The sequence below is a fragment of the Bidens hawaiensis genome, unplaced genomic scaffold (assembly GCF_021521415.1).
Source record: "Bidens hawaiensis isolate Kalapana, Puna unplaced genomic scaffold, B.hawaiensis_p1.1 tig00016156_1, whole genome shotgun sequence".
NCBI classification, from domain to species: domain Eukaryota; kingdom Viridiplantae; phylum Streptophyta; class Magnoliopsida; order Asterales; family Asteraceae; genus Bidens; species Bidens hawaiensis.
Genome location: NW_027492471.1, coordinates 271,127 through 339,256, shown reverse-complemented (window position 1 = coordinate 339,256; position 68,130 = coordinate 271,127). Strand labels below are relative to the sequence as shown.

The following is a 68,130-nucleotide window of genomic DNA, read 5'->3' as shown; positions in this document are numbered from 1 at the left end:
TCACTCATCTAAAAGAGCGAGGAATTGTTTCACAACTCACTCCACCTGGCACACCCCAACATAATGGCATGAGCGAGATGAGGAATCAAACTTTGCTAAACATGGTTCGAACGATGATGTATAGAACTAACTTGACTCACTCCTTTTGGAGTATCGCCCTTATGACCGCCTCCCGCATTCGTCGGATTCTATAGCCAAAGCGGTTATTACTTCTTTCATCCTGATATAAATATGATTTCTATCAAGAGGAAAGGCCACTTCCTCGAGAAAGAATTTCTCGATCGAGGAACTGGTGATTACATTGTCGATCTTGAAGAAATTCAAGAACCACAAACAACCGCTGAAGAAGCTGGGGCGTCTGATCAACAAGTTGTTGTTGTTGATACATTAGACGTGAACATGAGCGTTCGCAGAAGTAGTAGGACTCCTGTACCAAACTCTAGATACTTATTGCATCTAGATGGTCCCGAAGTCTTATTAGTAGCCGAGTCTGGCGACGAACCTACTAACTACAAATTTGCAATCTTGGATCCGGAATATGAGAAATGGCTAGATGCCATGAACGCCGAGATGCAATCTACTCATGACAATCAAGTCTGGAACTTGATTGAGCTACCCCCCAAAGGTCGGGCAACAGGGAGCGAGTGGATTTTCAAACAAGCATCTCGCAGCTGGAATCTACATTTTAATAAGGAAATCAAAGAGTTTGGTTTTTACCAAATATGAAGATGAGCCCTATGTTTACAGAAAGGCTAGTGGGAGCACTATATCATTCATCATCTTGTATGTGGATGATATACTGATCATTGGAAACAACATTCCTATGCTTAAGGGAGTTAAGCACTGGTTGGAATCTTGTTTTGCAATGAAGGATCTTGGAGAAGCTTCTTGTATTCTAGGAATCAAGATCTACCGAGATTGATCTAAGCAGCTTCTAGGGCTAAGTCATAGTACATACATAAGCAAAGTCATGACACACTTCTCAATGGACAACTCCAAGATAGGAGCTGTTCCATTGCTAAAGGAACCGTTTTAGCAATCACAATCTCCGGAAGCGGACATTGAGACAAAGCACATGCAAGCAGTTCCATATGCTTCAGCGATTGGCTCTTTCATGAACGCTATATTATGCACTAAACCTAACGTCTCGTATGGGTGCTTAGAGGATTGGAAGAGGAGCTCACTGTAAGGTGTTACACTGACGCTAACTTCCAGAATGACTGAGATGTTTCTCGCTCATAATCTGCTTGGATGAAGAAATTCATAGCCAACCTCGATCTAGTTCCAAGTTTAGGAAAAAGATCGACGTAATATGTGATAAAACATGTGCTATTGCTCAAGCCAAAGAGCCCAATTATCATCACATGGCCAAGCACATTTTTAGTTCCACTATGTACGAGAAATACTGGAACGAGGTGACATCATAATAAGCAAAGTAGACACAGATCAAAATCTAGCTGACCCGTCACTAAGCCGATGACTCAGGACAAGCATGATCAGCATAGAGATGCTATCGAGCTTAGACTTGCTAGTGATTTATTTTGATTTAGTATTTGGATGTATGAACGTTTAATCAGTTGTACTTCTCTGTTCACTTTTGATTTAATGGTTAAATGCAAACGTTAAATAATATAACTGTGTTCATTGTAATACGTTTAATCCTTGAATATTGTATTCTAAATTATCCGTAGTCGGTCAGACTTGTGGGAACGATTCTGAATTAAGACTATTCTGACTTTGGACTCAAGCAGTTGACTTCCAAACTCACAGACCTCATTGTGAATGACGTTGGATGTAACTCGCATTAAATCATCTTCATGGATCTTGATCTTAAAATGTTTTGATAATAGTATGCTCATTTTGTATCCTTAGACCTGAGACATATCGGAACTTTCGTTTACCGAGGAATATTCTTTGATTATGTTAACCGTTGTTGCGTAACTGCCAGCCATAAAGGCATTGATTGGGAATGTTCTGAAGTTCAGTGGGAGTTGTATGTAGTCAAGATGGGATTCTGTACTCTTACTTTAAAATGTAACAGTTAGACATATTGGCGCCCTCGTTGATTCAAACTGGTTAAGTGTGAGGCCACACCCAAACCTACTGTGTGTTTGATTGGACCACTTTGACTCTATATCGAGAACTACAATAATTGAACACTATATGAGATTGATTTGATCCATGTCTCATTGTTCAATTGATGTCTTATACAGAAAGGATAGATGACAACGATTGCTATAAATTCATTATCTTGCAATAAGGTATTCCAAGATATTTTGGTTATGGATTTAAAAATGTCATATTTGGTTGGGGACAGCTATGTGTAGCTAGAACGCCTCTGGCTGTTAGCGTTGTGATACTTGACCCAAATCCGTCCAAGTGGGAGACTGTTGGATTTAATGATCGTCAAGTCAACGCGGACCGACCCGAATGTGACCCGGTATGAGTTACACCGAGGGTAACGAAATATAAATCCACTTAAATGTTAACTGGGCCCGACACAATCAATTAGATTGAACATATGATGAATAAAGGCTTTGTTTTGTTATTTGGGCTTAAAGCCCAATGGGGTTTAATTGTTAAACCCTAATATCATTCCTATAAATAAATATTATTTTAATTATGATGATACCTTTAAAACAACAAACCCTAACAGCCACCTCCATTCCGGCGCCGAATTCCGGCAGCCGTTTTTCCGGCGACCAATTCCGGCGACCGGAATTTCATCCATATCATCTTCTCCGGCTACGCAGTTGCATATCACCACCATAGTCCCCTGTTTAACTACTGGTGCTGCTTCCTGCCTTACTCCGTACGTCAGCAGCCTCATTCCGGCCAGCCCGCTTTTCCGGCGAACCCTTTCCGGCGACCTATAGCTGCCGTGAGCTGCTGCCGTTAGTTGATTGAATATCCGCCGGCCACCACAGCTGCCGGATCTGATCTGTTTCACATCCTGCCGCCGCCACATCACTTGCCGGAATATCCGCCGCCGCCGCCTTCAGTCGCCGCCGTCGGATCTTTGGTTGGTCGTTTGATTGTGTCGTATCTTCTAGCTCTTTTCGTTAAGCTCTCGGTGTCTTCCGGGTTTGTGTATAACCGAGGTATATCGATAAACTTAACTATGGTTGTTTATTATATTTTATTGTGCTCGTGTAACGTTGTAATCTGATCCGAGTTTTGGGTTTTGGTTGTTGGTTCGTTTTAATCGTTTATTTATCCGCTGCGTTTTATATAGTTCGTTAATATATCTTTGTATATTAATATTGATTAATATCTATTAAACGAAATTATTAACTAAAACGGGTTAAAAAGTTTGACCGTTTTCGTTCCGAACCACCGTTGAAACCCAACAGAAAAGAACAATAAGAGCATACTGAGTGGGAGCTGAAACCGAGGTCGGGCTTAAACACCTTCCTCGGATCCCTGAGATTTTTTTTCATAGAATTTGGGAAGCAAACCAAGGTTTCGCCCTGTTTGTAAGGAAATTAATGAAGAAAAATGGGGAAGTTGGAAGAATCATGTAAGGTTTTGTTACGGGAAAAAGTGAGAACACCGGCCTCGATTTTGGGGAAAATGGGAGTTCCAGGGAAATCAGAATCACTCCGCGTACTCTTAAATCTAAACTTGATTTTATTGATTTTTCTTGAGTTTCTTTCAATAAGGAGATCAAGGGTATTCACATTTTTATTTAATTATTTGGTTATCATTTATTTTCTTAAATGCAGTATTCAGTTTTTTAGTCGTTGACAACTTGCCATGTCTAAATAAATGGTAAGAATGTCCTATTAGTGTTCTGAAAATCGGACTAAACCTATCGGCCAGACAGTTTGATGAGTTTGGGACCTATTTTAGCCCAAACGGTTGGGTAGGCTGGATGGACAAGCCAGTGACCTGATGGCTGGACCGCGTTTGGACATTGGTTTTTTGTAAGTCGTAAGATTTGAACCAGAGGCTTCGTGTACACTTAGAAAATTATTTAGCAAAGGAGATCGTGCACTATTTTATTACATTTGAATTGAATAAGAGTTATGTGTAAAACTCTTAATATATATAAAAAAAGAATTTTGGCCAACTAACCTAGGATAATATTGTCTCACTTCTACTGAAATCGATCCTACTTTAAAGCAAATGCGAGATATGCGACAAGTGGGGTTGGGAAGGGCCGTAGGTTTTTTTTTTATCGGTTTTTTTAATTTAGTTGTCTTTATTTAATGTAATCTTTTTTTATTTTTTATTTAAAGGAATATTGTTTTATTTTTATTTATTTTAGTACTTATTAATAAAAAAACAAAAATCCACCACACCACATCACACCCCTACTAAAAATCCATCACATGTGATGGATTTGGGGTTGGTGATGTGACACACCACCATTGGATGTTGTGAGTCAGGAGATTTGAACCACCCCCTCCCCCCTGATGGAGGTACATATGAATATTATCCACTCGGGAAATGGGCAAGCAAATCAACTAAGGCTTTACTTTTCATTGCGTTGGGAGTTACACATTTCATGTCGTAACCTGTTAGAGTGAGGAACCAATGAGCATTTCTCCCTATGAGTATAGTATAGCTCGGCGGTGAACTAGTCGAGATGGGTGGTGGTGCTGGTGAGGGTGAGCATCATTTGTATTTTTAATCATGAAAGAAACACAACAGAAAAAACATAATTCTAAAACACAATTTTTGAAAAACGCAATAAAAAAATATTATGTAATATTATACCCCTAAGTTGGCCTAACGCCATAACACCATTTTATTTTAGTAAACTCTATCTATTAAATCTAGTCATTCGTTACAAAATGCTAATTTCCTAGTTTTCTTATGAAAAACCAAATTCCTACTAAATCTACTATATCTAATCCCATAACATAACTTCCAAAAGTGTTCTTTGTCACCGTTCAATATAAGATCAAGTAGATCCATGTACTCAAAATATCAACCAATGAGAGCCTATGAATTTACCTACCTTTGCTTTATCATGTTCCCGGTTCCCCATGCATTTACATTATACAGTTTATGGGTCAAGAAAGAGAGTTGTTTCCTTTTCACAAAATAAATATCAAAGGGGGTACACTTGGATTTTAGTAAGGTTGTTTGTCGTGTTCATTCAAAGGAGCCATTATCATCATCCTATTCAGTAAATTCTATCAATAACAAAGTTATGATAGAGTCTGAGAAAGATAAGATATAGATGATTTTACCTCTACTTCATAGGAATTGAGAGACTGCTTCCAGTGAGACCCCAGCTCGATAGTGATCAAGCCTTGGACATGAGACACATAACACGCAACCATCAGAACCCTAGTCGATTGTGCATGTACCCTTGTATTTCGGCTATCAGCGCCACTGCATGATACCTAATTAACCTTTTGCCTCTTTTAACACTATTTTCATGAAATTAGTAAATAACGTCAAAATTAGTAGAATTTCACTTTTGTCCACCTAAGGGTCCACAAATATATACATTATATGTGCGTACCGCAAGAGCCATGAACGGATGAATTCATTGTATCATACCGCATCATATTGCCCTGACCAGAGAGCAATCAGTCACTGAACAATCATTATTATGTAAAGTGTCTTGTGAGCTATCGAGTAATCAGTCGCGTCCAGACATATTTCCACATAGGTTGAGGTGTGACATTGACCACCACTACCCGAACACCACCGCCACTTCTGACCATCAATATCTAAGCACCACCACCAACCGTTTCCATCTGAAAAAGGAGTTTTTTTTACCAAAAACATTTTTCTGGCAACCATCAACTAAGGTTCCTGCGACTTTAATAATTGGCGGTCTTTTTAAAAAAAAAAGATTCCTAAAGATCTTATATAAGGTTTTAAAGAGGTTTGGGACGAAAAATGTTGAGTATTCCGGCCGAATACGTTTTCCGACGACCGGAGACTAACGGAGTTACGTTTCTGTTAGCTGTGGATCGTTGGAAGCTAGCCAACATGTTAAAATGTGAGACCGTCACCAGCAATTTTGTTAGTTAGAACCCACAACGATCAAAAGGTAACCTATAGGAAAATAAGCCTAGGTCCGTCGACCTCCTCGACTTCCCTTTGAGCTAGCTCTGGATAGCAATAGCCGACTTTATTTTATGTGCAACCAATTCTATTATACGGGAGTATTAATTAATAAACAAATAAAGGAACCTAAACAACGAATTTTTTTTAATTTTTTTATATATTAACATTATTTAAGAGTAGTTTTATCATAATTTATATAAAAAATTTTGATTACATATATTAATCACAAGTTTACATATGCGTAAAATTTATATATTAAAAAATTTACATAGGTGTAAGACAAAACATAAATATATATAAACTAATTTTCATAATTGTAATCGTAAATATAGATATAGAAAATGATAAAATTACACTCTAATAACATTAACATACAAAAAACTTTATAAAAAACGTTAGTTTTCAAGGTTTCCTTCAAGTTCTTAAATAAATTAAAAGTTATGTAATGATACTCATCATATATATATATATATATATATATGATTGATTTCTTTTGAGAAACGCTTTGAGTTTTAAGAACTCGAAAGAACTCAACGTAACAACCTTTTTTTTTGAATTTTTTTTACACATGTGTAATACATAACTGTAAGTAATGTACAAAAAATTAACGTATTTTTTACACACCGAATTAACTTTTTACATATGTGTAACTAAAGTTTAAATTTGTGTAATCAACAAAAATCTTTATTCTCTCTCCTGATTCATTTATTAATCAAATTTAATCTCAGCCACATATTTTAACTCATTTAATTAAATGTGTGGTCAAAAATTGAGTTTTTAAAGTTCTTGCAACTCATCAAGTTTTCAAAATATCGCTCCCCTATATATATATATATATATATATATATATATATATATAAGTCTTCTTACCAAAGCTGCATGATGTTTAATCATACGTTTTTTTATCATCTCAATTCTCAAGAATGTTTTCTGCCGTTAAAAGTATGACCTAAACTACCCAAAATTTGGATTTTAGTGAAATTGAAGTTGTTGATATATTGTTCTAAAATTTCGAATAATAAAGTTATTGATGGTGGCCCTAAGATGCAAGAAGAATTGTTATTGAAAGACCAACATTTGATTATGACAAATAATACAATTAATGATGAAATAATCCGTGTACTTGGAATGCAGAAGACACTTGAAAAGAACAATAAGAACACACAGGTCGGGCTTGAACACCAAGGTTTCTCCCGATTTGTAAGGAAATGCGTGAAGAAAAATGGGAAAGTTGGAAGAGTCTTGTAAGGTTTTGATACGGGAAAATGTGAGAACACCGCCCTTGATTTTGGGGGACATGGGAGTTTTGGGGAAATCGGAATCACTCTGTGTATTCTTAAATCTAAACTTGATTTTATTGATTTTTCTTGAGTTTCTTTCAACAAGGAGATTAAGGGTATTCACATTTTTATATGATTATTTGGTTATCAATTTTTTTTTCTTAATTGCAGCCTTAAATTTTTTAGTCGTTGACAACTTGCCATGTCTAAATAAATGGTAAGAATGTCCTATTGTTGTTCTGAAAATCGGACTAAACCTATCGGTCGGACGATTCGATGAGTTTGGGCCCTTTTTTTTCCCGAACGGTTGGGCAGGTTGGATGGAAAAACCAGTGACCTGATGGCTGGCTGGACCGAATTTGGACTAGAGGCTTCATGTATACTTAGAAATTATTTAGCAAAGGACATAGTGCACTATTTTATTATATATGAATGAACTGAATAACAGTTATATGTAAAACTCTTAATATAAGATCCATTAGATCCATATATTCAAAATATCAACCAACGAGAGCCTATGAATTTACCAACCTTTGCTCTATTATGTTCCCGGTCATGCATTTTACATTATACATTTTATGGGGTCCAATGAAGAGAGTTGTTATCTTTTCACAAAATAAATTCAAAGGGTGTACACTTTGATTTTTGTAAGGTTGTGTGTCGTGGGCGTTCAACGGAGCCGTCATCATCGTATACAGTAAATTCTATCAATAAAAAAACTATGACAGACTTGAAAAGGGTAAGATGTAGACAACTTTATCTCTACTTCATAGGAATAGAGAGACTGCTTCTAGTGAGACCCCCAGCTTGATAGTGATCAAGCCTTCGACATAAGACACATAACACTCAAGCATTAGGACCCCAAGATTGGTGCATGCACCATTGTCTTTCGGCTATCAACGCCACCGCATGATGTCTGATTAACCTTCCGCCACTTTTAATACTATTTTCACGAAATTAGTAAAATAACGTCAAAATTAGTGCAATTTCACTTTTGCCCACCCAAGGGCCCACACATATATACGTTATATGCGCGCACCGCTAGAGCCGTGAACGGACAAATTCATCGTATCATACCGTGTCATATGGCGCTGACCTGATTGCAGTCAGTCACTGAACAATCATTATTATGTAAAGTGTCTTGTGAGCTATCGAGTAATCAGTCGCGTCGAGACATATTTCGACATAGGTTAAGGTGTGACATTGACCACCACTACCCGAACACCACCACCACTTCTGACCATCAATATTTGAGCACCACCACCAATCGTTTCCATATTAAAAAGGAGTTTTTCGATCGAAAACATTTTTTTAGTCAACCATCACCTAGGGTTCCAGCGACCTCAATAATTCGCGATTTTTTTCTCTTAAAAAAGGTTCCTAAAGATCTTATATAAGGTTTTAAAGAGGTTTGGGACGGAAAATGCTAAGTATTCCGGCTGAAAACGTTTTCTAGCGATCGAAGACTAACGAAGTTACGATCCTGTTAGTCGTGGATCGTTGAAACAAACATGTTAAAAGGTAGGACCGTCACCAGCAATTTCGTTAGTTAGGATCCACAACGACCCAGAGTTAAACCTATAGGAAAATAATCCTGGGTTCGTCGACCTCCTCGACTTCCCTTTGAGCCGGCTATGGATAGCAATGGCCGACTTTATTTTATGTGTAACCAATTCTATTATACAGGAGTATTAATTAAGAAACAAATAAAGGAACCTAAAATTTTCTGATTAGTACGGTCTACCTACTTTGCCAATATATAATAACATTTTGTAAATATTATAGTTTTCTAGTAATTAAAAGACCAGGGCCGGTTTAACGTTTTCGGAGGTCTAAAACTAACTAAAATGATGAGACCTTTCTTTTTCTTTTCTTTATACGTCTAACACTAGAAATTATCAAAAAATTATGCAATACGAGTTACTAATTCTAAATTAACACTACTTTCAAAATTTCATAACACATAACTTTTATTTAAGATGGAGACTTTATAAAATTAAAGGTAGACTACCCTGAAAAAGAACTCTATAATTTTGCCATATTAGAAATAGTGTACTTAACACATAACTTTTATTTAAGATTGAGACTTTATAAAATTAAAGGTAGACTACCCTTAAAAAGAACTCTATAATTTTGCCATATTAGAAATAGTGTAGTGAATCTAAAAGTTTGAAATGAATAAAGTGGTTATTATTGAAAGTTGCTATATATATGAGTTATGAACATTTACAAAACTTATCTTCCCTATAATGTCTTCCACCACCATCCTAGAAAAATGTCGGATATCACCCCCAAGAAACACTGTCGGAGAAAGATCACTGCCACTCACTTGCTTTGATTTGCCATGGCTAATGTTCCATGCAGCAGTTCACCAGCTTTTCTTTTACAATTTCCCCTATTCCAAACCACATTTCATCGACAAAGTTATTCCGAAACTCAAACACTCGTTGTCCATAACTCTTCAACACTTCTTCCCATTTGCGGGCAACATGATCGTGTTCCCTACGGACAATCATTTGGATATTCAACCTAGAAAACCCGAAATCCGTTATGTTGATGGTGATTCTGTCGCACTCATATTCGCCGAATGCGATATGGACTTCGATGACCTCAAAGGAAATCATTCCCGAAATTGTAACAAGTTTTACCCTTTGGTACCCCTACTAGAAAATGCATTCAAAGTATCGGATTTTGTGAAAATCCCAATATTTGCTGTTCAAGTGACGCTTTTTCCAAACTCGGGCTTCGCTATAGGGATATCGAATCATCACTCACTTTGTGATGCAAGAACAAGGTATTATTGAATAAATAAAATCTTTAAAATGTAAAGTAGTATTATCGGTGTTTCTCTATCTTTTATTCTCGCCACTCTACAACATAAACCGCTTTTTTAATTAAAAAATAAATATATATTTAAAAACACAAATAAGAATAAGCTTTCATTATATATAACCAACTAAAAAAAATAAAAATATGAACTTTCAAATAAAAAGAACATAAATAAAAATACCAAAACTGTAAAATAAAACAGGTTACAAGCTTATACAAATAAATTAAATATATAAACTTATAACTTATAAACTTTTATATTTAAATTTTTAATAGTAAAAGCAAAAAAAAAAAAAAACTATTTCATAAAACTTTTATTAAACTATTAACAAGCTTACCTATCTCACTCGCAATCTCATCTTTTGCAACATTCAAAAGAAAGCAGCCTTCAAACCTACCCTTGCTTTAACAATTAATAAGTATAACCTCTAAGGGTCGGCCCAAGTCTTTTGGAACCCTAAAATGAAGCGAGAATGCAAGGCACTTTTTGAAATTTTGAAGTTACGAACCAAAAAAAACTAACCACAAATATGTTTGTTTTTTCAAATACTTAAGGGTCATTTTTATCATTTAGTAAGTTTTTTATTTGTCTAACATTGGTCTAACGTTAGTGGAGGCCTGAAGCCCTTTACTCCATCTAAAGACGGCCCTGTAACCTTTGAATCCAAGTTTCAACTGGTACCCGCATCGCCAGCGGCGGTGGTGTACCCACTTGGCAAACTCTAGAGGTGGGAAAAAAACCGGTTAACTGAACCGACCCGAAATCGAACCGAACCGGTTTGAAACCGATTATGTAGTAATCAGTTTGGAATCAATGAAACGATAAGTTCGAAACCGGTGTAATTCTGTCAACTAAAGCGAAACCGGTCAAAAACTAGCCAAACCGGTCAAGGTATGATAAAAAAATGATCGTAAACTAGTCAACAAACCACTTTCAACCCGAACCAAAACGAATCATTAGCCGGTTTTGACTTTTGTTAACTATACAGAACCAGTTTAAGAGTAGGGTAAACATAATATAACATAAAATAAAAAAAAATTTCACGTGGTATATCCTAATTGTGGTAAAGGCTGTTATATAAATTGTAACCAACATATTCTCTAAACGTAACAGTTATGATTTCTTGATGGGTTGGGCATCGATTGCGAAACACAACACTTATGAGTTCTTCTTAGCTAGTGATCAATCATTGCCATTATACGATAGAGTGATCAAATACCCTAATTCTTTAGATAAAGTGTTGTTGAATTTCCCACCTATTCGGACACTTGACGAAAACTACAAGGTGCCTCAGCTTGTTCCCCAGACCGATCTCTATCGTGCAACGATTATCATGACGCGATCACAAATCAAATCGCTAAAGAAATGGCTACTAGTTAAACGTCCTACACTAGAATATGTTTCTTCGTTCGCTGTTACGTGTGGTTACATATGGAGTTGCGTAGCCAAATCACGGATTATTATCGAAGGAACGAAGGGTGTCTATGAGGTCGAAGCGTTTGCTTGTATGGCGGATTGGAGGGCTCGTTTGGATCCACCTGTTTCGCAAACTTATTTTGGCAATTGTGTTGGGGTATGCATAGCAACAACAAAAACCACATTATTATTAGGAAGCGATGGTTTTGCAACCGCGGTTGAATTACTAGGAACAGCGATATTGGAAGCCGTAAATAACAAGCAAGGGTTCTTTCAAGATATGGAGGCATCCTTTGAGAAAGGGTTAGCGGAAGTTCCAACGATTGGTGTGGCGGGAACACCAAAACTCAATGTTTATGACATTGATTTCGGGTGGGGGAGGCCAGAAAAATATGAGACTATATCGATAGATTTCAATCGTTCGATATCTGTTAATGCAAGCAACGAGTCGTCGGAAGATCTTGAAGTTGGGTTGTGTCTTTCGGCTAAACAAATGGAAGCTTTTACTACCATCTATAGGAACGAGTTAGAGAGCATGCTTTCAGATGAATTTTAAGGTATTAGTTTGTAATTGTGTTTGTTGTTAGTTAATGTTGTTTTATTAATTAAGATGTTGTTTTATTATGTCCACGTATGTGATATGTAAGGCTATATATAGCCCCCATATGTTTAATGAATAATATGCACTCTTTGGCCAGTTTAATTCACGGAATTCTTATAAATTGAATTGTTATTGAAATTAATCCCAACACAAATTTATGTTTTGGTTGACCATGGAACTAAATGCATTTGGAATCAATTCCACCATTCATGATATTTCCTTAACATAATGGAAGGAATTCTTACATTCCAATGAAAGGTTTAAAAATAACCAAAAGCCCCTCATCCATTTGTTCAAGTAATTCCAAATTAGCTTTCAATAATTTGGATGTAAGGCCATCCGTAATGGGCGAAATATAGGGGCGCAATGGGGCGAATTTGGGGGGAACACCGCCCTTTGGCGATTTTGGGGCGATAAGGGGCGGGGGTGGGAGAAAATTGTCGCCGGAAGAGGAAAATAAATATTATTATTATATTAATGTGTTATATATATATATATATATATATATATATATTACTATTTGTAGCTCCTACACTATTACACCCAAAAACAAATTCTCATCCCTTGCTGACTGGACGCCACGTGTCGCTGTTCGCCCAATTTTTAGCCCCTCCACTACGCATAGCCTAAGTTGGTGGTAGATTAATAATCTGTTCCAACTTCATTAGCAAAGCATAAGATTTGTGTTAAATGATCCATTGATGGCATGTCAAAATTTACAAATTGTTTTAATGCATGAACATTTTTTTATTATTATTTGTATTATACTATATTTTTCACCACTGTGATACCCATATCTCTAACCTAGTATTCTAATATAGTAATCTTACCCCATTTTGCTTGTGATATGAAACTTGGTATAATTGGGTTCTTTATTAACAAAGGATTGTTTTTGGTGCACTTTAGCTTTTGGTCCATACTTTGATCATTTGGATAACTCAATAGTGAAGCCCGCAAGCTAAACACGAAATTAGTCGTGGTGTGGCCAATGCTAAGCCTTAGTTACGAAATGTATCATGACAGTCCCAACTTTCAACCTAATTAATTTGCTCCAACGATCTTTTGTTAACTGAACACTAACCATATTCGTTTTTTGCTTATTTGTACAGCTTATGTTGCCCAAACATTTACGTGTATATTCAAGATGGTAAACTTAATACAAGTGATCGGTAAGGCCACATTCACGAGTTATTTCCGACACTAATTAATATAATTGGCTAGTGGTGCGAACTATTAACAAATGAAAGTCTAGAACAAAATACTTTTTATTGATTGTATATTGTGTACAGAAGAAGAAAAACAAACTATTAAATACTTGAGTTCTTGATCTATTACAAAAAGGAAATAAGGAATAAAAAGAAAAGAAATCCTTGATTTGATCACTCCAACGGTCATGAGTTGATTTGTGATTTTGCTTAATTAGAGCCACTAAGTAGGGAGATGATGTGAATAATAATATATGATATATTTGTTGTATTATTATTTTTTTCTAACACTCTCCCTCAAGTTGAGTAGTGGGGTCTCCAATGCTTAACTTGCCAAGACAATCGTTGAATATTCTTCCGTTTACGGCCTTGGTGAATATATCTGCTAATTGGTCTTCTGATCGGACAAAAGGTAATTCTATAGTTCTTGCTTCAATTTTTTCTTTGATTATGTTCCTATCAACCTCAACATAATTTGTTCGATCGTGTTGAACCGGATTCTTTGAGATTTGGATTGCAGCTTTGTTGTCGCACATAATCCTACTAGCTTCAGTTTGGGGAAAGCCAATTTCAGTCATAAGTTTACGTATCCACAGAACTTCTGCCACGCCCCGTGCAATTCCTCTGAATTCTGCTTTGACACTGGATAATGCTACTACTTTATGTTTTTTGCTTCTCCATGTAACTAGATTTCCACCAACTAGTATGAAGTATCCTGATGTTGATCTTCCATCGTCTTTGTCCCCTGCCCAGTCTGCATCAATGTATAATTGGATCTTTAGGTGGTTGTTTGGTTGAAAGAGAACCCCATGACCTGTTGTTATTTTGAGATATCTAATAATTCTCCATACTGCTTTCATGTGGGTGACTTGGGGTTGGTACATAAATTTACGGACTACCCCTACTGCATATGCAATGTCTGGTCGAGTGTGTGAGAGATATATCAATTTTCCTACCAAACGTTGGTATCTTTCTTTGCCTTCTAGTTTCCCTCCTTCTTCCATATGGATTTTATGATTAACCATCATTGGTGTCAGTCAGCTTGCAGTCGATCATTCTTGTCTCGGCTAAGAGGTCGAGGATATATTTTCTCTGACATATAAAGATACCCCTTTTAGACCTCAGTACTTTAATCCAAGAAAGTATTTTAGTCTTCCAAGGTCCTTTATTTCAAAATTTTGAATACAGGTTCGCCTTCAATATCTTCATTTCTTCCTCATCGTTCCTTGTAATAATCATGTCATCAACATATATGATTAAACATGTTACAAGGTTACCTCTGTTTTTTAGGAAGAGTGTGTGATCATAATTGCTTTGTCGAAAACCATATCCCTTCATTGCTAAAGTGAATCTTTTAAACCAAGCTCTTGGCCATAAATATTTTTTTTAAACGACATACTTCCTTTGCTTTAAAATTTCCTGTGAACCTTGGTGGAGCTTCCATATATACTTCTTATTTTAATTCTCCATGAATGAATGCATTCTTAGCATCAAATTGATGAAGATGCCATCTTTGTTGGCAGCGATCGTAAATAGGACCCTGATTGTGTCAATTTTGGCCATCGAAGAAAAAGTTTCTTGATAGTTGATTCCATACGTTTGGGTATAACCTTTAGCCACCAATCGTGCTTTGTATCTTTCAATGCTCTCGTCTGGTTTGTGTTTAATTATGAAGACCCATCGACACCCTACTGGTTTCTTCCCTAGTGGACGGTTACATTTTTCCCATATATTATTTCTTATCAATGTTTTCATCTATGTCTTCATTGCATCCTTCCAGTTCTTTGATTTTAAGGCTTGTTTACAGAGTTCGGAATTTGTTCAGCATATAAGAAAGCGTTAAAGGCTTTGGCTTCTTTAGATAGATTTGCTTCGGTTATGTTTGCCGTGGGGTATCTGGAGGATTTGGACTGTTTATCCGGGGAATATCTTTTTGCAGGTATTCCTCTGTTGGCTCTTGATGGGAGGACATATTTCTCGACTATTTCTTATTCTCTTGTTATTTCTTGTATAAGTTCTTGTTCCTCCTGCACTGTTTCTTGCACTATTTGTTCTTCTTTTACTTCATGAATGTTAGATATATCAATATTTGCTTGTTCCTTCTGCACTGCTTGTTCTTCTTCTACTTCATGAAAGTTAGATATATCAATATTTTCATGAGTTATATTTTCAAGTATTTGAGAATTACTTAATCTGGATGTAAGTTCGGGAGCATTTGGGTCTGGAACACTGATTGAAGGTCCACTAGATTGATGCGAGGTCCGTGACTCATCTTGGGTGCCATGATTAATTTCTTCAGATGATGAGGCCCATTTTAACCAACTCAGGGTGTCATGCTCTCTCTCCTCCTCACCAGTCACCATTGTGTTGGGAGGTATAAAAGAGCTCTGTTTCAAGAAAGTCACAATTCATAGTAGTGTATATGTGACGTTTTGTTGGGCTGTAACATCGATACCCATTTGGTTGACCCCATAGCCTATAAAAACACATTTTTCAGCACATGGGTCAAGTTTGCTTCGATTGATTTTGGGCATGTGGACAAAAACCGAACACCCGAATATTCGTGGTTGAGGTGTAAGGGGTGGTGATAATTTGGTGAATTCTGAAAGGGCTTGAAAAAAGGGTTTTAGGTCAAGGGCCTTTGTTGGTAGTCTGTTGATAAGATATGTAGTGGTAGCAAGAGCTTCGGGCCAGAAATATTTTAGAACTTTGGATTCAATTAGAAGAGCCCGGGTTATTTCTAGTAAAATAAGGTTTTTTCGCTCGACAGTGCCTTTTTTTCTAGAGTGGAAGCAAGATGTTTGGTGAATAATTCATTTTGTTTGGCAAAATTGTTTCATAGAATCGTTTACGAATCCCCCTCAATTATCAGACCGAAGAACATGGATATTGGTTTTGAATTGGGTTTGTATCATTATATAAAACATAGTAAATTTGTCAAAAACTTCAGATGTTTGTTTTAAAAAATAAATCCACGTCATACGAGTGCAACCATCAACGAGAAGGACAAAGTAACGAAAGTTTTGTCCTTCCGTAATTTTTACGGGTCCCCACACATCGGAACTGATAAGTGAAAAAGGAGAATTAACTCTTGTGTTGGTCGGTTTAAAAGTATGTCTATGGCTTTTGGCCAAGACACAAGTTTCACAATTTAATGTTTCATTGATAGGAAAAAGTTTTGGAAATAAAATATGCAAATAACCAAAAGACGGATGTCCTAATCTTCTGTGCCATAAACAGGCTTCTCTATTTATTGTTCCATGGGCTAACATCACAGTACCATGACGAGTCACTTCCTCCACGTAGTACAATCCATGGCGTTCAGTATCACGCCCAATAATCGCCCCCGTTCTGATATCTTGTAAGATATAGAAGGTCGGGTGCATTAAAACTGTGCAATTTAATTTCTTTGTCACATGACTAACGGATAATAATTTATGTGACAATGAAGGGACGTAAAGACAATTTGAAAGTTTTAATGTGAGAGATATTTCAATAGTTCCTCCTCCTTTTACCGGAACCACCCCCATTAGCTGTTTTAATGTGATTAATTTTCGGTTTAGATTTTGAAATTATGTCGGAGGGATCGAAATTCATGGTGTCGGTAGCACCACAATCAAATATCCACGACTTAGTAATTTTTGTACCAGTTTCGGCCATATTGATTTCCCCCGTAATTTTAACAGAATCCTCAAGGGATTTAGTGTTACCAGTTTTAAATTTTTGGTAGGTGTCTAAAATATTGGATATTTTAGAGGGGTTTTTAGAACTAACAAGTTCTTCAAGGAGATTTTGTAACAGTTGTACGTAAAACTATAGGGTCTATAAAATATTGCCTCTGCTAGGTTTTTCTTTATGTGTTCGCCGTGACGTCTTCCTTGTTTTGGATCTCCGTCTTCATGTTTTTTATCGTGTAGGAGGTTTCCACCTCCAACGCGATTGTTTTGCCCTTTCGGGTTTGGTTTTGGGGTTTGATGTTGGCTGTTTTGGTATTGTAATGCGAGTTCATCGCTACCATTTTCCCAGTCATGGTGTTTTGATTTTGACGGGGCTGGATGGATTAAGAACGTGGTAGGTAAAGAGTGGTTGATCCTAAGATCGTAGCTCCGTTTTGATACCATATTAACAAATGAAAGTCTAGAACAAAATACTTTTTATTGATTGTATATTGTTTACAGAAGAAGAAAAACAAACTATTAAATACTTGAGTTCTTGATCTATTACAAAAAGGAAATAAGGAATAAAAAGAAAAGAAATCCTTGATTTTCACTCCAGCGGTCATGAGTTGATTTGTGATTTTGCTTATTTAGAGCCACAAAAGGGGTGTTTGGCCTAGCTTTTTTAGCAAAGCTTATAGCTTTTTTGGCTTTTTTATAAAATAAGCTTAATTTGGTGTTTGGTTTAGCTTTTTTAGCTTAGGCTTATAAGCTTATAAAAGCTAATTTGAATAGGCTTATTTGAAGATGGTTTTTTAGCTTATTTGAAGAAGCTTATTTGTTTAAGGATATAAATTACTCATTTGCCTTCAAATGGTGATGGATTAATAATATTGAAGTAACTTATTACTATAAAAAATAAAAAATGATGGATTTAACAACTTATTAAGATGTATAATCAACTTATAGAATATAAGCTAATCCAAACACTTAAAAAAACTTATCAAACGATATAAAATAAGCTATAAGTTTCAAAAAGATATAAGCACAAGCACAAAATTATAAGCTAGGCCAAACACCCCCTAAGTAGGGAGATGATGTGAATAATAATATGTGATATATTTGTTTTATTATTTTTTTTTCTAACACGAACTGGTCTAGAACTGTCCCTTCCACCTTAATGTACGCCTACACCGCAGTTGGAAGAAACGCGGTGCACAAATACTGAGATCATATAAATTTTAAGACCTTTTCGTGTTTAGAATTTTGTGCTTCCGTGTTCTATAACCAAGCTTCTTGTTAATTTTCAAAAGCTTGAGCGTTGACAATATTGTGTCCTTTGAAACTATATATATACTCATGTTTTAAGGCATAGATGGTGTAAAATACTGCATAAATATGTTTATCGAAAAGAAAAAGGCTATCAAATAAAAAATCTTAACTATTTAATTAGTATGTTTTTCTATAATAAAAGTTGGTCTTGTGGTCTGTCCTTCAAAATGCAATAGGAAAATGCTTCGAGATAGGATATTGACATTTATGTCATTTTCTATTGTTGGCGACCACATATTGACATTTATGCATGGTAGGATATCATATTGGTTTTTCTCACACGTACCTCGTGTGATGTATAGTCATTTTTCTAGAAAAGTGATTATTTATTGTTATTTTTCAATTGTCGTCCGAAGCTTGGTTCATAGCGACGGACTTAAAATCCGGATGTGGTCTCCATATCCGAAGCTTGTCACATAGGTAGCGTTGTGGATACTCTTTCTTAAGAAGAGATTCAAAGTGATGTTCCACTAGTAGAAAATATACCTTTAATGACACGTCAATCATGGCACACGGTAATTTTATGACGTATAAAAACCGCGTGTCACTAAATATTGTCATCTTTTATAAAAATTTGAGGAAACGAAGACACGCATTTGTTTGTCAATGTTTTAGTGTCATATACACTTTGAAGACCGATCGTGTTTTTTATGGGTAATATTGTCATTAGATGTGTTTTTCTTAGTAATCAGCCCAAAAATTGGAGAATAATTTTTTAGAAAAAATACTCTTATTTAATCTCTCCTAACCCCTCAACTCCTTTCCTTTCCCTTCTTAAATAAACTTAAGAACACCCATTTTTTAATTATCCTTGATTTTCCTTTCCTTTCCCCCTTAAAAAAACTCAAGAACAGGGCGTAAGTCTTGTCTAACAAAAGCAACCACGTCAAGGTTCGGTCACACATCATCGTCAGTTAGAATTCGATAATTTAAGTGTGAATTAAGTTGTATATATATATATTTTTTTTGCCCACAGGTTGAGCAGATGGAATCATACAAAAATATTCTCTGATTTTGGTGATGACGAAACCGAAGATATTGGCCCACATAGCTCCTAAAAGTTATCAATCAAGTTTGTTTCTATGACTCAAATATTTATACTAAAGTAGAGAATAAATATATATAAATAAATAATAAAGTATTTTTATTGTAATAATTATAATTCAGGTCCAAAAGAGCAAGGAAGAGGTTGGCAGAAGACGGTTATGAAGAGTTAGAAGACGAGCCACTCGACTTGCTTGACTGTGAAAGGACAAGATCGTCCCTAAGATCCGGTGACAGTCTGAAAAGGAAGCTGCAGTCTGATGATGAGCCGGTGATAGATGCAGACGGAAGGCTAATAATATCCGCCGAAGACGACACACGTTTCAAGAAAGAGATCACCGAGTCTGAAGCAAATGAGAGGAGTGTGGCGTCTCGAAAAACAGAAAAACGAAGGAAAACGGTTGCTTAACCGAAAGGACAATGACATCATCTTGATCCCCTACAATCCCGGGTCTAATTATCAAAACCATCCAAATCGAAATCCAAGTTTTACTAGTTCTATTATTTGTTTGACTAAATTTGGTTTTTGTTTTTTTTTTTAGAAATTATTGGGTGCTGGGCGTACTAAACATGAAAACAATGACTTGCTATTACCCTTATTCTCTAAGGCCGAGAACTGTTAATTTGCAGTTGCAGCAAATTATCGATGGGTATGTTATACAAATTATGGAAACATTATGTTTTAGTATTTGATATATTTCTTAACATTTTTGTATTGCAATGAACTTGTACGGTACACAAAGTGGATCGAAGGTAAAACTCAATTGGGTCAACGCTAGGGTAAGCATTTAATTCTTTATTGAAATAGTAGTTTTAACTTCATTATATGAATCTACGTTACAATTTTGTTATATATTTATGTAGTGTCCATGTCAGCCGGGAAGCACTGAATGTGGCTACTTTATGTTAAAGTTCATGAAAGAGATAGTTGATGAAGGAATTGAAATACTGGTCAATGACAATGTAAGTATAGCAGCTTTTATATTTTCATTATTGTATCAATTTAGTAAATTTATGACAGTAGGTTTAAGTTATAGTGTTAAGGTTGACTTTTGATAGTCAAGCTGATGATTAATGCTGATCAAAATGTGACATTTAGTTAGGAACTTTTTTCCCTAAACCTAAATAAATAAGTCTTCATAAACAGTTAGGAACTTAGGATATGAAGTTATTATCTTATGTGATTAATAAAAGTTAGTATTTCTGTTGTACAATTGTCGTATTGTATATGCTAGATCAGGTTATCAAGTTGTTTAGTGGAATATCTGATTGACCATTTTTTTTGACAAATCATTTGAACTTTAGGTTTAATTAATCTAATTTTTTTCTCAGGTTGGGGAGGAAATAATGAATACACGGATGCTGATATTGATGGAATTCATGAAGAATGGTCGACTTTTGTGGCATCATTTATTTAGCAGTGAATGTTCGTATCGATGCTAATGAAATGTTAAACTTTGAAATATCGTGAAGAATGGTCGACTTTTGAATGTTTGTTAGTATGTTGAAATGGGTTATTTTTCTATATATAAAGTTTAGTTTTATTATGAGATGCTAATTGTCATTATTTAATGTTGAAATTATAAATCTGTCAAAAAAAATTCTTTTAATAATACTTAAAACCATGACTCGCAAACGCGTGTCAAAAAAAAGATGTCAATAATGTTTGTCATAAAAAGATGACACACAAATTTGCGTCATTTTTACTTTATGAAATGGCCTTCCTTGACACGTGATATCGTGTCATCTACCCCTTTAATGACGCGCTATGCGCATCATTAAAGGACTATTTTCTAGTAGTGTTCCGAGCTTGATTAGGCCTCGTTTGTATTCGATACGTCTAGATCGTGATCCATTTGTCCTAGCATATATCTTGTTTTCTCTTTGGTCTCCCCGTATCATCGTGTAAAATCCAGCAGCAACTATTGTTGCTCTAATGACGTACATTGCAAATACAAATTTTAAAATTCAAGACATCAAGCCATTATCAATAAACCATTTTTTTTCAAATAATGAAGCAACAACCTCAAATATATGGTGAGATTAACTTTTAATATAATTAAATGTTATAACTCATTTAAGGGTTATTTAGGTTTGGTGACACCCATACACGTGAATTTCAGATTTGTGTCACATTTCATTAAATTTACAATATATATACATATACATATATATATATATATATGTGACTTTTTAAATAATATTCGGGCCACTATTGTAGTATACAATAAAAGTGAGAAAGCTACTAAATTAAGAAAGAAAAAAAGTATTTATACAGGCAAAAAAAATCTTCCAACGAAAATCTTAATTGCCTACACTCATGTTTTTATAGCTTGCACGTTAATAGATGCTTGTGAATAGCAAACTAGCATTTTATTTCATTTCTAGATGATATGAGAGGAGCAGTTTGGTCAGCCGATGATACAGATTCGTCTAAAACGTCTAAATCGCCATCCATGAGCGTCAATATGTTGTTCTTCTCTTTGGTTTGCCCCCATATCACCATGTAAAAACCAGCAGCAATTGTTGTTGCTCCAATGATGCTGCATAAACAATTTCAAGAACATCACTACAAGAAATTTGTTCTGATATGACGAACCCTATAGCGACGACAATTGACGTAGCTATAGATCACCTATAGCGATGACTTATCGTTGCCATAGGGCTTGACGAACATGTTTGTTTCAACAAGCAATGGTTTAGGGTTTATACCTTTGTTTAAACTGACATAGATGTAAAATTACATTTGTGGTTTTGATTCTTTTTAGTACAATAATAACTTTTAAAATATTGTGATGAAAAACATTAGCCATTTTATTTACCTTCCTAAATGAAGTGAATCATCAAGAAATATGATACCCATGATGGCCGAGATAACTATTGAGAGCGGCGAAAACATGGACACAAACACTGGACCTTTCTTTTCCAAGCACCAAATCAAAGCATTAATGCGACACACAACCGAATAAACTGCCTACATATAGTATAAGTCAATCTATCAAGATAGATGTGTTGCATAACTTGAAAAACTGGTCTAGTTTACTTAACTTACCCCTAAAATAATAACAATCAACCCATGTCCGTGTTGAAGCACCCACGCACTTCGATTTGGTACTAGGAAAGGAGAAAGAGCTATGCATTGGATTATCCCGAAAAGACAGTAGAAAAAAACAATGGTTTGGTGATCCGGGTACTCTCTAGTTGTTGCTGTCTAGATATATAAATCAAGAAATAGTTATTACATATTTACATGATTACATCACCATATGAAATATAACAAATGTGACAATGTCTTACTTGTAACACAGACCATATGCAACCGAAGAATCCACCGGTAATAATAAGTAGACCGCCGAGTATCCATTCCGATGGTTGTGTCATGGAAAGCTGGTTGTGTGGATTCGAAGAACCGACCCGTTGAAAAATTTTGGGGCCTTGATAGAATATGAACACCATGGCTCCAGATATTGCCATTATGGTACCCAATAATTTTGCTATACTGTTGGAAGTTCTTATGTCTACGTTTTCCATCCTAGAACACATAGAATATTAGTTTATAGAAGTAATTTCTATGGATAAGAAAGTATAACAATTATCTAGCTTAAGAAAACGTTTATAGGTAATTCATAATTAGGTGAGGGATCAACTTAAAAACACTAATATACTTAGAGAATTTCCTGAAAACCATTTTTTAACAATAACTAGTAAACAGTCCATGCGTTGCGACGGAAATTACATTGATATATATTAACCTGCATGATGCGATGTGACATTGATAAAACATAAAGTTGTTAAAGTTTGTCCTTGTGTTATGGCATATATATCTGATTTTAATAAAATTCATAACGAAACGTAGACAAAAATAAAGATGTATTTATATAAAATTAAGTTGTCATAAAGAAAACATATAAATATATTATATCTGACCCTTGTGTTTTGGCCACGCATCGTGTGAGTTCGGTATTAAATAAAATTTATATCAAAACGTATGTAGAAAATTGATGTTTTATTCGAAATTTAAAGTGACGTCACATCGTGAAAAAAATGCAAAAGTGTATTTTATTAGACCAACATCATTTTCAAACTAAATATATACCAACACAGTATACAAAGAAGCGCGTCATAATAAACATAAGACTTATAATATTTTCAAAAGTAAAATATTAATTATATAGAACTAAAATACTACATAATTAAACAGGTAATTAAAAGTTTCTTGTAAATAAAAGTTTCCTGCATAAATAATATTAAAATCAAACATTGAAAATAACCAACTCCAACTATCTACGTTGAAAATTAAAATACTTTGCACACATGTAAAAAATTCGTTGGTTTATTTTATGAATAGTTAATATTTTGAGGTAACCATAATGTGGTTTTTATTAATATATATATATATATATATATATATATATATATATATATATATATATATATATATATTTATAAATAGTTAATATTGTGAGGTAACCATAATGTGGTTTTTATTAATATATATATATATATATATAATAATCTTAATTTACTTTTTCCTTTTTTTATGCTATTAATCTTTGCAAAACCAAAAACAAAAAAACAATTATAGTTTAACAGAAGTTTAGACTATTTCAGCTACCTATTTTTAATTAGTTAATCTTGTTTATACCTGAAAAACACTGCAATCAAGAATGTAACCCCAGGAGACAAGTTCGAGATAGCACTTGCCATGGTTGGAGAACTGTAGGAAACACCTAGATTGGAAAGCAACTCAAAAAGACAAATCCTACATACAATCCATGTATAAGATAATTAGAAGGAGCTCATCATATCGATACGTGATTTGTACATAAGAGTTATCTTAAAATTTCATAACTAATAGTACGTTGAGAGACAATATATATACACACTTACATTGTTTTAAATGATATACATAAAATGATTATGCAATTGATTTCTCCTTTCCATTACTTCTGGTTATCTTTTATACATTGTTATAGTGTATAATGCGATCTCAACGTATTATTAGTCACGAAACGAGCAACCCTTGTATATAGACATATAAAGAGGATAGTTCAAATACATAACCATAAATGAATTGAGTGAGATTATAAATATATAATAGATTCGATCATGAAAGTTTAATATATGGGGAAAATATGTTTGATTAACTTGACTAATACAATGGCATGCTATGGCTATGCATTATATTTCACTGGAGCTACACAAAGACTAAGTAACAAACTACAAGTACTAAATTGCACACACACTCGTAATAGACTTAAATACATATAACGAAAAAAATACTATAGTATCCCCCCCCCCCCCAAGGCAAATGGGTGCAACAGCATGAAGCTTATGAAACCGAGAGGAAGACAATTGCTTGGTCAAAATGTCGCCTAGTTGAGTAGTAGTAAAGAAATATATAACACCCGCTAAGAGACGTTAAAATTACCATATCACGAATAAAGTGTAAATCAGTCCCAAAGTGTTCGGTGTGCTAATAAAATACTGGATTGACTGCTAATTATTTGGTGACACCAAAACTGTCACACCAAAGATCTCATAGACATGATAGAAAATATAAAGCTCATGAAGAAGAAATGTAGGCAAATGAATATATGCATCAATATGAGCATTTAGCAAGTGCATGATATATAACCCAATGCTAGAACATATCTATGTAATGTTTCTTGGAACTCAAACTAATAAGGTTGGGTATAAGAAAACCCCTAAGAAAAATATAATAACATGTAGTGGAACGACGGCTGTCATCTGGCCACCCAACCCATTCAACATTACAATAAGCATAAAACAAATCCAGTGGAACGTCAAATACTTACCTAAGTTATAAGTTATAACAAACTACAATAAATTAATTGCTAACCATAACTAAAACACATATAACTAAACTATGTTTTAATTAATATATCGCTTACCCGAGAAGGCCAAGGATGAAGAATCTGAACAAAATACGGATAGTAAGTGGAGGACGATCAACGTTTCTATACAAGAATAAATTTTATATAAATATAATATGTATCTTCGTGGTAGCATAAGTAAGAAACATAATTGGCAAACCTGAGGATATGAAGGATGAAAAATGGTAGAAGAATCAATGTTCCAAAAGCATTACGGTAAATAATATAGACGATACTGTCCATACCATCATTCATCGCTGATTTGACTATGGTCAACACCGCCATATCCAAAGATGTTATCATCAACATCGCAACAAACGGAACCACATCATCCATCCATGACCATGTACCAGTTCTTCTCATGGTCTTGGTTTTTAAAGTACCCTTCAAACTAATGCTTGCTAATGTTTAAAATTTTCTTATCTAATGTGTCTTTAGTCACTAAACCACTTCAAAGATGGAGTTTAGTTAAAAGGTAATGTATTAATTTGTCCCACCAAACTCAAATTAACAATACGTGTGAACTGCTTCTAATTTAATATGTAATAATTTTGAAAGGGATGTGATATGTACAGTCAATATATTATAACCTGATTAACATTAACATTAACATTAAAATAGATAATATAAACCGAGAAGCTAATCGAACTCAAATAAAAATCATTTCACCTTCAACGGTGTGATTTCTATAAGAAACTTGATAAAGGGAAACACGTTCAAAACTAGCTAGACATGGGAACAATTTTTACGTAAAATTTACTTTTTCACTGATTAGAGACGAAATTCACAATCAGTAGCGTATAATCTTGATAGAAATTTCGTATTTTTATTTTTATTTTTGAACAAAAAATTTATTGATAAAGAGAACAAACATTAAGCCTAGCAAGAAACTCGACAATAGTACAATTGATGTAATCATTTTGTGAAAGTTAAATAAATAATTTCTAGAAAAATAAATTACTATTTTAGTAATTGGTTTACATCAACTAGTCCCCTAAGAATGCTTTTGCTATGAACTTTTATTATTTATAGTAATTTTTGCAATAAAGAATTCTATATAGAAAGTGATGGATTGAATGTCCACTAAAGATAAAGTGACATAAATAGATAATAAAATAAACATTTTTGTTCATTTGTGAGAGTCGTCATCTGATATGGAATTGAAGAAAAGCTTATGTATTATGACAAATCGGCAACCTTCCAACTAGTAAAACAAAATATAAAATATAAAATGTATGTCTTAAAATACCATGAGATGAGAGCAGGGGCGGATCTACGGTATAAACGGATGGTTCTGAGATAATAGTGTATTAATATATAGAAAATAATAAAGGAACCACCTTAAAAATTAGGAAGGAACCACCTTATATCCATTTGAAGCGCTTCCCTAGCTGGTAACTTGTTGGTTTTGATACCCGAAGGTCACAGGTTCGATTCCCACTTTCAAAACGTTTTTTTACTAACTCACCCTAATATTATTTAGGGTTTTATAAATTTCCCCTCCCTAATACAATCAAATTACAGCTCAACCTTGAGAACCATTCAAAACGTTTTTCAAAACGTTTTTTTACTAACTCACCCTAATATTATTTAGGGTTTTCTAAATTTCCCCTCCCTAATACAATCAAATTATAGCTCAACCTTGAGAACCAAGACACACAGCTCTTCTCTTCAGCTCTCAAATTCTTCAGTTCTTTGTTCGATCATAGGTAATTCATGTGGTACAGGTCATCGATTCTTTGTTTTTTGTGTGTGTGTTCTTTTTCAATTTAGGGTTTTATTGAGTGATCTATTCGTTTTCTATGCATCCATTTATTTTATTAGTATTCGTTTTGATATTTAATTCCGTCTATGATGATTGGAACTTTCTTATGAAAGTAACAGTATGGATTTTGAACCCCCACATCCCTTCCATGTGATTTGAGGAGAAATTACATCTGCCATGTTTAGAATAATTTGTGGTTCCCAATTTTGCATCTGCCATGTTTTTCTAGGCTCAAAATTATCACTCAAGCATGGAGAAGTAGTTAGAATAATTTGTTTAGAGAGAGGTAATGCAACGATTATGGACTGTGATGTGTTTTTATTATTACGGAGAAGTAGTGCAACGATTTCAAAATATGAGACTCGTAAGGAATAACTATAAGTATTTTATTTAATTCGTAAAGACTATTTTATCTATATTATGTGTTTTTTAATTTCTAATGACGGTGTTTCTTATATTATTTTATCGTATTTTTATTATGTAATGAACTTTGCCCGAATCATTGAACCGACCCGAACCTCAAACTGACCCGGAATTTTTTATACCCGACTCTATGAAATTAAAACATCTAAAAGTAATGCATCACCTGAAAAAAATTCCTAGATCCGCCACTGCATGAGAGCAACTTGTTAAATGATCACAACCCATCATATACCATATATTACATAAATCGGGTTTTTCTAATACACGGTTTCAGGTATGGAATTGAGTCCGGGTACGACCGGGTGTTGGCCATACCTGGGTTGGGTTCGGGTCTGAGTATTGTCTCTAAAAAGTAACCCTACCATGTGCACCGGATTCGGTCAGGTTTAGAACCGGGTATTTAAATACCTATTATCTGGGTGTTGAAAACCCCTATTTTCAGCTCTCTCTCTCTCTCTCTCTCTCTCTCTCTCTCTCTTTTGGCGTTTTTCGAGTACTTTTCGGGTATATATTGAGTTTTTAAGGGGTTGTGCTTTTTTAGGGTATTTTTCAGATATTTTTCCAGTAATTTCGGGTATAGATCAGGTATTTGAAAAACCGAATCCCGTATGAAACCAGTTCCGGTTTTCGGTATTACCATGTACAAATCGGGTCCGGTTTCGTGTACGGGTTTTGGTACTGAAATGTATATCGTATCCGTACCCTACGGGTAGGGTCTGATACGTGTTCGGCTAGGTAAAACCTGGGTATAAAAAATTAAAAACCCGATTTCTGGTTTTTTTCTGGTCCGGTTTCGGGTTCGGTTTTATTTTTTTCACCTCTACCATGTGTCACCATTTTTGACCATTTTGTTAGCTACTTAGGTTGGGCCTTTATGGGCCATTATCAATAATAATAAGTTAATAAGAACCATTAGTCCAAAGCCCAACTCAATAACCTTAATAAATTATAAGTTTATAACATAGAACAAAAATCACACTTCATTACATGGATTTATACATCTCATATGTCCAAACATCTCAAGATGACTAATATTTGATGCTAATAGTCTTCTTTACATGTTTATCGTTACATACATCTAAACCCTCGATACACAATCACAACTAGACCTGGTACACCATCCCGACCTCGAGCGTACCCTCGATACACAATCACAACTAGACCTGGTACACCATCCCGACCTCGAGCGTAGACGCTCGAGGAAAACTCAAAGCATTCGTCGCGCCTCGGGAATTCCTCCTTAAAAAATCGTACCCGAAATTAATCACAAATCTTTTCATCAAACTCGACCCTCGTTTCGCCTTCACATAACAATGACCCCGAATAAATGCCAACCCCGCTTCCCGAGCCTCCATTAACTCCCTCAACTCGTCTCTCACACCCGTATTTATTTGTGGGCTTTCGGGTACAACAAACCTAACCCGCTTTCTAGGGCGTGGTGATGGCACCGCGACCGCAATCTCATTAAGTTCGGTCGAAAACCCGTTTTCGTCCTCGCACATCCTTATACTCCCTTCTAAGTTCGACGACGCGGTCCCCACAACCGCCATTTTCCCGTCATTGTCCGAATCTTCTCTCACATCATTAACACCGTTACCGTCCGTAACATCGGCTCGTTCCGTACGAATAAACTCGGCTACACAACAAATGAGATCTTTCTCGAATTCCACGTCATCCATGTTAACATCTCGGTACCCGTATCGTGCTATGCACCGATACAATCTATACTCCTTCGGGCCAATCCGCCCGACAAGAAACCGCTCCTCGGGCCTCACATGAGGCACGGGGACCGATTTCACACAAAGGAACACCACCACTTGGTGAAAAGCCGGGAGGTTCGTCACGAAGTGCGAGAAAATGGCGGGGATCCCGGAAACGAGCTCAGTATAAATGAGCCCGATTCCACGGACCCGCATTATACCAAGAGTGGGGCCCAAGCTAAGGAGCCAATTAATTGAGACTTTGTTTTGGACATCGAACTCGTACTTTTTTATCGTCCCGTAGTGCCACACGAACATGATGACTAGAAAAATGCACGAGAGCGCGACCGGGACCCACGCACCTTCGCGAAACTTTATTAAGGATGCCGAGAAATAGAGTATTTCTATCGACCCGAAAAAGAACATAAACATGAGAGCTAGGAACACGCTTTTTCGCCAACATATAACCATTACAAGTGACATTAGGCAAGTTGTCACCAACATAACTGTAATAACTGCCAAACCTATAGATAAATCAAAAATCAAACATCATTATTGGGACACTTTATGGTAATTAATCAAGGGAAAATGAAAAAAAAAAAAAAACCTATTTTGACCATGGTAAATTGGTAATCCCCAAAATGTCCATACAAATCCCACCGGATCCATTATGTCCAGCCCAAAATCAATCAGGCCGTTTTTTTTATACTATCCGAATGATCGAGCGGCACTTATCAAGAATGTTTCCGTCGGCGCCTCGTTTTCTGATCCGCCCGACAAAAATGTTTCAGGCACCTGGCTTTTTTAAATCTAGGCATTGGGCTGATTTTTCTAGGCGACGGGTGGATTTTTAAAATCCACGCGCCTACTAAATTAATCTAAGTGCCGCCTGGTTTTTTAAATTTTGAATTTTTGTATTTATATCTTTAAATTTTGATCTTTAAATGTTAAATGTATAGATTTGTCCAGAGGCGGCTAGGCATAAAAGGGCCTGAAATTTATTAAAGTACTTGAAGTCACCATATGTACCGTTAGGTAGTCGTTTTAAACCTGTAAAAACTCGGTTTCTCGAAGGATCTTATTAAAAGTTACCTCAATAAAACAAATTCAATTTTTTTTAAAACAAAAAAACAAAATCATGCGGCGTTTAGAAAAATCCACCTGGCGCCTAGAAAAATCCACCTGGTGCCTGGATTTGAAAAAAACCAAGCGGCGCCCGGAACATTTTTGTCGGGCGGGTCAGAAAACGAGGCGCCGATGGGAAACATTCTTAACAAGCGTCGCTCGATCATTGGGTTAGAATAAAAAAAGGCGGTCCTTGTTGGTTTTGAGCTGGACATAATGGAACACATTTTTGTCATGTACATTTTCTCATGACAGTATATATACATACCTGCTGCATTGCTTATATGTTTAGTGTCACGAAAGCCGATCGTGACAGCTAAGCATAGGAGCATCAAAGTCCAGTTAATCTCGGGGATATAGATTTGACCGTGCTTATTAGTAGGCGACGTGTGGATTATTTTGACCCTGGGAAAACAACCCAATGCCGAACATTGTTTGATAATAGAAAACGTCCCGGTGATGATCGCTTGGCTTCCAACTACTGCTGCAAGTATCGCGATTCCAAGAACGGGCCATCTTATTTTTTCTGTCACAATATTAAATTAAAAATAAATTTTGTTTAAATTCAAAAAAAAAAAAAAAAGAGGGAGAATGTTGTCTACCCGGAACGGACACATAGAAACCGATTCGATAATCGGTTTCCTGAATGTGATGCTTTGAAAGATACGCGGCTTGGCCCATATAAGCAAGGATCAAGGAAGGGTAAACCACAAAGGTAAAAGCCATCTGCAGTTTAGATCAGATCAAGAACTACATCAAATAGGCCCATTAGTAATCAGCACGTTAAGTTTGGGCCCATTAGTGAGTCACCCATTAAGTTCAGGCCCACTAGTTATTAGCCTAATAAAGTCAGGGCCACTAGTAATTAGCCCATTAAGGTTGGGCCCAATAGAGATTGGCCCATTAAGAAAGGGCCCGTTAAGGTTCGGCCCGATCAATTCGCTTTTTGCCACTAGTAAATTGAGTGAATACCTTAATGGACAACTGAGAAAAATGACCAAGATCAGCATACATAGCCTCCGAGCCTGGAAACCGAAAAGCAAAAACACACGAGTTATATAAAGAGTCAACGAAAGTCAAACTATAAGTCAACAGAAGTCAAACTAGTACGAGAACAGTCAACGTACCGGTTATACACAACAAGATCCCACCCAACGACATCCACCCTCCTCTTCGTGTTTTCTTTAGAAACTTGTACATGTAATAAGGCGACAAAGCTTGAAAAACTTGCGGGTTCCAATGAAAAATGTTGTAAATCCCGATGGTGCTTATGCACAAGAGCCACGTTATCACGATTGGTGCAAACAAGAACCCGACACGGTGGGTCCCATAGTGTTGGAGGCAAAACAAGAGCACTAGTATGATGCAAGCGAACGGGACTTCTACATCTGAAATTTAAAAGGTTAGTTTCACTACTAAAAGAACAAGTTATTTTCACACAAAAATTTCCTATAATTTTTTTACCACAAATAGTTCCAACAGATTTCCAACAAAAAAAATAAGCTCCAACTTTGCTACAATATTATCTAGTATCTAATAAACAAGTCAAAATAGTTTTTGTAGGAAGGTTACTACCACATGTTTTTGTAGCAATTTTGTAAGAAAAGTCGTTGGAAAACGGTTGAAAACGATTTTCAAGCACGTGTTTTTTCAACGTAACTTTTTGTTGGAAAACTGTTAGAAACTGAATTTTCCAACAAATTTCCTATGAATTCAGTTGTAGCAAAACATCTCTTTTTCTAGTGGTGTTTAGTTGGAACGAGTTGAACAGGTCAAACAGGTCAAATGAATAAAACTTTATTCATATTCTTAATAATGTTTAAAAAATTAAAATTAATAATTGACTGTTACCTGCATCTAGAATAAAACATTTAACCGACAGTGCGGTCACTTTCATGTTTTACAGTCCAAACAAGATAACTTATCACAAGGAAACAAGTCTAAATAAAGTGGGAAATCACATTCATAAGTTAGTGGAAAAGTTAAAGAAACCATGACAATGACAACAATAAAAGCAAGTTGTTCACGTATGCAAAATAATAATCTGACCTAACTTATATAGGTAAAGTCACTGATTCTATCTTTTTAAAATTTGTGTATATCTTATAATAACCTTATCGTTATCAATTGTAACAGTTTCTAAATTCTAACTCATGTCACTTTATTGTGCACATCAATTATAATCTTATATTTAACTTGAACTCTTGAGTAGGGGTGTTCATAGTTCAGTTTGAAATCGCGAAACAGCTTAAATCGGTCTTTGGTTTGGTTTCGCGGTTGGTTTTTTTCTTAACTCTCGATCAAATGGTTTGAAAATTTCAAAACCGTAATGAACGGTTAGGTTTACGGTGTGAACCGAAAACCAACCGCATAAAACCAGAACGGACCGTATGATTAATTTATGTGTATTTTTTAAATACTTTATAATATATATACGTGCATATAAATTTATAACTAGACATATATAATATTTTGTATTATACATGTTCGTATGTGTGTGTGTACACACACACGTACTAAATATTGACAAATATTGATAGTAATAAAAAAAAAGTGGGGGAATCAAAAATGCAAGAAACTTTAATTGGCCTTTAATTTTTTTTAAATGAGATCCTAAGTAAAATCGGTAGTTTGTTAAATTATATAATTTTTTATGAATTGTAAAGTATTTAACATATCATGAATTATTTTGAACATTGTGTATAAAGATCGAACATGCTTAAACCAAACCACGGTATAAGAGTTCAACGGTTCAGTTTTGTTTTACGAAAATCAAAAACCGTTACTCACGGTTTGATTTAAAAACCGTGAAAACCGGACCGTAAACACTTCTGCTCTTAAGTCTTAAGCTAAAAATAATCCACAACAACATACAGGTGAATTATCTATTTCTCGCAGTTATCATCTTAAAACTGGTTCTTTATAACAAAACTATTAGTTTATTATTTAATGGTGATCAGATTTTTGAAAAAGATAAAAACTTTATCATAAAAGGTCCCACAAATAGTGTTATTTTATAATCAATTTGGTACCATTTCTTTGTCCACCAACAGCACGTTTCAAAAGAATATTGTTTGTATATGTAAGTGAAGCCAAGCGCCCAAGCATCTGAATGATCATAGAATAAAACCAAGAATTTGCATACTAGTCATGATCTTTTCAGCATCTCTTTATGATTCGAGTCGAATTGATACGACAAATATAAACCAAGAAAAATCCACGTTGCGATCTAGATTGTTCGGGTTCAAAACAAACTAAAATTCCCAACAGTTGAATGGCTTATGGTTTTGTATTCTGTTGTTAGTTTACCAACTAAAGTAGACAGCTTTTCAATATAATCTAAGGGCAATCATGTGTTCTATTTTTTCCATTTTTAATAAAAACCACAGGTGTCGATCGTGTTGGGTTGACCAGTCGAATTCTTTACTCGTTCAAAGAGATCAACTTTATATAACCCGGACACACTTAAGATTATGTAACATGAACATGACTTGTATATTTATTCGGTTAAAAAGAAATCAATCCTAACCTGGTCACACTTAAAGCAGGTAACCTGAACACAACCTTTTAGATAAACAGGTCAAACAGGTTTCCGAGTCGTTGAACCTAACATGTCCCATATATTTATTCACTCAAGGACATCAATCCTAACCAAGACACACTTAAAATCGTGTAACCCGAATACGACCCGGTTAACCCATTTATCCAAACAGGTCAACTAGGCTGACATGTCAAAATGTTGAACCTGAACATGACCCATATATTTATTCGCTCTGAGGCATCAATCGGCCTTAATCCAGGCACACTAAAAGTCATGTAACCAGAACACAACCAGTTTAACTAATTTATCTAAACGAGTCAAACTGGTTGGCGCCTGGTGGGCTATAACCACAAACTTATATCCTAAAACAAACAAGAACTTACATTGATGGTGCTCTTTTGACATAGAAAGCTCGAGCCCAGAAACCGCGGAGAAAACTACAAGAACCACAAAACCAAAAAAAAGGTTATCATCATCATCATCAAAATCATCAAAATTAAACAACCACTTATTATGCATACCGGATATCGCGGGTGTCAAAACACCATCACCGATTACCATACAAGTACCAAGCAAAGCCAAAACCAACAAACCCTTTTGCAAGACTTTATATTTCTCCAAAGTGGACTTCAATCTCAACCCAATATCTCTAGAACCATTCCCATAACCAATTTCATTATTCCTATACTCATAAAGCTCTTCATCAGCAAGCTGACCATTCGGCAACGTGCTAACTCGAGCATGACGACATAACAATGTGTACAAAGCAAAAGTACCCCCTTCACCATTATCATCAGCTCTAAGAACTATGAACACATATTTTAAAAGTGGGATTAAAGTTAATGTCCAAAACACAAATGATAACACTCCAAATATCTCTTCATTAGACTCTGAATGATGAATGTCTTCAGCAAAAGCACTTTTGTATACATACAAAGGTGAAGTACTTAAATCACCATACACAACACCTAGGCTTTGATAAGCTAAAGTCATCACAGTCCTCCATGATTCTTTCTGTAATAACATGAACAAACAATCAAAATATATAACCTTTAAACTGTTATACATATATATATATAGAGAGAGAGAGATATATAGAGAGAGAGATAAGGTTTGAATCAGATACAAATGAAATTAACGTACTTGTATATATAATTACTCTACTTGATTCTCACGTTTAACACGTTAATTTCATTTGTACGTTAACCTTCACCTATATATATATATATATATAAGTTAAAAAAAAAAAAACCTTTGTGTACCTTGATAGGATTTTGGTTTCTAGCTTCAATATCCATGACTTAGAAACTCAAAAGAGTCATTTGTTTATGAGTAAACTATATGCTACAAGTTCAAGATTGTATAAAGAATGAAGAAAAAAAGATGAAAAGATTGAAGCTTTAATGGGAATGAGTTGTGGGTGGTGACTAGTGAGAATTAGGTGCTGGTGAAAGTGTGTGTTTTTGTGTGTTTGTCTGGTTCTTTTTTTAGCAAAGAGCACCCACCGCCCAGACATATTAGACTACACAAAACATTTGTATTGTATTATAATATTATTGATATTATTATTATATTATTATACATTTATACACCTCCAATCTTGAAGCCATTAACAAGCACCAAGTGGCAACTTGGCAGGTGGCAAGTGGAACTCTCTCTCTCTCTCCTTCTCACTCGCATATTTGTTTGGTAATGGTTATTCATATACACTTTTTGGTTATTCACACACCCTCTTAACACGTACCCTATCTATATATACACACCCTATAAAGGGTGTATGAATAACACATCCCTGTTTGTTTTGAGTAACATTTAGGGTTGCAAGGGTAAATCTTAAATTTCAAATGTTTGACACGTGTGTTTGGATATAAGTATCATTATCATCATTAACATTGTACTAAGTAAATCTCACTAATATCAAAACTATGGTAGGGATTGAGGAGAGTAAGATGTAAACAGCCTTACCTCTACCTAGTAGAAATAGAGAGGCTGCTTCTGGTGATCGATTCTCGGCTCGATAGTAGTTTTGCATCAACTCTTGGACATAAGCACATAACACTCAACCATCGGCCGATTAGTGTATGCACACTTGTCTTTCGGCTATCAACGCCACCACGTGATGCATGATTAACCTTCCGACACTTTTAACGTTTATATCCAAACAACATCCTGTTTGCAGGGTTTGGATATAAACGTTTTAATTTTTATATTTATTTTTTTTGGATAGTAGAGTACTCTATTAACACCCCCCACTTATTAGGTTTTATGTTTCTAATTTCATTAGTAAATTTACAAGGGGTATTTGATTGTTTTAAAATCAGATTTGTCATAATTAGATAATAACTTTAGTTTTTTGTTTTTTTTGTCGATTATTAAAAAGCTTTTTACCATATTTTTTAGATAAGATATATTAGTAAGAATCTATTGTTTTGGGGGCTATGTTTCAGGTTACGAAGGTAGCTTGTTGATAGCGTTGGTTTGTTTATAAAAGTTCATAGTTCGAAAAAAAAAGTAAGAATCTGGTGTAATTGTATATATAATAACCAGAGATATTGGTTAAATTGATTCTAGAATTGTTGTATTAGATTGTAGTGATGTAAATTAGGGGTATAATGGGTGTGCTAATATAGAGCACAATGTTATATTCTAATCCCTAAACTATCATATTATTATCTTGGTCTAATACATAGGTTACAGGCTTCATTTGTAATTATTTAAAATGGTGGCGGCAAGGGACACAATAATAGGGCCATTGGAAGAACGTAAGGCTATAATGGCGAATGCTACTATTCTACCACTATTAATTATTAGGCTATGTGTAGAGGAGGGGCTACAAATTATAGCGTTTTGCGTCATGTGACGCCCAGTCAGCAAAGGGTGGGTTTTTATTTTTAGGGTGTAATAATGTATGGGCTAAAAATAGTAATATAATAATATATATATACACATATATATATATCTCTTACACACACACATATATATAATATAAACAAAAACATACAGACATGAGGGCGAGAATAACTCCCCGCCCCCGCCCATTTTCGCCCACTTATCCCCCCCCCCCCGGGGGGGGGGGGGGGGTTCCCCCTCCTCTCGCCCCACTACGCATTGCCTTAAGGGGGTGTTCAGGATTCCTTATATTTGTTTTCTTATAACTTATAGCTTATCAATAAGTTAAAATTTTATTTGTAGTTGTTTAAAATGTGAGTGCAAAAGTTCAATAACTTACAAACATGTGACTTATGACTTATCTGTAAGTCATAAGAAGGTAAAAATATGGAATCCGAAAAAACCCGTAAAGCACGCGAGAAAGTTTGATAAAACACAATATTTGATTGTGTTTCTTTCAAAACTCTAAATATTTTAAGAATTTTAAGAACTGTTAATAATCAATTATTCTATATATATATATATATATATATATATATATATATATATATATATATATATATAGGTAAAGGATGGAATACGCAAATCGTTTATCGTACAATAGGTACGCGAGTGTCTGGAGCGTCCATCTTCAATAACCATCCTAACCTAAAATCACAATTACGCGAGCCGGCCTCCCACAACCTCTTCTCCCGTTCAACGATTCCGTCCACCTTCACCATCGCCGTTCAACGATTCCGTCCACCATCCACCTTCGCGACCACCATCTTCTTCCGACACAACCATCGATTGTTGCTCACATGTCAGTTGATTAAATTGCCCAATTGAAATTGAAATTGAAATTGTTGAACTAATTGATCAATTAAACTTTGAAATTGGTCCAATTAATCATCAATTTGAAGTTTCAATTAATCAATTTTGAATTTTTGAAGAAACCCAGTTGCAGACGTTTCATATTTTGTTAATATGGTCGAATCATTGATCAAATTAACAGTCGATTGATGATTGTGTGATGATTATGAGATTATATGAAGTGATTTCAGTGTTCAATTTCATGTTTACATGTGTTTAATTTCTTTTTTTTTTGTTAGTTTTAGAAATTCTGAACAGCTAGAACTTCTTAGAACTTCTAAACTTTTTATCAAATCCATAACTTCTAAACTTTATTAAACAACCTGAACTTCTTAGAACGTATTAGAATGTTTAAAGATGTTCATTTTTTTTTTTGAACACCCAGTGCTTCGTTGAATGTATTAGAACGTTTAAAGATGTTCTTTTTTGGTCAGAACGTTTAAAGGTTTTCAGTTTTGTTTCGGAACGTTTAAACATAATATTTTGAACCCTAATCAGAGCTCGATTGAGTGCGTTATTTCTGCAATTCCATAATTGATTGATGAATCTAAATGCTTCTACACATCAATCCGATTGTTTAATCATCATTTTGGTGTTTATTTTGGTCAGAACGTTTAAACTTTGAGCAGAACGTTTAAACATGAACCCTAATCATAGCTCAATTAAGTGTGTTAATATGTATTTTCATAATCGATTGATGATTCTAAAGCCTCTTACACATCAATTCGATTGATTAAATCATCAATTTTTGATCAATTTGAAGATTTTTAATGTTCAGTGACGTTCTTTTCAATTTTGGGTTTTGACTTGAGATTTCATACTGTAAGTTGTGATTAGACTTTAGAAATTGGATGAGATAGATTAAGAAGTTCTGAATTTGGATCGGAATCGATTTTAAATCGATGAATTTGATCGCGAACTACTATTTGGGTTATTTACCAAACTGCCACCGCGTGAAATTGAAATCGATGACCAGCAGTGTCGCGTACGTAATGTATGATAAGTGATTATTGTACAATAACTCACCCCTATATATATATATATACACTAGTTTTTATCCCCCGTATTACGGGGGTTGTTTATATTGTTAATTCTAATATTTATTTATTTTTTGAATTTATATTTTTTTTATTGTTTGAAAGTTAATAATATACCTATGGTTTGATTATAAATTGTTTCACAAATATATGAGATGTTATAACCTGGTTTAAAAGCTATATGGTTTTGATGAGACCCAATACCCGTTTATTTTTTTTACTATAAAATTAGTTTTTTAATTATAAATAATAATTATGAAAGTTAATAATATACTTATAGTTTGATGAGACTCAAGACACGTTTATTTTTTTTACTATCAAATTGGTTTTTTTAATGTAAATAATATATATACATATATATCTCTTTTAAAAGAAATAAGATATTAGTTTTTATTATATCCTATTTTATAGGATTTTTACATCAATAATTTGGTGAGAATATTTTTAATTTAATGAGATGTTATAACCCGTTTAAGAAATATCTGGGTTTTGTAAGACTCATACCCATGAATTCGGGTCAAATGCATGAGAAGCCTCTATTTAAAAATCAAGCAAATCTAATGACGCCAAAAAAAGGGGAGCGACCACATCGCGACACATAGGATTTTTATGTCTTCGTTTATATATATATTATATATATATATAATATTGTTTTAGAACAACAACCATACTTAATAATAATCACATCAATAGCAAAGCTATTAGTAGAGTCTAAGAAGGGTGAGATGTACGTTATCAAACCATTACAACTTTGTCCAAAAAGAAAAAGAGGTTATTTCCAACGAGATTACATATAATAAGTGAAAAATGCATGTTTTCAATATACTTTTTGGAGTACAAGTCCTCTAATTTTCTAGAAATTAAGGTTCTTCGTGACTAAAGTGAAATTCCCTAAATCTAGGTAGTTTATTCGTTGGATTTACTAATAAGACATAGTTCTCAGAACATAGAATCTCATTTTATAGTGAAAACATAAATGAAGTTATAAACATTCAAACATAACACTTAGTCTTTAAAACATGACATAGTTACAAAATAAGACCTTTAAAAAAAATATCAGTCTCTAGCTTAGATAGCCTGCCAATGCATATACTTCTTGCTAGCAAAACATACATGCAATCAACTTGATGGCCATGCTAAAAGTTTAGCAACGTTGAGTATATTAAGTTTTAAAGGTCATAGCAAAACATAACTTACATATTTTTATCATAGCATAGTAGATTATAACATACCTATACTCATAATCGTAACATCGTCATATCATTGTAGCATACACGTTCATGATATCATCGTGCCATGCATCATACATATACCAAGTAAGGTAACACATACCGAGTTCATGGTCTTCGCTATGTTTACCTACATGATGTGAACACGTATGAGGGTAGCAGGCCTTTCCTGTGTTCGCACATACATTCCAAACGTCTCGTAAGGCCATGCATCCCTGCCGGGCGATGACCTTCGTTGTCATCATTCCACATGTCTCATAAGACCAATTATATAATGTAACCATGTATCAGGATCACAAGCCTTTACTATGTACGTTTACACTATCATATCCTACTTAACCATTCACAATGTAAACACATACAAGGTTCTCATGTCTTCCCCAGTGTCCATATTTTACATCATATATACTCATTCAGTAACCGTTAAGGCATTCACATAATCTCATTATACGTGTCATAAAACATTGCCATTTCTTAATACTTAGGTACTTTCTTTATAAGATAGGCTAAAAGCTAAAATCGTTATCACTTTTAAATATTATTGTGAGTATGCAAACCACCCCAAAATGTAACATAAAAAAAGGTCTAGAAACCCCTTGATCTTAATTAGTAAACTTCTTATCTATTGGGAAAAGTTTTCCTGACCTAACATTTGAACAATTATACAAGATTGACAAGTAAAACTATCACCTTCTAGACTTAGCAAGAACTATAATTAGGTAATCGCATATCCCAAGTACTCGCTTAGAAGGTATTCGTGTGACTTTCTATTTTAATTAAACTTTTGTAAATAATATGTTATACTCTCAAAAACGTTTTGTTATACTTCTTTTTTCTTTTTCATAATTAACATTTTGGTTTTTGTTTATCTATACTGTGACATCTGCCCCGATCCGACCCGACCCAGGTACCCGTTTCTCTGACCCGATCTCTTTCTTTTATGATTTAATATTTATTTATACTTATATTTTACTTTTAATAATAATAATATACTTTTCCTTCCAGCCTCTTTCTCTCTCTTTCTTTCCGCCGTCCCGTCCCTCTCCTTCTCTCTTTCCGCCTTCTTTTCCCTCTTGACGCTGTCCCGCCCTTAAGCCTTGTTTCCCTCCTTTTCTTCTAACTCTTTGCTTGTCCTTTGTCCCTTCCCGCCTAAGGTTGTCTGCGCAGCTCCACGCGCCAGACCCCTTACAAGGAATCCTGCGTGAAGACCACCTGTTTCAGCGATACGCGAGACGAACTCTTCTCGCAGCGCGCTAAGGATTTGTAGTTCATCCCTCGACGCGCGAGGAATTATAGTTCTTCCCGCGGCGCGCTAGGAATTTTAGTTCCTCCCGCGGCGCGCTAAGAAATGTGATTCTTCCCGCGGTGCGCTTAGAATTGTAGTTCTTTCCGCGGCGCGCAAAGGTTGATTCTGTCTGCCTTCGCGCTCGCGCACTCTTGACCTTCTGTGTCTGCCTTCGCGCTCAAGCTTTCTCGCGCTATGTCTTGAGTCTTTTCTTCTGTTTAATCTAGCCGTTGCTTTTGTGTTGTCTTATCTTTTGTGCTGTTGACCTAATCTGCTTTATGTCTGAAAAGTTACTTTCGGCGCAGCATGCGCACCAACCCCATTGGTTGACAGAAAAAGTGACTGACATTATCTTTTGAGATCTGCTTTTTCCATGCTTGACCAGTACCTTTATCTGAACCGCCCATGCCTTTTTTACTGTTCCCTGTCAGCTTTATCTTGCCCCCTGCAGCTGCCATATCTTTTGCTTTTGGAATCTTTTACTTTTTGAGATCTTTTCCCCTTTTCTAGGGATTGTGTTCCCTAGGGTTTCCCTATAAATAATAATGTTATTTTCTTAACACATCACACACAAACACTTAATTTAAATCTTCTCCTTGCTCTCGTCCTTGTCCTCTGCCGTCTCCTCTCTTTGCCTCCGTCTTCCTCCCTGTTCTGCCCTGCTTTTCCGGTAATATATATTATATATATAATTTACTTATTAATTATGCTAACTTATAATCAAGACTTAAATCAATTCATTAAAACAATAATCTTATTTATAGGTTAACTTGTGCTTGTTTAAAGTTGGTTCTTGCTTTATCTTACACCGCATCGTTTATCAAGTGAGTAATCTCGTACCTAATCCCTTTTTGCTTTTAATGTTTTGGGATGTTCATGTGTTCATACAAACTTAGAGTCTTAAACTTGTTTATGAACTTTAGTCGCGCAGTATCCCATGTGTTGAGGACGTAGACTTGGCTGTTTATTTGTATGTGTGGATCATTAACCGTCTTGTCGGTCTATTCCGCAGTTCTCATGGTACCATTAGATGAACACGGGAGAACTATCGTTTATGATTTTCTCTTTTGTTTGCACATGCACAGTTTGTCTTGTTTGTGAGCTCAATTGTGAGCACTGGCAGTCTATGAATCTTAGAGTTGATCCCGATCAGATTACACCCTTGTTGAAAACCAGACATACACATGTTGCGCGCAGATTTATTGTTATCTATGTATTAACTATTAAACTTGATTTCTCATCAACACGCAAGTGTTTGACGTTTATTTTAACACATGTTCAGGTTTGCAGTAGCTGTTTTGGAGTTCGAGGACACGTAGGAAGTTCTTTATTTTGGACCTAGATTAAAATGTATCAAGACAAGTTATTGCTGTTCGAATATTTTGATTTATAATATATTGATTTATGATGATTTATGTATCTTATTTTTACTTTGCGCGTGCGCGAATGAATGTATTTATTAAATATTGACACCCAATAGTGTCACGAGTAATGAAACAATATGTGGCGCCCCGATGTATAATCCGCCTTTGGTCGGGGTGTTACAGATTGGTATCAGAGCTCGTTGACTTTAGGATAGGTGGTTAGACGTAACGGCCTAGAATACCTAAGAGTCCCTTCTCGCGCATGAGAGAAATCTCATGTTTGCGCGCTTATTGTTAATTACTCGTTATTTATGAATATGCTCGCGCTTGCGCAGTATATGATTTTATGTTTTATTCCGCGATATTTCGATTTTTGTTGAATTTCGATTTTTATTGATTTTACTTACATATTCGTTTGTTGGATTTGAAAATCCGAAAAGTCATGGTGATACATGAATAGTTGATTTTCAATTTCCATTTATGATTATGTTATGAGGTTGGAGACTTGAAAAGTCATGGTGATACATGAATTGTCAACCTCCAATACTCATTTTCTTGTGTATTTTATATTGAAGATTGAAAAGTCATGGTGATACATGAATCGTCAATCTCCAATACTCATTTGCTCGTATATTTTAAATTGGGAATTCGGAAAGTCATGGTGATACATGAATTGTCGATTCTTGATTCGAATTTGTTACCTTTATTAAGTCTGCATTTAAAGTCATTTAATCTACTTTAACTTTTGATAGTATCTAACTCTGCGAAACCAAGCTTTTCGAGGTTATACTTTGTGCTAAAACCAAGATATTAACTAAAATTAAAAATTTTATAGAATGCCTCCGCTATCTCGCCGATTTCAGAAAAGAGAAGCCTCGCGCATGCGTAGACAGCAACGTTCCCAGGAAATGGCCGCCGCGATAGCCCAAGCCTTGAGCCAAAATAATACCTCTGGTTACAACATTAAGTCCTTTAACGCGGGTAACCCTCCAAAGTTCACAGGTCTTGAAGGAGCCACCGTGATGCTCCAGTGGCTTGAGAAAATAGAAAACACTTTCCTCCACACCCAATGCCCCTCAGACAGACGAACCCTATATGCTTCCAGTGTCCTGGAATCCAGAGCGCTTACATGGTGGAATGGAGTAGCTCATGCGCGTGGCGCAGAGGCTGCTTCTAGCATGACATGGGAGGAATTCAAGGAAATTCTTACGCGAGAATTCTGCCCTCCCAACGAAGTTAAGCGCCTGGAGGAGGAATTTTGGAATCTTAAGCAGTACAGTGGTGAAGCGCGCGAGTACGCGACGCGCTTCCATGAACTAAGCCTGCTTGTCCCTCACCTTGTTACCCCTTCCCGCCGAGCCATAGAGAAATTCCTTGGGGGTCTCCCCATGGAAATTCAAGATTCTGTATGGGCCAGAAACCCAGTAACCCTCTCTGACGCCATCGAGTTGGCCGCTGTACTCAGCGACAACCATGTCAGAGCAGGAACCCTGTTCCTGCGGGGAACAGAAAAGACCAAACTCACCAAGACTGCCCCTGAACCAACAGAAACCAAACCTGAACCCTCAAACCGTAACAACCTCAAGCGCAGGCGCAAGGCCTATGCGCTTACCAGCCCACCCATAGTCCAGCAACCCGCATACCAACCTCCAGTTTATGCGCCTAACCCACTGTCAGCCTACCCAACACCTCCTGTAGTCCACAACTATGCCTTAACCAATCCAGCACTCCCTGCCCCGCCAACTAAGAAACCTTACACAGGAAACCACCCCTTTTGCCCAACCTGTAGACTCCACCACCCACCTCAAGTCCCATGTCGACTTTGTACCCGATGTGGCCGCGCTGGTCACCTTGCAGAAAACTGTAGAGTCCTTCCCGCCAATCCAATTGCGCCAACACCACCAGTCTACCCGCAAAACCCTCAACCAACCTACCAAAACCCACGACCCAGATCGTGCTTTAACTGCGGTGATCCCAGTCATTTCCGGAACGCGTGCCCGAGACTACAAGTGCAAATCACACAAGCGAATCCGGTGAACCAGATTTCAAACCAAGTGACGCGTGGACGAGCTTTTAATATAACCGCGCACCAAGCGCAAGCGAATAATGACGTAGTTAATGGTACATTTTTGCTTAACGGATTTTATGCTTCTGTACTTTTTGATACTGGCGCCGATCGAAGTTTTATCTCTCGCGCCCTCGAGAAGAAGCTTGCGCGACCGCGCGATAACTTAAAAGAAGATTTTTCAGTTGAATTGGCTAATGGTGAAATTATTTTAATAAACTCAGTGATTAAAGATTGCACGCTTAACCTTAACGAAAACGATTTTCTGATCGACCTCATCCCCATGCCTCTTGGGAGCTTTGATGTTATCATTGGTATGGACTGGCTCTCGCATAATCGCGCCGAAGTTATTTGCGCCAAGAAGATGATTCGCATTCCTCGAGAAAATGGTGATCTTCATATCTACGGCGAGAAACCCTCCCGCGGTCTTAAACTTATGTCTTGCGCCGAAGCCCGAAGGCTCATGCGGAAAAGGTGTATTGCATTCTTAGCCCATGTGGTCAAACCTGCTGAAGAAAAGAAGAAGCTTCGCGATATCCCTGTTGTGCGTGATTTCCCTGAAGTTTTTCCTGATGATCTTCCTGGTATCCCTCCCGCTCGTGAAGTCGAGTTCCGTATTGATCTTGTCCCTGGTGCTTCCCCCGTAGCTAAATCTCCTTACCGTCTTGCGCCCGCTGAGATGCAAGAATTGGCAAGCCAACTTCAAGAGTTGACTGCTAAAGGATTCATCCGCCCTAGCTCTTCGCCCTGGGGTGCTCCGGTGTTGTTCGTTAAAAAGAAAGATGGATCGTTTCGCATGTGTATTGATTACCGCGAGTTGAACAAACTCACTATTAAAAACCGGTATCCCTTACCGCGCATTGACGACCTCTTTGATCAACTCCAAGGTGCCTCTTGTTTTTCCAAGATTGATCTCCGCTCTGGCTATCACCAGTTGCGCATCCGCGATGAAGATGTTCCGAAGACTGCTTTTCGAACTCGTTATGGCCATTTTGAATTCTTGGTCATGTCCTTCGGTTTAACCAACGCACCCGCCGTTTTCATGGATCTAATGAATCGGGTGTGTAGGCCTTTCTTGGATAAATTCGTGATTGTGTTTATCGATGATGTTCTGGTGTATTCTAAGACCAAGGCCGAGCATGAGCAACAACTTCGGTTGGTGTTGCAAAAGCTTCGAACCGAGCAGCTTTATGCTAAGCTCTCCAAGTGTGAATTTTGGTCGGATGAAGTACAGTTTCTTGGCCATGTTGTTAACAAGATGGGTATTCATGTCGACCCATCCAAAATTGAAGCAATCAAGAACTGGATTACGCCATCCTCTCCTTCTGAGATCCGTTCCTTTCTGGGCTTAGCTGGTTACTACCGGCGATTTATTTCGAACTTCTCAAAGATCGCTTTGCCTTTAACAGCTCTAACGCACAAAGGTAAACCGTATATTTGGGGCTCGAAGCAAGAAGAAGCCTTTCTGACGCTCAAGCGATTGTTGTGTGAAGCTCCTGTTCTTGCGCTACCTGAGGGTAATGAAGATTTTGTCGTGTATTGCGATGCATCCAACCAAGGTCTCGGTTGTGTTCTTATGCAACGAGGCAAGGTTATCGCTTACACATCAAGGCAACTCAAGGTTCATGAAAAGAATTATACAACTCACGACCTCGAACTAGGCGCAGTTGTTTTTGCCTTGAAGATCTGGAGACACTACCTTTATGGTACTAAGTGTATCCTCTACACTGACCATAAAAGCCTTCAGCATATTTTTGATCAGAAGGAACTCAACATGAGGCAACGCCGATGGAACGAACTCATCAGCGATTACGATTGTGAGATCCGGTATCATCCTGGTAAGGCTAACGTGGTAGCCGATGCGCTCAGCCGAAAACCCTGCCAGCTTAACTGTATCTTGCCGCGCACGCAGCTTCACTTTGCGCCGATCCAAAGCAACCTTGAATCGCGCATTCGTGACGCGCAGCGCGCATCCATCAGTAATGGTAACCTTCGCGCCGAGTTAGCGTGTGGCGCGGAAGCACTCTTTGTCCCTAATCTGAGTGGAATTCTCTACTATCTTAATCGCATCTGGATTCCCTTTGATGAGAATCTTCGCGCTGATATCCTGAGTGAAGCACACAAATCTCGATATTCCGTTCATCCTGGCGCTGATAAGATGTACAAGGATTTGCGCATTACTTATTGGTGGCCCGGTATGAAGAAGGATATTGCTGTGTTCGTAGCTAAATGCCTGACTTGTTCTAAAGTAAAAGCTGAACACCAACGCCCATCTGGTTTGCTCGAACAACCAGAAATTCCTACGTGGAAATGGGAATGTGTAGCGATGGACTTTATTACCAAGTTACCTTTGACAGCAAGCAAACATGATAGCATTTGGGTAATAGTGGATCGATTGACTAAGTCTGCTCACTTCCTGCCCATTCGTGAAAACTACCGTGTTGAGCAGCTCGCGCAGCTTTATGTCAAGGAAATTGTCTGCCGCCATGGTACTCCTTTGAGCAACATATCCGATCGCGATGGCCGTTTTATATCTCGCTTTTGGAAATCTCTCCAATCTGCGCTAGGAACTCGCTTGGACATGAGTACGGCATATCATCCTCAGACTGACGGTCAGTCTGAGCGAACTATTCAAACTCTTGAGGATATGCTCCGATCTAGTGTTCTTGATTTTGGAGGTAATTGGGATTCGCACCTGCCTTTGATCGAGTTCTCTTATAATAACAGCTATCATTCCAGTATCGGTATGGCCCCATTTGAAGCACTTTACGGTCGTAAGTGCCGCTCCCCGATTTGTTGGAGCGAAGTGGGTGAAACTCAAATCACAGGACCCGAACTTGTTCAAGAGACAACCGATAAAATCGCCAAGATCCGTGATCATCTGCTGACTGCCAGAAGCCGACAGAAGAGTTACGCAGATCGCAGGCGAAAGCCTCTCGAATTTCAAGTTGGTGATCTTGTTCTCCTCAAAGTGTCGCCCTGGAAGGGTGTTGTCCGCTTTGGGAAGAAAGGTAAGCTTGCTCCTCGATATGTTGGACCATTTAAGATTCTCGCGCGTGTAGGAAAAGTTGCCTACAGACTTGACCTGCCGCCCGCGCTCAGTAATGTGCATCCAACGTTCCATGTATCCAATCTCAAGAAGTGTTTAGCTGACGAGAACCTTCACATTCCACTTGATGAAGTTCAAGTTGATGAAACTATGCATTTCGTTGAGAAGCCTGTTGAGATTATGGATCGCGAGGTAAAGCAAACCAAGCGCAGTCGTATCCCTATCGTGAAAGTTCGCTGGGAGTCCAAGCGCGGAGCCGAGTTTACATGGGAAAGGGAAGATCAAATGAAGATCAAGTACCCGCACCTGTTCTCTGCGCAACCTACTTCGAGATAAATTTCGGGACGAAATTTCTTAAAGTAGGGGAGACTGTGACATCTGCCCCGATCCGACCCGACCCAGGTACCCGTTTCTCTGACCCGATCTCTTTCTTTTATGATTTAATATTTATTTATACTTATATTTTACTTTTAATAATAATAATATACTTTTCCTTCCCGCCTCTTTCTCTCTCTTTCTTTCCGCCGTCCCGTCCCTCTCCTTCTCTCTTTCCGCCTTCTTTTCCCTCTTGACGCCGTCCCGCCCTTAAGCCTTGTTTCCCTCTTTTTCTTCTAACTCTTTGCTTGTCCTTTGTCCCTTCCCGCCTAAGGTTGTCTGCGCAGCTCCACGCGCCAGACCCCTTACAAGGAACCTGCGTGAAGACCACCTGTTTCAGCGATACGCGAGACGAACTCTTCTCGCAGCGCGCTAAGGATTTGTAGTTCTTCTCGCAGCGCGCTAAGTATCGTAGTTCATCCCTCGACGCGCGAGGAATTATAGTTCTTCCCGCGGCGCGCTAGGAATTTTAGTTCCTCCCGCGGCGCGCTAAGAAATGTGATTCTTCCCGCGGTGCGCTTAGAATTGTAGTTCTTTCCGCGGCGCGCAAAGGTTGATTCTGTCTGCCTTCGCGCTCGCGCACTCTTGACCTTCTGTGTCTGCCTTCGCGCTCAAGCTTTCTCGCGCTATGTCTTGAGTCTTTTCTTCTGTTTAATCTAGCCGTTGCTTTTGTGTTGTCTTATCTTTTGTGCTGTTGACCTAATCTGCTTTATGTCTGAAAAGTTACTTTCGGCGCAGCATGCGCACCAACCCCATTGGTTGACAGAAAAAGTGACTGACATTATCTTTTGAGATCTGTTTTTTCCATGCTTGACCAGTACCTTTATCTGAACCGCCCATGCCTTTTTTACTGTTCCCTGTCAGCTTTATCTTGCCCCCTGCAGCTGCCATATCTTTTGATATCTTTTGCTTTTGGAATCTTTTACTTTTTGAGATCTTTTCCCCTTTTCTAGGGATTGTGTTCCCTAGGGTTTCCCTATAAATAATAATGTTATTTTCTTAACACATCACACACAAACACTTAATTTAAATCTTCTCCTTGCTCTCGTCCTTGTCCTCTGCCGTCTCCTCTCTTTGCCTCCGTCTTCCTCCCTGTTCTGCCCTGCTTTTCCGGTAATATATATTATATATATAATTTACTTATTAATTATGCTAACTTATAATCAAGACTTAAATCAATTCATTAAAACAATAATCTTATTTATAGGTTAACTTGTGCTTGTTTAAAGTTGGTTCTTGCTTTATCTTACATCGCATCGTTTATCAAGTGAGTAATCTCGTACCTAATCCCTTTTTGCTTTTAATGTTTTGGGATGTTCATGTGTTCATACAAACTTAGAGTCTTAAACTTGTTTATGAACTTTAGTCGCGCAGTATCCCATGTGTTGAGGACGTAGACTTGGCTGTTTATTTGTATGTGTGGATCATTAACCGTCTTGTCGGTCTATTCCGCAGTTCTCATGGTACCATTAGATGAACACGGGAGAACTATCGTTTATGATTTTCTCTTTTGTTTGCACATGCACAGTTTGTCTTGTTTATGAGCTCAATTGTGAGCACTGGCAGTCTATGAATCTTAGAGTTGATCCCGATCAGATTACACCCTTGTTGAAAACCAAACATACACATGTTGCGCGCAGATTTATTGTTATCTATGTATTAACTATTAAACTTGATTTCTCACCAACACGCAAGTGTTTGACGTTTATTTTAACACATGTTCAGGTTTGCAGTAGCTGTTTTGGAGTTCGAGGACACGTAGGAAGTTCTTTATTTTGGACCTAGATTAAAATGTATCAAGACAAGTTATTGCTGTTCGAATATTTTGATTTATAATATATTGATTTATGATGATTTATGTATCTTATTTTTACTTTGCGCGTGCGCGAATGAATGTATTTATTAAATATTGACACCCAATAGTGTCACGAGTAATGAAACAATATGTGGCGCCCCGATGTATAATCCGCCTTTGGTCGGGGTGTTACATATACTATATATAATACACCAAACAGGGCAAATAAAGACACTTGAGTATCAGGATTTTTACAAGTGTTAATACATAAAGTACATGTGTAATTAGGGGTATACTTGTATTTTAAACACAAATCACACAACTTACAAGTTTGCCCCCTCATCTTTAACCATATTCTTTTTTTGTTTCAATTTTAAACCAACTTCTCACCCACGATTTTTAAACAACAATAAGTTTTTCATACGTTAATATTTTTGTAAAAATATTGCACCATAAAAACGAGTATTTTATTCTATTTAATTTGAGTATAATGTTGTTATAAATTTTCCATTAAATAAGTTAATATGTTACGTAGGATGTTCAATACCGGTTTTGATTGTTCTTAAGTTATAAGCTTGTGAGTCCAACCGTTAGTACCCATCTTTTGTCATCCAAAACCAAAACTAAACCATTGAAAACTGAAACAAAACTGTTATTAACGGTCCGGTTCTGGTTTGGTTTGGTTTAACAGTTTAAGCTTTGATAATAAAATTTGTTTAAAATGATTATTAATTTAATTGTATCATCAATTGCAACTAAGTCAAAATATGATACTTGAAATGATAAAGGAAGTAAAAAATAACCAACTGAAAGTAAAAAAACTCAGCGGTGAAACCAAACCAATGACCGGTTCAAGGCTTTAACCGAACAATGAACACTTATAATTGTTACGTGATTAATAGGATTCGTTTTTAAACACCCGCTGCATCGCGCGGGCACTCATATAGTTATCCTTTATGTAGTTAACTTTTTGTTCATAAATTATTTTATCAAAATATAACTGGATTTATTAAATGAAAATAGGTTGATTTCATCCCCGTTAAAAAAGTATTGGGATTATATAACAATAATTGAATAAACTGAACCGCTTGTAATCGAAATTTATTAGATTTGAAAATCTAAAATGGGATTGTAGGTTTGGTTTTTCATACATAACCAAACCAGATTGACTCATGCTTGTCTTTATAGTTTTTATTCAAAGCTTTGATTCATGTCGAACAATAATTGCAATTTTTTAAGGAAAATTGGATTTTAATAATCCCAACTTAATGCATTTGGCTAATAATAATCTCATTTTTGAAAATAGCTGTCACTGGTCCCAACTTTTACACTATTTGTTTTCATTGGACCTCGGTTAAAAAAAAATTTTAACGTCGTTAAGTTTTTTCCAAATTTTAAATTGAGTTTTTAGGCTTTTGATCAGAATGAGACTATGAATCGATTGATATAAAACTTAAATTGAAATGACGCTTCAAACAGCTTGATTTTTATTAATTAAAAGTTTAAACACCGAAATTGAAGCATCCTTTAGTCGTTTGGACCACTATTTGGAGGTAAGTTTTACATCAATAGACTCGTATCCTCATTCCGATCAAAATCCATAAAAAATCAATTTGAAATTTGGGAAAAACTTAACGTCGTTAAGTTTTTTTTAACGGATGTCCAATGAAAACAAATAATGTGAAAGTTGGGACCAGTGACAACTATTTTCAAAGTTGGAATTATTATCGGCCAAATGCATTAAGTTTGAATTATTAAAATCTAATTCGCCAATTTTTTATAGTATTAACTATTGATTTTTGTTCCACAAAACCAAGCTTGATTTGACCTTATGAATGTCACTTTACTTATTAGGTTAACGGTCAAAGATTGTTCATTTTATATCACGCGATTCTTTCAAATCTAATTTAAAATTATTTTAGTTAGGACATACGAAAAGACATTACTTAACCCACTTAGAAATAAAAAAAAGGTGAAATTTTAATGTGGATTTACTAGATTAACTTAAGAGTTAATTCTTAACCATTTATATCAACTTAATACTTGTCTTGGAAATATTATATTGTTAACCGTCAAACTCTTAATGATTTTTTTGACGAGATATAGGTTGTTGATATAATCATTTGCAATTTGTCATGTCTGAATCTTACTTTTAATACAAAAAAAAGTATGACTTTATGTGGTGTTAAAAGTATGACTTTATGTTTAATTCATTTGCGTTAATCATATAGTTTACTGTTCTAGTAACTGGTTAAAAATGCTAATGAGGTCTCTTCCGGAATTTCGGTCTAGAGTATGTGAATGTGTTTCTAGAATGCAAGGAATTAAGCTAAAGTAGAATGATTGTTATGCAATATTGGAAAAGATAAGTAAATGCTTGTAACTGGTTAAAGAGTTGAGCAGTGACGAAGGTTGGACGAGTTCGTCAGGGGGGGGGGGGGTGGGGGACTCAAAACGTATTACAAATTCATAAACGAAGGAGGGGGGGGGGGGCGTAAACAAATTTTCAATGAAAACAAGTAAATTTACACCACTGCATAGAATAAACAGGGGGCTCGGGCCCACACTAAGCTTCACCAGTGGAGTTGAGAAGCTTGCTAGATATTGATAAAAGAAGAGAAGTTGATATAATCTAAATGTGCTTCTCCTTCTTGCCTTCTTCTTTATTTTTCCAGTGTCATTGATTCAATCCTTTATGAATTATGATCATCTTCTAAATCTTCTATTTGAGATTAGGATGGTGTTGGTCTTAGTTAGAGTGGCTAGGTGTTCTTTTAATTGGTATTTTATATATTCGTTGTACGGATTTGTTCTTGTTGGATTTGAAAAACTCAGTTTAAAGTAATAAGAACTGGAATTCTGGTTCCTTGACAACTGTTTATCTCAGTTAACATGGTATTATTATGGACATTAGAAACATATGCGTTCGTAAAAGAACGCAAATATTCCGCCCATAAAACCTTCACGCATATACAATTTAAACTATTTTATAATTGTATATAGATACAATTAGAGTTATCTAACATTTTCTCAAGACTAATATCAAATAATCTAAACTTACAATCACATTAGGAAACAACACAAACGTGTGGAACATATTAAAAGCATGGCTGAGTACGATCTCAACTCACTCATTAAGGAACCCAATCAATAATGGTCCACAGCCCTTAAGGCATCAAAATATCTACCTACCTATTATTTTCTATCAAATTCATTGTATTTTATTTGCATAAATCTTTAGTGAAATATTCGTGTTAGGTGAAATATGTAGAGAATGGTCTATGATAAAGAGACACGTTCGAATTTTATGGACATAAAGTTAGTGTATTTCTAAATAAAATTGATTATCCACAACAAGATAGGAGATTAGATATCTTTGAAATTACATAATTTGATTATAAAATAATTTTCATATATATCGTTCAACTAGTTTTTATCTCCCGTATTACGAGAGTTGTTTTATCTTATTTGTTTATAATATTTATTTATTTTTTGAATTTTTATTTTTTTATTGTATGAAAGTTAATAATATACTTATGATTTGATGATAAATTGTTTCATAAATAACTGAGATGTTATAACCTGGTTTAAAAGTTATATGGGTTTGATGAGACCCAAGACCCGTTTATTTTTTTTACTATATAATTGGTTTTTTAATTATAAATAATATATAAATTTTTTAAATAAATCAGATATTAATTTTGGGTATATTGCTACTTTATAGGATTTTTAAATCAAATATTTGGTAAGATTAGTTTTTAATTTAGTGAGATGTTATAACCCGTTTAAGAAATAACTGGATTTGATAAGACCCACACCCGTGAATTTGGGTCAAATGCATGAGAAGCCTCCATTTAAAAATCAAGCAAATCTGATGACTCCAACAAAGGGGGGAGCGACCACATCGCGACACCTAGCATTTTTGGATTTTCGTTTATATATAATATAGAAGATTGACAAGACTAGTGAATAAAAAGAGTTTCAAGATATATTCTTTCTAAAAAAGCATTACACTAAGATCTCCATGCTTTCATCACATGATGCAAAAATTCTTTTTATTCTTTATCGAATTTTATTTATAATGAAATAGCAATAGCTAAAAATCGAAAAAAGTATAGTTATATGACAAGAAGCGGATTTTTATCTACTCGCCGGTCCAACATTACATTTTCTAATCTCTGTATATATCAACGAAAATGAATAAATAAGGATAGAAAATGAAAATGAGATCTTTCTTACTTTCTTCGTATAAAAACCCGCTTCCTTTCGAATTCACCAAATAATCCACCACGCTGAAAGAATAGTGCCATGAATAAATATCCTTTTGTTGCTCGTAGTCGTAACCGAAACATATAAATCAAGCCAACAACATATTGCATTCCAAACTTTACTCGCTATCCCACATTCTCCAAATAAATTATCCAAATCTCCTCCATCTCTGAAAAAAATGGCATGGAATCAAAGGAACATCAATGCCATTATTTGCTAAACTAGTTCGAAAAGGGAGTTGATTATGAGAAATTCGCCAACCCAAAATATTTACCAAAATATTAATAGGAACCAACTTTTTCCATTGAGTTGATTTGCTTGATTTTAGTAAACACATACAATCAACGTGTTTTCTAATATTCTTCACAAAAAACTCATTTTCACATCAAAATTCCACACCCGCGAATCTTGGTTATTATCTAACTCAAGCTGAGAAATATCCTCTAATAAAAGATCAAATTGTTCTTTTTCTACTCTTCCCCTAATCGGTCTCCACCACGACCATAGCCAACCGTCTTGCACTCGTTTATTCGCAATGAAACATCTCAGATCCATATCTAACCGAAATAATCTCGGGAACATATCTTGAAGCTTGAAACCCATAAACACACTTCCTCCCAGAATGTCGTATCTTCCCCGTTCCCCAACTTTCTTTTAAGAGTGTTCCAACTAAAATATTTTTTTTATCGTTTAGAACTTTACTAGATTTGACAATCTAAGCCAAACTTCGTACTCGACCCCATATCAGTTCCGTTGACAACTCCACCAGTCCAACCTAATTCCCATAAAAACCTTTAATAATTTTAATCCGTAGATCATTAGGTCGATTAACTAGTCGTCACATCCATTTTTGAAGAAGGTCAGAATTAAAGCTTTTAGATTGGCAATATCTAATTCGAAAATCTGAATACGAATTTATCCACTATGCGTAATAATTCTATCAAAGATGATCCTATTACATGGATAGCGTCAGGTATGCCACCTTTGCGCATTATTCATATTACTTCCCACCAAAAGTCCAAGATAAACGAAAGGTAACTTTTTTGGCTTACACCCAGTTAAATGATCTCGAGATGCAACATCTTCTTGATCTTCTCCGATCCCAAGAGATTTGACTTATGAAGATTCAGTTTTAGCCCACTTGCTAAATAAAAAGAAACTGAGCATCTGAATCAACAAACGCATATTATCTAACGATGATTCTCTTGAAAAAACGGCATCATCAGCATACAAAAAATGTGAAATAGACAGCCCTTGATTTCCCACCTTAATCCTTTTATATAACTCCGTAGCCAAAAGATTTTCTGGCACCATATAAAGACCATCCATTGCAATAATAAATGGCAGAAATTGGCATTCAGCTCTCCAGTCAATTTTTACAAACCGAGCTACATCTGGATAATGGGTAAGCGAGCAACAAGTTGCGCCGCTATCCCCTTTTGAATCGCAAAGCCTATTATACTAAATATCAATCCTTGGTTCCTCGGGCTCTGCGAGTCACTGTGGACCACCTTCTGCACCCGCTCCAAAAAGCGAACCGCCTCGAGAGCTAGGGAGCCAAATGTGTCGAAGGAAAATGGAATGAACACGTGTTGATTCTCCAAACAAGTTGCCTCATGCTTAGCAAATTTCCTAGATTCCTTGCCTCAACCCCTCTTCCTACCTTGAACTTGGACGTAGAACTACCATTTACCAAAACCGAAACTCTAGCTGAGGATAAACACGACTTCTTCCACTCAATCCACATACATTAAATCCCATAAAAACCATAACTTGAAAAAGATATTCATAACTCTTGGAAATTAAATTCTTTTATATATAGTGGCATTAGCTTTATAGTATATGATGTATATCTCTTTCTCAATCATCTCTTCTCATCAATGTTAACTAATAAGATCATGACCTGTATTTCTTAAACATCAAAGGTGATAAATGTTTTGGACAAAAATCATTCAAGAATAATGTATCCAAATTCGTAAAAGTGAGGTATAGTGCTAACACGGTAACGGTGAATGTATAAATGAAATTTTGATGAACACAACGATGTGATTACGAGGGAAAAAACCCTTGATTATGATAATCTTACTTCGGTCAAAAACTAGCAAGGTAATCTTTGGTCGAATTGCTTCAGTAAAGGATTAACAATGTAATCATTGGTCGGATGGTATGTGATTATAATAATCTCCGGCACAAAAAACCCCCAGGTGATGACAAATCGTCAATCACCACTTTATTAATATGAAAAATGAGGATACAAGGTTGGAGTATAATCAGTGTTTACAATAATTCTAAGTGTATGTGTGTGTATTGCTGTGTTCGTAGAGAGCAGAGTGTGTTGGGTCTCTTTCCTAGCTGATCATAACCTCTATTTATACATAAAAGATAATAACTCAATTGAGTTATGAATAATAAAGACTATTAATTAATAATCCCTAAAAATCCGCCATATCTTCAATATAATCGTAACTGCCACTTTGACCAGGTTTCTTAGCCGTTACATCTGTCAATTATAATATTATACACATGAAATAACCGTTAGTAAATAATAAGTACTGTGGATCCTTGATCCTGACGGGATCTGGAACACACGCTAAGGATAACTGATCCAAAACATATGCCAGGATAACATATCCACAGTGTCAAATTTCTGTGCACTAACAATTGCCCCCAAAATGGCGGCTACAGCTGTCATTTTGCCTTTGAATTCAAACTTCCTGCAAAAACATATGAGATTTGATAAGCTGGATATAATTGTCATATATCAATGGAGTTTCCTTGGGAACTTCCTTCCGGCTGTATATCCTTCACCCTGCAAATCATGATCAACTAGTAACACCTGATTAACCCGGGTGGATGGTCCATTTTTTGAATGGTAAAATCCGGGTTAAGATTTTTGGATTAGTCTTAGGTGACTTATGTTTAATAACAATATAACACTTTTGACTATTCGCTTGTTACTTGTTATTTTGAAAGTTTGTTTGATATAGCTTTAGCATTTTTACTAGTTTAAAATAATATTAAGTAAAAGATTTACGGGTTAAAAGATCCTTAAGAAAATAATTCAGGATAAGATATCCTTAACTAATAAATATTAAGATGAAATATCTTAATAGTTGATAAAATTTATATAAGAGAATTCCCTCAAATGGCAAATTTTAGGATAAAGTATCCTTAAAATAGATAAAAATTTTAGTAATCAAATAACTTTAAGAGAATAGCTTTTTAAACTGAAATACCCAAAATTACTGCAACAAATATTATACATAAGTTAACTAACAGAGATCATACCAGAAGGTCTATATAGACCTAAGTTACCAGAAGTATCGAACTCTTAATGATCCGTAAAGGAACAGCCTTAGGATCCGGGATCCTTAGTTTCTTGATCCTCGGAAAGAACTTAGGAATTTTGCTGCAAATAATTCATATTATTAATTGGGATCAAACTCATTAAACTGGGGACAAGCCCAACAAATATTCCGGGGACAAGCCCGTGTAATCTGGGGACAAGCCCATGTAACTGGGGACAAGCCCATAAAACTGGGGACAAGCCCAATAAACTGGGGACAAGCCCAAACTGGGGACTGGCCCAAAGATACGGATGTTAACTGGGGACTCGCCCGAACCGGGATTTAGCCTAAACGTGAGATAACGTGAAAACGTTATAAACCGGAGGTATGGTACGTCTACCATAATTCGTAGGATCCTCCATATAGCCGGAGACAACGAAATTGTCAGCCCCTAAGCGTGTACTAGTCCCGCTGCCCCGAACTATATGTTGGATAGCGTGCGCAACTGGCGATCGTGAGAAAGGTGAAAACCTTTAAACCATAGGGGATATGACCATCGGGGGTCATATCCAAACGTGGGCTAGGCCAAGGGAAATAATAAAGTACCTCAAATGCAAAGGAGAGGTGGCCAACCTCTTGAACATCAAATGAATCATTACAATCCTGCATGGTTACTCAAAACTTGGAAAATACATGGAGTTAAAGAATATATTATCCTTAAATTAATAATAACAATTCAAAAAGAATAACAGATCAGAAAGATGTTACCAATTTAAGGATCCTATATCCTTTTTCTGGATAATATGTCTTTTCAGGATAGTGGATCCTGATTAGAAAAAATATTTCTTGAGATGGATGGCATTCCATGCTCTTGGTAACCTATTGCCTTCCATTGTGAGCAAATGATATGCCCCCTTTCCTGCTTCCGACTCAATTTGATAAGGTCCTTCCCATTTGCGCGCTAGTTTCCCATAAGCTGGATTTGTTGTGTTTTGGAAGGCTTTCCTCAATACTAGATCTCCTTCTTGAAATCTTCTGATTCTGATATTTTTGTTATATGCCCCAGCTACCCTTTGTTGGTAAGCTGCCATTCTGATTTTTGCTAGATCTCTGAGTTCTTCTATAGTATCCAAGTCTTCAAGAAGGATTTCTTCATTGGCTTCAGGATCACGGATGCTGGTTCTCGCAGTATGAACCACAATTTCTGTGGGAATTACTGCTTATGATCCAAACACCAAAGAGAAGGGTGTCTGGCCTGTCGCATTTTTGGGTGTAGTTCTGTCTGCCCAAAGAACATAAGGAAGTTCTTCAGCCCATTTTCCCTTCTTGGATCCTAGCTTATTCTTTAGATTATTGATGATGATCTTGTTGCTAGACTCTGCTTGGCCATTGGCTTGAGGATGAACCGGAGTCGAAGTAATCATTTTGATGCCCCAACTGTCACAAAAGTTAGTTGGCGGGAATACCAAATCTAGTTATAATATTTCGTTTAATAAAAGATATTACTTCCCTTTCTCGGACTTGTACAAATGCTTCTACCTCAATCCATTTGGAGAAGTAGTCAGTCATAGTAAGCATAAAGACCTTTCCACCTGGTGCTTTTGGCAGCTTGACTACAATATCCATACCCCATTTCATGAAAGGCCATGAGGAGAATATAGGATATAGGGGCTCTGCTGGTTGATGAAGGATATTCGCGTGTCTTTGGCAAGCATCGCATTTCTTTGAATACTCCATTGCATCCTTCTTCATTGTTGGCTTGAAGTATCCAGTTCTACGTATTCTGGAAAATAATGCTCTTCCGCCTTTGTGATTTCCGCAATCACCTTCATGAAAATCCTTGAGTACTTCTTGGATCTCAGGATCCTCAATGCATCTCAAATATGGACCTGCAAGAGATTTTCTATATACCATATCATTTAACAAAATATATTAGGATACCTTGAGCTTGAAGGACTTGGGATTTTCTGTGGCTGAAATCTCTCCAGTCTGAATATAGTTCTTGATAGGATGGATCCATGATCCTTTATTATTTGAGGATAAAGGATCCCAGAGCACGATTTCTTTATCATTCGTTATCTCTCCAACTTCCTGTTCTCCTATTGCTGGCGAGAGAATGTGGATTATTGGGATTTTCAAATCTTCAGGAATCTTCAGAGATGAGGCTAAGTTTGCTAAGGCTTCTGCCCCAGCGTTTTCTTCCCTCGGTACCTGTGTAATACTAAATATTTCGAAGGATTTCGATAATTCATTCACAACGTCTATATATTTCATTAGTTTCTAACCTTTAACAGCATACGAGCCGTTAAAGTGGTTAGTTATCAATAAAGAATCTACGTAAACTTGAAGATACCTGATCCTCATGCTTTTGGCTAATTGCAAACCTGCGATTGAAGCCTCGTACTCTGCTTCATTGTTTGTTTCTTGGACCTCACAAGCTATGGACTAGGGTAATATGTCCCCCTGTGGCGATTTCAGTAGGATCCCTAATCATGTTCCTCTCACGTTGGATGCTCCATCTGGGAAGAGTATCCAATGATCCTTGATCTTCTCCAGTTGTTGGACTTCCAAGTCAGCTTATTTTTGTAGATCACTAGTGAAATCAGCCACAAAGTCCGCTAGTGCTTGAGACTTGATTGCTGTTCTCGGCTCGTATTGGATATCATATGCACTTAATTTTACAGCCCACTTAGCCATTCTACATGACAACTCTGGTTTCCTAAGAACATTCTTTACATGATAGTTAGTTCTCAAAATAATAGGGTGAGTTTCAAAATAATGTCTTAGTTTAGTGGAAGCCATAATAAGTGCAAGAATTAGCTTTTCTAAATGAGAATACCTGGACTCCGCATCTAGAAGACTTTTACTTACATAGTAGACAGGATGTTGTTCACCTTCATGATCTTTTATCAAGACCGCACTCACTGCATTTCCTGAGACAGCAAGATATAGATACAAGGATTCTCCATCCATAGGCTTCATCAGGGCTGGAGCTGAGGATAAGTAATCCTTCAGGGCTGTAAGCGCAGCTTCATGCTTTTTAGTCCACTCAAACTTCTTGTTCTTTCTAAGGATATCATAGAAGTCTTTGCACTTCTCGGAGGATCTTGAGATGAATCTATTCAGGGCCGCTATTCTTCCGGTGAGCCTCTGGACGTTTTTGGCATTCGCAGGAGACTTGAGATTGACAATGGCTTCGATCTGCTCCGGGCTTGCTTCAATTCCTCTCTTTGTGACCATATATCCCAAAAACTTTCTAGCCTTAACACCGAAGTGGCATTTGGACGGGTTTAGTTTCATGTTATAATGGTCAAGGATATTGAATGCTTCCTCAAGGTCTCCGAGGTGATCCTCTGCCTTCTTCGATTTTACTACCATATCGTCTATGTATACCTCCATAGTCTTGCCCAATTGGTCTTGAACATCATTGTCACACCCCCATTCTAGGCCTAGGGGTAGAATCCATAGTTGGTACAATGTTTGTAAATAAATCAGAGTACAGGGTTATAGAGAAAGTCTTTATAAAAACATTAAGGATCGATACTATAAATATTTACAAAAGACGAGACAAAAGTCTCGTTTAGTATTTACTTGTTTATAGTTTACAAAACCACCATGTTTTAATATTTACACAAAATTATCCGAGCCATCATATTCTAGAGCTTCTTCGTCCTTCAAGCTCTAATCTTGATTACCTGCAAAATGTTATTAAAATACGTCAGCAACGAATGCTGGTGAATATGCTGACGCTAAAATATTTTCTTTACTTAATTACCCCTCGAGACCACGTAAGTCTCGGCCCATCTTGGCTTAGGAATAATCAAGTTAAAACAATCATCATAAACTCGAGTCTCTGCACTAGGTCACCTTAACGAAACACCGCAGAGTTTATGACATAACTTAGGTACCATAAATATACACATGGCCATTCCCCACTCGGACGTAACTTAGGTCCGGCCCATCGTGGCTGGAGGTCGTGACCAAGCGTGGTGCGATGTGCCCACCGCATTCCACATATGTAAGGATCCAGACAAACGTATACCATAGCCTGAGGGCTGGCTTATACTCTTATTTATAATGTTTTTAGAGACACGAAGCCTCATGTAAAGTTTTACACATAACACGTTTGTTTGTTTGAAAACAAGTTTGTAAAAGTGGGGCGTATTCACCTTTTCAATAGGATCGGCTTCCAACACCGTCCGTATGTCTTTCCTTCGCTATCTCGCACCTATAGTACGAGTATAACATTCATTAGTCGGATACACGATCCGGCTTAAAGACCTTTAGTCTTATCATCTCGATGAACCTTTAGTTCATTATTTCTTTTACTTTAAAACCTTTAGTTAAAAAGTAATCTTTATAAACCTTTAGTTTATATTTAAAAACCCAACGTTTCTTCTTCTTTAAGAAACATATTTCTTTTATTTATTATTTAAGCATATTCATAATACTTAAATAATATATTTTATAACAAAGAATAATTATACACACACACACACACACATATATATATATATATATATATATATATATTCTCATAAATATATATCTTTAATTTTTCTTTCTTTTCTTTGTTATTTATTTTCTCTTTTTGTATTCATCGAGTATAATTCCGACTTGGGCATTAAGCCTTTATAATATTTTAATATTATTTTGGTCGGGCATTATGCCTACCTTTGTTGGCTTAGAAATACCCCAGACACTTGGGCAGCACTCCGACGCTACTCGCTTTTCAATTTTCACTTGATCAACACTTCCTTCCATACTTGGCCTGTTTCTTGAGGCACCAATACTTCTTGGCACGTACTTCGAGGTAGTAGTCAGGATGTCGGGCAGCACCTTCTTCTAGTTTGGAACGTCGTCGGGACGTGGCACGAATAACGAGGTACTAGGCACGGAAAACGGGGTTTCGGGGCACGGACTTTGAGGTGGATCGTGGGCACGAACTTCGAGGTTTAGAGAGAGAGTAGTGAGAGAGTAATGTGTATGTTTTGGAGTGAGAATAGCATGAACCCGTAGCTGCTATTTATAAGGCTGATTTTGGACCCCATCGCGGTACGCGATGGGTTCCTTGGCTGGCCCATCGCGTACCGCGATGTAGGCCTGGCCAGTCACCACTAGACTTGCCACGTGGCAGGCACCGAGCCACGTGGCGACACGTGGCGGACGTGTTGCCACGTGGCGGAAGACACTGCCACAGTGTGCCACGTGGCACACGTGTCACATGTGTCAGACAACCCCATCGCGGTACGCGATGGGGTGCTCCTCTGATCCATCGCGTAGCGCGATGGGTCAGAAATTTCAGATTTTGCAATTTGGTCCCTGGGGTTTGGATTTTGGCAAATTTGATCCCTATACTTTAGAGACTTGACATTTTTGGCCCGAAATTTACGTGATGTTACATCCTCCCCACCTTGAAATAAATCTCGTCCTCGAGATTGCTTACGAGAACAAGTGGGGGTATTTCTTTTTCATCTCAGACTCGAGTTCCCATGTGTACTCGGGTCCTCTTCGGGAATCCCATCTTACTTTCACGATTTTCAACATTCGTCTTTTAAGTTTCTTTAATTTTGAATCTTCGATTTGGATGGGACGTTCTACAAATTTTAAATTCTCATTGATTTCTACGTCTTTTAAGGGCATTGAAAGAGACTCATCGGCTAGACACTTACGCAGATTCGATACATGGAATACGTCATGTATCCCTTGCATTTCCTCAGGTAGTCGCAAACGGTATGCGACGGTACCAATTCGTTCGAGTACCTCGAAGGGTCCAACGAATCGAGGACTTAGTTTTCCTTTCTTGCCGAAGTGGACTACGCCTTTCCATGGAGAGATTTTCAAAAGAACTTTATCACCGACACTAAACTCTAAAGGCTTACGACGGACATCGGCATGACTCTTTTGGCTATCACGTGCCGTCTTAAGTCGTTCGCGGATTTGAAGAACTTTTTTGGTGGTTTCTTGGACTATTTCGGGTCCAGACAATTGATTATCTCCAGTTTCAGACCAACACACGGGGGTTCTACATTTTCGACCATATAACGCCTCGAATGGTGCGGCTTGAATGCTCGAGTGATAACTATTACTATATGAAAATTCCATTAGGGGTAAGTGGTCATCCCAACTTCCACCTAAGTCTATCACACAAGCGCGGAGCATATCATCCAACGTTTGAATTGTCCTTTCGCTTTGCCCATCGGTTTGCGGATGATAGGCAGTGCTAAGGTTTAACTTTGTACCGAGTGCTTGTTGGAAGCTTTTCCAAAAATGAGACGTGAAACAACTGTCTCGATCGGAGATTATAGATAGAGGTTCTCCATGCTAAGCAACGATGTTGTTCACATAGATACGTGCTAATCTATCCATTGGGTACGACTCATTGATAGGAATGAAGTGTGCGGATTTTGTTAAACGATCCACAATCACCCATATAGCATTATGTTGTCGAGTCGTCTTTGGGAGTTTAGTAATGAAATCCATAGTGATTAACTCCTACTTCCATACGGTATGTTCGGGTTGCTGAAGCAATCCCGAAGGCTTTTGGTGTTCAGCCTTGACTTTTAAACAAGTTAGACATTTTGCAACATGCGAAGCGATGTCCTTTTTCATCCCATTCCACCAGTAGTTTGATTTAAGATTTTGATATATTTTGTCACTACCGGGGTGCATCATGTACTTAGATTTATAGGCTTCGTTCAGAATCTTCTCACGTAAGTCCCCAATGATTGGTACCCATATCCGATTTCCCATTCTAAGGATACCATCGTCACTTTTGACTAATGAGTCAATGGTGCCGTTACGCTTTTCATCGGAGATCTTGTTTTCGTGAATAGCTTGAGCTTGAGCAGATTTAATTTGGTCGATAAGATCAATTTGAAGTTCTAGCCTTAACGCTCGAACTCTTTTTGGCTTTTCGTGCTCTTTACGACTTAAGGCATCAGCCACAATGTTGGCTTTACCTTCGTGATAAACGATTTCACAGTCGTAGTCGTTAAGAGTTTCCATCCAGCGTCGTTGGCTCATATTAAGCTCTTTTTGCTCAAAGATGTGTTTCAAGCTTTTATGATCGGTGTACACGATAAATCTTACTCCATAGAGATAGTGTCTCCATATCTTAAGTGCAAAGATTATGACGCCTAACTCTAGATCGTGAGCTGTATAGTGTTTTTCGTGCACCTTGAGTTGACGAGAGGCGTAAGCGATAACCTTCTTGCGCTGCATTAGTACACATCCCAAACCAGAATGAGATGCATCACTAAAGACAACAAAGTCTTCGGTACATTCTGGCAAGGCCAGTATAGGAGCTTGGGTAAGCTTTTGTTTGAGTATATCGAACGCCTCTTGTTGCTTTGTTCCCCATTCATACTTGATGTTCTTACGAGTTAAAGAAGTTAAAGGAACAGCGATTCGGGAAAAGTTTTCGATGAACCTACGATAATAGCCGGCCAATCCCAAGAAACTTCGAATCTCGGTTGGCGACTTTGGGATTTCCCACTTAGAGATTGATTCAATCTTAGCGGGATCCACTTGAATACCATTAACGTTTATGATATGTCCTAGAAATTGCACCTCGTGCAACCAGAACTTGCATTTCGAGAACTTGGCGTACAACTTCTCGGTTCTAAGAATTTCAAGTAAGGTTCGAAGATGATTTTCATGATCTTCCTTAGACTTAGAATAAATGAGTATGTCGTCGATGAAGATGATAACAAATTTATCTAAGTAAGGCTTACAGATTCGATTCATCATGTCCATGAATGCGGCTGGCACATTAGTAAGTCCAAATGGCATAATGGTGAACTCATAATGGCCATACCTTGTTCGAAAAACGGTTTTCGGGATATCTTCGGATTGAACTTTGAGTTGGTGATAGCCGGAACGAAGATCGATTTTTGAAAAGTAGCTAGCACCTTGAAGTTGATGAAAAATTTCGTCGATTCGAGGGAGTGGATATCGATTTTTGATTGTAACTTTGTTGAGAGCTCGGTAATCGATGCACATCCGCATGGATCCATATTTCTTCTTGACGAATAGTATCGGCGCTCCCCACGGTGATGAACTAGGTCTTATAAAACCTTTCTCGAGAAGCTTGTCCAATTGTTTCTTTAGTTCCTTCATCTCGGTTGGCGCGAGGCGATACGGGGCTTTGTCGATCGGAGCAGTACCAAGAATAAGATCGATTCTAAACTCTACTTCACGATCGGGAGGAATGCCGGGGAGTTCGTCGGGAATGACATAGGCATAATCGGAAACAACTGGAACGTCTTTGATATCTTTGGGCTTTGATTCTTCGGTAACGTAGGCCATGAATGCTAAGCATCCTTGATTTAGACATTTGTTAGCCCTTAACATAGAAATTAGGGTAACTCGGCCAACGTCTTTATCCCCTTCAATTCGAATAGTTCGTTTATCCGGGGCTTGAAGTTCAACGGTCTTGATATTGCAAAGGAAATGAGCATGGTTGTCGGATAACCAATCCATACCCAATACAACATCAAAACCAGCAAGAGTCATGGGTAGCAACTGAATAAGCAAAACATAACCGGGTAACAAGATTTTTCCGTTTTCTAAAGCTTCGGTGATTTTAATGGTTTCGCCATTAGCGGTCTCAATGCTTAGAGATTTATTTAGTTTGATTAAAGGTTCGTTTAATAGAATACAAAACTTATAATCTATAAAACTTAAGTTGGCACCCGAATCAAACAGGACTCTAGCATAAGCGTTGTTAACAAGAAACGTACCGGTAATTGTTTCCGGCATGTCGGCCGCTTTCTTTGTGTCTAAGACAAAGACCCTTGCATTGCCCTTCTGGGGCTCATTCTTCTGACTTCTACCACTCGCACCACCAGTCGCGGGCTTATTCTTGGGGCACTCATAGCTAAGATGTCCCATCTCCTTACAATTATAGCAGGTCATCTTCTTCTTCCAACAGTCGGCCGTAGCGTGGCCGGTTTGGTTACATGATTCACAGACTCGGGAAGCAAAGTTGCATCTACCTCTATGATACTTTTTGCAAATTTTGCATTGAGGGACACCAAGATTGGAATTAGACCTTCATTGATCAATTCCTTTACCCTTGAAGCGGGTATCTCCACCTTTCTTCGAGTCATGTGCGGTACAACCTTCCTATCTTCTTCTTTGTTGCGGATCATTCCGCCCATCAAGTATCCAACCAACTCCATCGCAGAGTCGGCGTTTTGTGGCAAGTGCGATCTCACCATGTCACAAATCTCTCGTGGCAGTCCCCAAATGTAACGTGTCACTTTGCTGGACTCAGGGGTAACCAGCTGGGGAACCAATCGACAGTATTCATGAAATTTCGTATTGTACTCACGAAGGTTTGTTCCAACGACCTTGTGAGCCAAGAACTTGGTTTGGATATGGTCCGTCTCGTGCATCGGACATAACTTTGACAATAACAACTCTTTAAACTCGTTCCAAGTCAAACTATACATAACTTCCCTTCCTCTACTAATCATCAGCGTGTTCCACCGTTCTAGTGCTTCGCCTTTGAACATTAGGGCGGAGTATTGAATCTTCTCCTCTTCCGTACACTTGCTGGTGATAACAATCGTCTCCATCTCTTTAAGCCACCTTACGGTATTGATGGCTCCCTTGTCACCGTGAATTTCTTTCGGTCCATAATACTTAAAGTCTTTAAATGAACATCCTCCTATCTTGAGTTTCTTAAATTCTTTACGAACCCCTACATCAGCGTTTGCTTCATGTTCACTCTCTTCCTCTCGTGAAGGTCGAGTACGAGGTTTGGAAACAGATTTTCGAGAAGGATTTTCAAATTGAGTATGTTTTGTTTGAGAATGTCTTGTTTGAGTTCTAGACATTGATTCTTCTCTAACCGCATTTTTAATCATTTGTTGGATTTGTTTCAGATATTTGTCGGGAATTGGTTCCTCTTTCTCGGGACATTTTCCTTTCACTTCGCGTCTCTCGGCTTCCTTTCGGGAAACCTCTCGATTATCACTATGTAGAGACATATTTTATCTTTTATTCTTTTTCTTTATCTGAAATTTAACACATTTTTTCTTAATATACAAATTTATTTATTTCAAATTTATATACATATCATAAACGATATGTATATTAGTTTACAACAAACTCCTATCCTTATTACATTGTATATTACACATAACACACAACTATTTTACACATATAAACTTCATTTTCTTGAACACACCATCTTCATTAGTCTTTCATAAATTTCTTCACCACTTTGGTGAGCTTGTTGCATTTGCGAAGAAGCTTGTCTCCCATCTTCTTCTTTTTCTTCTCATCCATAGCAATCTTTTTCCTAAGGTCATCAGTTTCGTGCAAGGCTCGATCCAAATGCTCCTTCTGGGACTAAGGCATGTCAGTCGGATACCCATATCTTGGAGGTGGGTCGCGGTAACCCATCATCACAATATCGTAGTGGTTCTTGGGATCAGGGTATGGAGTTGCCGTCTCATCAGATTGGTAATTGAAGAAAGCATTGGCAGCCTCATTTTGTTCTTGAATTTCTTTTGCTTGCTCTTCAAGGGATGGAATCTCACCTTGGTATGGTGGGAAGCTTGATGACGCCTTACCCTTGAGTTCCTGGAGAAATTTCATGTATGGATCGACAGAACCATAGCTTGGGGTGGAGTGTTGTTCTTCTTCCGGTGTGGTTACTTCATTTGGATTGTCCGGATATTCTTCCTCGGGGTCGGTTTCCTCTTCCCGGTTCCTCTTCTGATTCTTCTTCTGGTTCCTCCTCGGTTATTGCCGGTATGTGAATCTTCTCGTA

At 36.8% G+C, this 68,130-nt stretch overlaps 3 protein-coding genes and 2 long non-coding RNA genes across 6 annotated transcripts; 3 read left to right on the top strand and 2 right to left on the bottom strand.

Moving 5' to 3' along the window:
* Positions 1 to 9,526: 9,526 nt before the first annotated feature.
* LOC143550742 (malonyl-coenzyme A:anthocyanin 3-O-glucoside-6''-O-malonyltransferase-like) lies at positions 9,527 to 12,245 on the top strand. Its single transcript, XM_077041341.1, has 2 exons — positions 9,527 to 10,107; positions 11,257 to 12,245. Exons 1-2 carry the CDS (start codon positions 9,563 to 9,565, stop codon positions 12,113 to 12,115), a joined length of 1,404 nt encoding a protein of 467 aa, XP_076897456.1. The 5' UTR covers positions 9,527 to 9,562; the 3' UTR covers positions 12,116 to 12,245.
* A 6,966-nt stretch (positions 12,246 to 19,211) lies between these two features.
* LOC143550733 (uncharacterized) lies at positions 19,212 to 19,668 on the top strand. The gene is made up of 3 exons (XR_013138376.1): positions 19,212 to 19,244; positions 19,330 to 19,425; positions 19,521 to 19,668. It is a non-coding gene; the product is annotated as an uncharacterized LOC143550733 (long non-coding RNA).
* Positions 19,669 to 19,999: 331 nt separating this feature from the next.
* Positions 20,000 to 21,151, top strand: LOC143550732 (uncharacterized). Its single transcript, XR_013138375.1, has 3 exons — positions 20,000 to 20,177; positions 20,262 to 20,360; positions 20,730 to 21,151. It is a non-coding gene; the product is annotated as an uncharacterized LOC143550732 (long non-coding RNA).
* Positions 21,152 to 21,762: 611 nt separating this feature from the next.
* On the bottom strand, positions 21,763 to 25,806 carry LOC143550745 (WAT1-related protein At5g40240-like). Its single transcript, XM_077041343.1, has 7 exons — positions 25,455 to 25,806; positions 25,313 to 25,378; positions 24,043 to 24,159; positions 22,695 to 22,929; positions 22,450 to 22,608; positions 22,220 to 22,371; positions 21,763 to 21,940 (listed from the first exon to the last, which is right to left on the bottom strand). Exons 1-7 carry the CDS (start codon positions 25,655 to 25,657, stop codon positions 21,763 to 21,765), a joined length of 1,110 nt encoding a protein of 369 aa, XP_076897458.1. The 5' UTR covers positions 25,658 to 25,806.
* A 2,655-nt stretch (positions 25,807 to 28,461) lies between these two features.
* LOC143550741 (potassium transporter 8-like) lies at positions 28,462 to 35,355 on the bottom strand. Of its 2 annotated transcripts, XM_077041340.1 has the most exons (9): positions 35,101 to 35,355; positions 34,370 to 34,858; positions 34,232 to 34,285; positions 31,435 to 31,695; positions 31,280 to 31,332; positions 30,910 to 31,033; positions 30,576 to 30,833; positions 28,641 to 29,706; positions 28,462 to 28,567 (listed from the first exon to the last, which is right to left on the bottom strand). In XM_077041340.1, coding segments are annotated over exons 1-9 (2,352 nt in total). In that variant the 5' UTR covers positions 35,147 to 35,355; the 3' UTR covers positions 28,462 to 28,566. The 2 variants fall into 2 exon arrangements, with proteins under 2 accessions (XP_076897455.1, XP_076897454.1); XM_077041339.1 differs by lacking the exon at positions 28,462 to 28,567 and having other exon boundaries at positions 28,631 to 29,706; positions 35,101 to 35,354.
* Between the last annotated feature and the right edge of the window lie 32,775 nt (positions 35,356 to 68,130).

Excerpts from the sequence above, each read along its gene's own strand:
- LOC143550741 (XM_077041340.1), bottom strand. The coding sequence starts at position 35,146 with ATGGATATTGAAGCTAGAAACCAAAATCCTATCAAGGTACACAAAG. Across the intron at positions 34,859-35,100 it reads TCCTATCAAGGTACACAAAG|AATCATGGAGGACTGTGATG; the intron begins GTTTTTTTTTTT and ends TATTACAGAAAG. Across the intron at positions 31,034-31,279 it reads TTTCTCAGTTGTCCATTAAG|ATGGCTTTTACCTTTGTGGT; the intron begins GTATTCACTCAA and ends TCTAAACTGCAG.
- LOC143550745 (XM_077041343.1), bottom strand. The coding sequence starts at position 25,657 with ATGAGAAGAACTGGTACATGGTCATGGATGGATGATGTGGTTCCGTTT. Across the intron at positions 24,160-25,312 it reads TTCATCCTTGGCCTTCTCGG|GATTTGTCTTTTTGAGTTGC; the intron begins GTAAGCGATATA and ends GATTGTATGTAG. Across the intron at positions 22,930-24,042 it reads TTGATTGCAGTGTTTTTCAG|GATGGAAAACGTAGACATAA; the intron begins GTATAAACAAGA and ends TATGTGTTCTAG.
- LOC143550742 (XM_077041341.1), top strand. The coding sequence starts at position 9,563 with ATGTCTTCCACCACCATCCTAGAAAAATGTCGGATATCACCCCCAAGA. Across the intron at positions 10,108-11,256 it reads CTTTGTGATGCAAGAACAAG|TTATGATTTCTTGATGGGTT; the intron begins GTATTATTGAAT and ends TAAACGTAACAG.